This window comes from Gadus chalcogrammus, chromosome 7 (assembly GCF_026213295.1).
Source record: "Gadus chalcogrammus isolate NIFS_2021 chromosome 7, NIFS_Gcha_1.0, whole genome shotgun sequence".
NCBI classification, from domain to species: domain Eukaryota; kingdom Metazoa; phylum Chordata; class Actinopteri; order Gadiformes; family Gadidae; genus Gadus; species Gadus chalcogrammus.
This window is the reverse complement of record NC_079418.1, coordinates 7,467,581-7,539,669: the sequence shown is the minus strand read 5'-3', so window position 1 is coordinate 7,539,669 and position 72,089 is coordinate 7,467,581. Positions and strand designations below refer to the sequence as shown.

General features: G+C 44.3%; 4 protein-coding genes across 4 annotated transcripts in view; 1 reads left to right on the top strand and 3 right to left on the bottom strand.

Moving 5' to 3' along the window:
* Positions 1-3,638: 3,638 nt before the first annotated feature.
* On the bottom strand, positions 3,639-6,245 carry LOC130386239 (uncharacterized). The gene is made up of 2 exons (XM_056595034.1): positions 5,828-6,245; positions 3,639-5,398 (listed from the first exon to the last, which is right to left on the bottom strand). Exons 1-2 carry the CDS (start codon positions 6,130-6,132, stop codon positions 4,492-4,494), a joined length of 1,212 nt encoding a protein of 403 aa, XP_056451009.1. The 5' UTR covers positions 6,133-6,245; the 3' UTR covers positions 3,639-4,491.
* A 16,738-nt stretch (positions 6,246-22,983) lies between these two features.
* LOC130385114 (carboxypeptidase O-like) lies at positions 22,984-37,540 on the bottom strand. Its single transcript, XM_056593432.1, has 9 exons — positions 37,364-37,540; positions 36,046-36,085; positions 35,491-35,592; positions 35,060-35,164; positions 32,677-32,793; positions 30,985-31,078; positions 30,301-30,503; positions 26,177-26,261; positions 22,984-23,369 (listed from the first exon to the last, which is right to left on the bottom strand). Exons 1-9 carry the CDS (start codon positions 37,423-37,425, stop codon positions 23,101-23,103), a joined length of 1,077 nt encoding a protein of 358 aa, XP_056449407.1. The 5' UTR covers positions 37,426-37,540; the 3' UTR covers positions 22,984-23,100.
* A 782-nt stretch (positions 37,541-38,322) lies between these two features.
* Positions 38,323-41,389, bottom strand: LOC130385938 (carboxypeptidase O-like). Its single transcript, XM_056594725.1, has 5 exons — positions 41,213-41,389; positions 39,770-39,809; positions 39,215-39,316; positions 38,784-38,888; positions 38,323-38,331 (listed from the first exon to the last, which is right to left on the bottom strand). Exons 1-5 carry the CDS (start codon positions 41,272-41,274, stop codon positions 38,323-38,325), a joined length of 318 nt encoding a protein of 105 aa, XP_056450700.1. The 5' UTR covers positions 41,275-41,389.
* A 13,126-nt stretch (positions 41,390-54,515) lies between these two features.
* LOC130385937 (cholecystokinin receptor-like) overlaps positions 54,516-72,089 on the top strand; it is a 95,638-nt gene continuing 78,064 nt past the window's right edge. The window contains exon 1 of the mRNA XM_056594724.1: positions 54,516-54,889. Coding sequence (XP_056450699.1) covers positions 54,739-54,889 — 151 coding nt within the window. The 5' untranslated portion in view covers positions 54,516-54,738. The remainder of the gene's footprint in view (positions 54,890-72,089) is intronic.

The window sequence follows — 72,089 nt, the reverse complement described above, 5'->3', positions numbered from 1 at the left end:
CATCTTTTAACAGTTGCAGTGCAGAGAGGAGTAATGCGTTTACCAAAGCAGAAAATGCTGTTGCATGCCACGTACATTCATCTATATTTGTTTTTCAGGGTTTTAAACATGGTTTTGTTTATTTGCAACTGTGTGCTAGAGTCAGAAAACAGCCTAGATGTCACGTTTAGCATTGCACTCCCTGTAAAGCTCGTCTTTGCACCTTTTGCACATGAAGATCGTATTTCTTTCCTTAATAATAACTATAGTTGTAGTAGTAGTAATAATAATATTGTGAAAGACTATTGGTAAAACTGAAGTACATTTTTCCATGTTTCAATGAAACATGGACAATTTTCAGTAAAAAGTACCACAAAAGAATAATCTTCCACATAGTATTCAAATCAACAAAGCTGGGCGTTCTAATGTCAAAAAAGAGTATGGGCCCTATCTTGCATCCGGCACAAGTGACTTAGTCACTGGCGCATGTGTCGTTGCTAGTTTACAACTGGCGCAGAGCGTTCTTTTCCCACCACCGCCACTCGCCGGTAAATTAGGGATTAATCATGCGCCCCAAGGGGCGGTTCGGCGGAAGGAGGAGGCGTGTTCTGGCGCAAACGGTATTTTGCCGTTTCTGAATACCATTGCGCTACTGACCAGGAAATACCTGGTTTAAAGTCAGTGGCGCGTTGTTCAGATGCTATTTTAAGAACGCATGCATACATGCGCATGCGATGCATACGGATTGCTTTTGCACCTCGCGCATACACTTTGCTTCTCCCATCTACCTAGCCGCACATTCTTGGTAAATTATTTGGGAAAGAACAGCTGATGCAGCGGTAATAAGTTGTACTTGTAAATCAATGCATCTGCAAACACCGTACAGCAAACACATATTTTCTTGACAGAGACAACGTGTAGGCCTACATGCCCATAACTTTTAGGATTGATGAGTATTTGATCGTGAAAAACATTGTTTTACCGCGAGTGAGTGTTAAAAAGAATGAATGAATGCGGGCGCGCGTGTGTGCTCTGTTTAAACACACGCAAACTAAACACGTAACGCATAATACAATCAATGGCAATGTCTATTACCGCGGGGACACATGCATATTAGGATAGCATACAATACTGATAAGAAACAATGTTTATAATGTATTGCGTATATCATTAAATAGAACCACAGTTACCGCATATCATATGTTATATCATATACGTTTTCTTTGCCGAAATTTATTTGAAGACTCAGTATTTCTGAAGTTGTGGAAGAAAACCCCTTATTCCATGTGTGAATTAGGCCATATTATTTGGCAATAAACTGAGCCATTTGCAGTTTGAAATTCATGTGCATCTGTCTCATCGGAGACTGCAGACGCGCTGTCAAAATATCAACTCGTCCGATTCAAATGCGCTCATGGCTCTTAAAGGGGATGGGAGCTGGCACTCTCATTGGTTTGTTGGATGTTATGCCCAAACCACACCTACGGGTAACTAGGCTGCTTCAGACCAACCCTTTTGACACTTGCGCCGCGACGCAAGTGTCATTTATCCGCCTGTAAAATAGCGATAGCGCCGTAAAACCGCCCACAAAGCTACTTGCGATTTGCGCTTCCCACTTGCGTTTCAGACCGTTAAAATAGGGCCCTATGTGTTTGAACTGTGTGTGTGTGGAAGGATGTGTTTCATAGATAAATACATAGATATTATATATAGTTATATGCTACACGTGAACCTCCTAAGATGGCGTAATTTGATTGGTTCGCTATCTCGGGATATTGGGCAATATCCCATGATTGACATCTCAAACTCTATATTGTTTTCATCGCAAAATGTCAGCTGATAACAACAAATAAACCTTCGGTCTCGTCGGCTATTCCCCACAATGCACCTCGCATTTGGCGAATAACTGTTGACTAATAGCCTAGATAGATAAATAGCCTAGTCAAGTCTTTATTAATACCAAACTACACGTCGTGAATTCATTTAGGACGGTGATTCAGCTCCCACAGTATAGCCTACAAGAGCACACAGAACAAGGGAGACAACAAGTCTGACTGGGCATACACAAAATACATCACATTAAAACTAGATAGATAGATAGATAGATAGATAGATAGATAGATAGAGAGATAGAGAGATAGATAGATAGTATTAAATATGTTATATTATTTGTCTTGCAGAGCCAGCGAATCCTGTGCGCGTATGCAAATTCTTGTGTTAGGCGCCATGTACGCCTAACACAAGAAAGAGTCTTGCACACACGTGTCAGTTGTTTACTTCTAGACGTCGCCGCTATAGGCTACGTCATTGTCACGAGACAGCCTCACAAAGCAAATACTGCAAAATCCCAAATTATTTTACTGTCTATGGCAAAAATAAATCACGGTTTAGTAACGCCCCGTGCCCACTACCTCCGTCAGTTGTCCGTTGCCCATTGACTTTCAATGGGGACGGTCGCGCAATGCATTGTGGATCCGTCCGTTGACTTGGAGCGTTCGCCACCGTCAAAAAGTTGAAAAATGTTCAACTTTTTGACGGTGGCGACGGCAGCGACGGATCCGTCATCCAATCAGATCGCGTATGCAAATGTAAGCACTGTGACGCGACTCGGGCTCGATACTGGAAAGCGGGAGAGCGGCGGAGAAGTTAACTTAAAAAATGGAGGACAAACTAATAATTGCCGTTGGTTCTCGCCCGATCTTGTATGATCAGTCCATGTATACCTACAGGGACACCACATTGAAAGATCGGGCATGGCAAAATGTCTCGTTGGAGGTGGGGGAAACAGGTAATATGTATTTATTTTCTAATTATTTTCGATGTATGTACTACTTTTCAAATGAATCAGTGTTGAATGTGACTGCTAGCAATACAGCATGCATGGTCCAGCATGAGCATCCTCCAAAATATATAATTAACTGCTACCTAGAATGTATAGTGGCAATTGCTGACACATGTTTAAACATGCACTTTCTGTATACATATGCGTTTTGGAAACAATATCCCTGTATTTATTAATTCGAGTTGGACCGTGTATGCACTAGTGCAGAATCCAAAAAAACGTAACATAGCAGCTACAGCATAGCTACTGCTACTGCTACATAGATTATAAAGAGTACATAGACATAAATGTTCAAGTCTTTACAGAAAATAATAATGAAAAGAATGAAGTAGATTGTAATGTGATCAATAATTTTATTTCATATATTTATTTACAGCGGCTGAATGTGTAAAGAGATGGAGGTCCCTCAGGGACCGATATCGGAGGGAGAGGGTGAAGGAGAAGGAAGCCCAGAGGAGTGGGGCAGGGGCCAACAAGCAGCCTGTGTGGAGGTACATGGGGGTGATGGGCTTCCTAGCGCCATTCCTACAGAATAGAGGGACCACCTCCAACCTCCCACATCGCAACCCATCCCCGGCGTCGGTGATGAGAGAGGAGCATGGAGAGGAAGCAGATGAAGCAGCCCCGGCCCCGGCCCCGGCCCCGGCCCCGGCCCCGGCCCCGGCCCCGGCCCCGGCCCCGGCCCCGGCCCCGGCCCCGGCCCCGGCCCCGGCCCCGGCCCCAGCCCCGGCCACAGCCCCGACCCCAGCCCCGGCCCCACCCCCGGCCACGGCCCCGGCCCCGGCCCCGGCCCCGGCCCCAGCCACGCCCCCAGCAGCGGACGGTGGACCTGTGGGTGGACCTGTGGGTAGGAGCCAGTGGCACGTGCAGCCCCCAGAAGAGGGCAGGGGTAGAAAGCGGCGGAGGCCAGAGATGTCCTCCTTTGAGCAGGGCATGCTGGCATTCCTGGAGCCGCTGGCTACACTGGCCTCACAGCCGCAACCACAGCCACAGCCACAGCCACAGCCACAGCCACAGCCACAGCCGCAGCCCCCCTCTGAGGACGAGGCATTCTTTATGTCCCTCCTCCCAGCCATGAGAAGGCTCTCCAGTGCGACTAGAGCCCAAGTGCGGTACGAGGTGTACCAGATCGTCTCGAGGGCAGATATGGCGGCGCTACAGGGGGAGGTTAGGGAGAATGACAGTGAGTGAGTGAGTGAGTGAGTGAGTGAGTGAGTGAGTGAGTGAGTGAGTGAGTGAGTGAGTGACTGAGTGCGTGAGGTTATGTTTGTTATGGTGTTAAATTATGGTGTTTCTGTCGTTCTGTTGTTCTGTTGTTCTGTGTGTTCTTAATTAAAAAAAAATTTACTTTGATTGTGATGTGTTCCTTTTATAATACATTTATAATACATTATAATTTGGAAGTGGAATTATGTTATATTAATATTAGCACATTAATAATTATTCAGTACACTTGCATAAAGACAATAGGGATTCTTGAAAGCTGGCTCGGGTCATCTGTGAAAAACAAAACCAAATCATTATTACATTTACTTTTAAAACTTAACCTTGAGCAAATGTACAATGTATACGCAGGTATAGGAAGGTGCAGGTGTAGTTGGAATATGCTTCTTTTCTTAAGATATGGGTAGCTCTTAAAAGAGCTGTTTGGTTGAAGAGCCTTTGTGTTGCTAGGCTCTTGGCTGCCATGGCACTGCACCCTCCTCGTTGAAGAACGCACAGTAGGCCTCCCGCATCTGGACGGTCAGTCTGCTGGCGTTGTTGGAGCCCATCCTGGGTGCATCACGCAGGGCTTCAGGATCAGTCGATGGCTCGATGTTCGGTTCCACCCCGCGTCTTCTCCCCTGCAGCTTCTTCCTCTCGAGAAAGTTGTGCAGCACACAGGTGGCCCTCACACACACCTCAGCTACCTCAGGACTGGTGCCAATCACGCGCCGGTACATGCGCCACCTAGATGCCAAGATCCCGAAGGCACATTCCACTACCAGCCGAGCCCGGCTGAGGCGGTAGTTGAACACTCGCTTCTCCTGAGTGTGATGTTGTCCAGGGAATGGCCGCAGCAGGTTGGTCATGAGTGGGAACGCCTCATCCCCCACAAACACGTGAGGAAGTGGCCCCCGCTGCTCTGCGCCGGAGATGACGCGGGCCGGAGGGAGGTCAAGGGTGCCATCGCGAAGAGCTTCCCCAAACGCGGAGTTACGGAGGGAGCCGCTGTCACTCGTCCTGCCGTAGCCTCCAACATCCACAACCCGGAAGAGGTAGTCGGCGTCCACTACGGCGAGGAGGACCAGGGAGAAGGTGCCCTTGTAATTGTAATACAAGGAGCCAGAGTTACCTGGAGCTTGTATCACAACATGCTTCCCATCAATCGCTCCGATGCAGTTGGGGAAGTTCCAGCGCCACTCAAACTGCTCGGCCATGGTGCTCCAGTCCGCCCTCTTGGGAACAGACATCTCCTCCTCCACCAAAGCAGTCCAGATGGCACTGGCTACCTCCCGCACTATCCTACACACTGACGAAGTGCCCACACGATAGCTGAAGCCAATCGTGTGAAAGGAATCGCCAGTGGCAAGATACCTAAAAAAGAAAGCATGAAAGAATATACTTTAAAATATACAGGGCATGAGTCATGACAGCTTAGTTATATTTATTATTCATACATGGTTGCTTGCATACCATGTTCATAGAAAGGCTTTATGATGGAACACATTTATCTGAAACACTCTTCATTGATACATAAATAATCCCATGTGACATCCACAACTGATATGACTAGATTGTTTACAGATAGCTCTACCACATAACCTGAGATTTAACAGGAACACTCTGCACACTACTATGGCTATAGATGGGTAGATGTCTTCCCTAATTAGGAAATCTTATGCAAACAACACCGTGGATGGAAATGGGCACCTTTTCTATAGCCTAGCAGTATGTGCACACCAATGAGCTGTATGGAAACGCTAGTTGTGTGATCATTATAAAAAAGGAAAACAAAAGTATTACCGTAGGCAAATGGCGAGTCGCTCGGCAGGGCCAATTGCAGAACGAAACCGTGTGTCTGCCATGGTAATGAGAGGACCGACCTTGCCAAGCAACTCGTCGAAGTAGTCCGGAGGCATCCGAAAATATTGATGGAAAAGGAGTGCATCCAGACGCAACTCCTGCACAAGTGCGTGATACTCCCCTCTCTGGTTGCGTGTCCGGAGAATGGGGTGAACCCACCAACGCCGATGCACTTGCTTTCCACGTCGGTGGACCAAAGCACCAGCAACCTGAACCAACACCATCCTTGCTACAACGGGATCCATCGTGCAATGACAACACAACAAGCAGGAAGAAGCGGAAAGAACCCGCCGGCTTTGCTGTTGTAGCGGGAAGCGATTTGATTGGCTGACGGATGCCTCTGCAAAGACTACGCCCCCATCCGTCAGCCACGCCTTCTGACGTCCGTTGACTGACGGTGCAGTGGGCACGAGGCGTAACGCCTCGTGCCCACTGCACCGTCAGTCAACGGACGTGGGAAGGCGTGGCTGACAGATGGGGGAGTAGTCTTTGCAGAGGCATCCGTCAGCCAATCAAATCGCTTCGCCGGGTTCTTCCCGCTTCTTCCTGCTTGTTGCGAGGCAAGATGACCCGCTTTCCCGCTTTCCAGTATCGTCAGAGCCCGAGTCGCGTCACAGTGCTTAAATTTGCATACGCGATCTGATTGGATGACGGAACCGTCGCTGCCGAAAAAGTTAAACATTTTTCAACTTTTTGACGGTGGCGAACGCTCCAAGTCAACGGACGGATCCACAATGCATTGCGCGACCGTCCCCATTCAAAGTCAATGGGCAACGGACAACTGACGGAGGTAGTGGGCACGGGGCGTAACGCAGTAACGCAGGCTGCTTGCAGGAAAGTAAAAGTAATCGAATTACTATTTTTGCAATTGTAATCCCTTACTTTACTCGTTATTTGAAAAAAGTTATTGGATTACAGTAACGCCTTACTTCTAATGCGTTACTGCCCATCACTGTCAGACACACACTAATCCTAGTCTCTTAATTAGTAAACCTAAATACTTTGAAGGGATTGCTCTGTAAATTAAATTGAGAATATAACTGATGCATATGCATGCTATTTTAAATACGGCTGCCTTTGCCAGAGATGTGACGTGTTAGTCTTCCGCGATCTATCGCATTTCCCGAAGCGGATTACACAGTGCCATGTCGCCAAACTATGACTGTACGGCTGGAGAAAATGTGAGGCGAAGTAGTAGCCTCCTTCTGTGAGATCCTGTCCTTAGCGGAGAAAGTTGCCATCACCACCGATGCTTGGAAAGCGTTGATCGTGACTTTTTTACGACTGGGTTGTGCAGAGTCCGATCCCGCAGACGGACCCGCTCAATACCCGAGAGGCACACTGCGGGAAACATGAATTATCGTTTCCAAATATTTATTTTAAAACGGAAATATCTGTTTTAGTGTGTGTATGTTCAATTAAATGTTTTAAATGCTGAATAGGTGAGTCAATCTATGAAAAAAATGGGCTTAACCCCAAAATAATTTACACAAAAGGTTTTTCAATGGATTCTAGTAGTATTTGGTGTGCTGAATAACATACTAAAAGTATACCAAAATATACCTCCCAGAAAGCCCTCATTTCCAAGATGGCGGCCGAAATGGCGGCGGGGAGCTTGAAATGGCTATATCTCAAATTGAAAAAATGTTGCAAAGGAATTTTCAACTGATTCTGGTACTTCTGGACGTCCAAAATGGTGGTCGGCCAAGCTTAAAATGGCTATATATCTCAATAGAAAAAGATTATTTGAATGATTTTTCACTTGATTCTGGTACCTGCAAATATGCTTATGAACATACTAACAATCTAGGAAAATATACCTCCCAGAAAGGCTTCATTTTCATACTGGCGTCCAAAATGGCGGCCTGGAGCTTAGAATGGCTATATCTCAAATGGAAAATGTTACAAAAGAATGTTTCAACTGATTCTGGTACCTCTATACATTAAGAACGTGCGACAAATCTAGGTAAATATAACTGCTAGAAAGGCATCATTTTCAAAATGACTGCCTGTAAGCTTACATTGGTTAAATGGTTAAAATTGGTTACTATTCAAACTAGAAAGGTGGTGTTGGTGTTGAACAACATAAATGCCACACTTATTGTGGTCTTTATTCATCATCATCTTCGGGCTCCTGTGGAAGAAACTTGTTATGTGGATTGTCACATTCCACAGACAGTAGTACAAGGTAGTCCATATTTTCTGCAAGAGCAGCGGAGTGTCTTGCAGGCAGTGGTACATTTACAATGAATGACCTTCAAGAGAGAGACCTTCTGTTCCCATCCAGACCATGACCTGGTAGTATGCTCTACGACAGTGAAATTTGGTCGCAGATTCAGTTGGTGGCAGACGTTCAGGCGTTACAGTTGATGAAGCTGAGACAACCTTCTTGCTGAAAATTTTATATCGCATTGCTGCAAGGGAATCTGTGCACTTTCCACCAAAGAGGACAGCCATTACTTGGCACCCAAGGTCATCGATCGCCTCTGTGGTCTGGTTTGGGACAATGAATGCATTGGCACAAGATCGAAGGACAGGATCCCCTTTTACAAGCTTCTGGAAAGCAGTCTTTTTGCCAACCCCGAAGATCCGAGAAGTTGTGTCACAGCCAGTGAGAGCATGGATGAACATCAACTGAGAACACACATCATGTCCAAGTACTTATTTTAAATGGTTTACGGCATACACTTTAAAACTGCCATCAGCTTTTGACTTGTCTGATCTGAAATAAATGCCCTTACTATCTCTCTGTGCATAGTGAAGTAGTAAGACAAGGAGATCTGTATCTTCTCCAATCAGCGTAGTGGTGTGAAGAAGAGATGATTCCACTGCGGCCCTTACGATGTCTACATCAGCATCTCCAATTGAATTGACCACAGTGCAACCCCTTTCTTTCAGTTCATCGCTTATCATTTGGATCAGCCTCTGTTTATTCAGATCTCTTGACAGGAACTCCTCCTTCTTACCTGAGAACTCTGTCTCAGCAGTGAAGTTGACAATGGGATGAATATTGTTTCCTCTGTGATGTGTGTTGTCTTTAATGGATGGCCCATCCCCATAGCCATCGAACACAATGGTGGTAGCTGAGCCATAATGTTGGATGGTGAAGTCTGCATATGACTGCGCAATTTTACCGTAGCTTTGTCCGTGCTTCCATGGTATTCGGTGAAGGAGTGAACCTCCATCAAGAACATAATGATCTGTTTCTGGTACAGTATCTAGGATTGCATCACTTGCATGATCACAGATTGCGTGTGCAAGTTGTGGGAAGATGTCGGAAGATGTTTCCAGCTTCAAGGAGGGCAGGAGGGAAAGGACTGAGTTCGTAACACATAACCTCCTCCAATGATAGCTCTCCAGTTTGGGAGACAATCAGGAAACATTGAAAAAGAAGTGCAGAATCAATTGTTCGATCAGGAGCAACCTTGATAGACGAGGGTTATGGCTTTATCCTTTCTACTAAATGAGAATGTGAATGCAGGCTGTCCAATCATTTTGTGCATGATATTGCGTCCAACAGAGTCATAATCATGCACGTTCACTCCGTCCTCAGCAACAACACTGTAACAACATTCCTTAAAGAAGAGTCTGGAGAGAAAGGTGACCATATAGCATGTTTTGAAGTGATCTTCTCCAGGTAAGCAGCATCTCTTTTCATCCTTGCCTCTGTTGAGTCCTTGTGCTGTTCTGATGTTGTGTATGTCTGGTTTGTGAACTCCTGCATTGCGGTGTTGTACTCTGATGTTATGCACTTTGGTGGACATGGTCCAAAGGGCTCTCTGATTGTCAGTCATTCCACTTCCATGCGTCATACCACCGGTAGTCTTCAATGACCTCATCAATGTCGTCTCGCTGACAAGATCTGAGCTGAGGCCTGTCCATAACTGGCTGCTGCGACGGATAACATGAAAACCCATTTTGATTTTCTGAACACATCTGGGTGGTTGATGTGAAGCTGACTCATCTCTTGGACATAAAAGTGTACCGATTTCAAGTACTTGTAATGCCCAGCCGCAGCGAGAATCGGCATGCAGTCAGAAACAGCGAGTAGGTGCAAAAGCCAAGAACCTGCGATCTGCAGTTATCAGTGACCTAGCAACTTCTAACATGTTTTGGTAATTTAGCCACAACTGACTTGTCTTGGATCGAGCACACAGTTCCATCTTCCTTTTCCCCAGCTCTTCATTTATTCTAATGAGGGTCTCTGATACAAACACTGTTTCTGTTGGCATTTCACAGTTAACTAGTGAGGTATACATAGCTTCAGACTGTTCAACCATTGTTGCGAATCCATGACTTTCATCAATCATCTCTGACACCAGCATGCGGTTAAGACATTTGTCTACAAGAAGATGGCCACGGAATGCTCTCTGAACTGATTTGCCAGTCATCATATGGGCTACTGAATTCTCCCCATAGACTTATCCTAGAATGTCCGTAAGTCCTGTGCCATCCATCAGTGTACCAATCGCTCCTAGCAAATTCATAAATGTGTGAAATCCTCCTAGGAGCAGGACAATGGACTTGAGGTGACTACACTGTGGTGAATCTATGATTACCTCTGTTGGCAAAATTAATTTTCTGCTCTGTCTCATTACCGACAAACAAAGCTTTTAACACAATATGGAGTGATTTTGGAATATAATCAAGGGCATTGGAGTTTGAGTGTGTCTGTAGTCGGGTACTCATTAATAGGTGGGACATTTGTCATTATGTCAGTTTTGCGGCTGTTTCAAGTAAGCGTCCCTTCTCAGACTCTTCTGTTTCAGGTAAGCGTTCATCCCTGTTTTGTTTTGTGTTGTTGAAGTAGGATCTGAGGATGTCTGATGTTTTCTCTCTTATTGTAACAATACAATCTAAGCCATCTCCTTCTGCAATAAATATGCTATTCGCATACCGTTGCATCAGCAGTGTTTTTAGGTATTGATTACCATATGGGATGGAATCAGCATTTGACAAATACCCTTGCATTTTACACCTAAGTGCAGAAACAGTCAGCTGTCCATCATCATTAAATTCAAAGTAAGCACACATTTTTGAGAAGGCTTGTTCTTGGTCCTCATTCTTTGGCCTTCCAGCCTTCCTCCGCTTTGGATGACAATCAGGCTGAAATTGCGTGGGAACATCACGGTCACACCGGAAATGTGTGCTACAAGCGTTATGATATACACGCAGTCTGCAGCATGTAGATCACTACGATAGTATTCAATTCTACATTTGACTTTTAATGACCACTCATCATTTCGTTTATCACAGCTTTGCAATATAGACTTTGCAAAGTTGTCTGTTTTCACATAACTGTAGTCGGCACTTCCTTCATGGACATTTGTGCCGCAGAAAAGGCAATCAGTTTGGTTATTAAATGGATCTTCAGACTGCCTAGTAGTCCTTTTATTGGTACTGGAATCACTGCTCTGTTTCTTCTGTAAATGTAAATAAATCTGTCGACTATTTGTGTACAATCTGCGGCACTCCGGATGTACTTTCATGCCAGCAGTAACAACAATACTGTCACCTCTTTTAACACTAGCTTCATTGATTCCATCAGCACCCTTCTGACGAATCTCAACTAAATCACTTCCATCTTCCAATTTGCAAATGGGACAGATCTGGTCGTTGAATGCACTCATCTTGAACCTAGCGATAAAGCAAGGCAAGGTGGAAGCCTTTAAAAAGGCTGTTGTTTGAATGAATCGAATATGCTGCTGCTGCTCAAGTTAGGTCTTTACTTGAAGTAAGTCCAATGGCAAATGAACAGAAAATGAGAAGCAGAGCAAGTCTTATAAAGAAGACACTCCCCCTTCCACTGTGTGTGTGTGTGTGTGTGTGTGTGTGTGTGTGTGTCTGTCTGTCTGTCTGTCTGTCTGTCTGTCTGTCTGTCTGTCTGTCTGTCTGTCTGTCTGTCTGTCTGTCTGTCTGTCTGTCTGTCTGTCTGTCTGTCTGTCTGTCTGTCTGTCTGTCTGTCTGTCTGTCTGTCTGTGTGTGTGTGTGTGTGTGTGTGTGTGTGTGTGTGTGTGTGTGTGTGTGTGTCTGTGTGTGTGTGTGTGTGTGTGTGTGTGTGTGTGCCCGCAGTCCAAGCATGAGAACCATGCTCCCCTATTCCATCAGGCAGTCATTTTGAAAATGATGCCTTTCTAGCAGTTATATTTACCTAGATTTGTCGCACGTTCTTAATGTATAGAGGAACCAGAATCAGTTGAAACATTCTTTTGTAACATTTTCCATTTGAGATATAGCCATTCTAAGCTCCCGGCCGCCATTTTTTACGCTATTATGAAAATGAAGCCTTTCTGGGAGGTATATTTTCCTAGATTGTTAGTATGTTCATAAGCATATTTGCAGGTACCAGAATCAAGTGAAAAATCATTTGAATAATCTTTTTCTATTGAGATATATAGTCATTTTATGCTTGGCCGACCACCATTTTGGACGCCATCTTGAAAATGAAGCCTTTCCGGAAGGTGTATTTTCCTCGATTTTTAGTATGTTCGTAAGCATATCCAGAGGTACCACAATCAGTTGAAAATTCCTTTGCAACATTTTTTCAATTTGAGATATAGCCATTTCAAGCTCCCCGCCGCCATTTCGGCAGGGATCATACTACTAGAATCCATTGAAAAACCTTTTGTATCAATTTTTTTGGGGTTAAGCCCTTTTTTTTCATTGATTGACTCACCTATAAACAAATTCCGTTGCTAAGAGGAGGCGCGCAGGCTGACACGTTTTGCCGATTGTAAATTGACATGAGATATTGTAAACGTTCACAATCCTGCGCTGTGATTTTTAATTTATCATCATTTCTATTACCTTGTGTGTGGCGCACACGCATGTGGTCTTGCATGGTAACCGTTTTTTACTCTCTGCTCGCTCCTCAGATGCGGCAAAAAAAAAAAAGTGTCGGGCGTGGTTTGTTGGCCCGCAGCTTTTCAGTGCGTAAACAGATCTCCAACACTTTCAAATGACGTTAAATCTTAATAAACAACATGAAATTCTTGGGATTTGTTCTTGAAATTAATATATGCATGATATTATTTTATTTTAAACATGTTTTTATTTTTTATGGTTTTTATGAGAGGTACCGGATCTGCCCAAATAGGTACGGGAACACAGGGAGGCCAAGATTAAGAGGTGCCGGATCTTGTTCCGGCAGGACCTGGCTCAAATTAACCACTGGTTATGTCTTAATAACTGGTCTACCCAAATTAAACAAAAACAATCACCAGCCATCTTTCTAAAGTATACTGTGTCAAAATCCACTGTCAAACGGATGTTTGCAAAATTACGTGTGTACCGCTTTAAGGCTTTTTTTTTTTTTAACTATTACAATAGGCTTCCTACGGATTTGGTAAGACCCCTTATAATACTGACGATTGCAATTGGGTGCCTATGGATTTCGTAGGACCCCTAATACTAATATACTAACTATAATAGTTGTGGTGGCGCCCCCTGCTGTTCATTTGTAGAATATAACTAATGATTGGGTGTGTCTGTAAGGATTTTAAGGATCGTTCAACCATACGCAAATAGTTTATATTATATAGTTAATGCAATTGTAACCCATATGGAATATAGGGCTACTAAACCCATGATTATTTAAATATGCAATTGCATGAGTTCTCCAGTAGGGCGTGCTCAACATGATTCCAGTAACAGGAAATTGCACGTGAGCACCCCGTTTCGAGGGGGTCACCTTGAACCGTAACCAGTGTTGCCAGATTGGGCGGGTTCCCGCCCAATTGGGCTACTTTTGATTTCATCTCGCGGGGAAAAAATGCATTGGGCGGGTATATACATTTTGGGCTGCTTTTGACAATATCTGGCGGTTTTTTAATAATGTGAAAACAGCACACCAAACTGTTATTTTATGGTTTAAAAACAGTACAAATACAAAACTCAGTAGGCCTATACTTCAATGTACTTCACGTCGTGATGTCACATCAACAAACCGTTGTGCGCCGACGCAGAAGTCTGAGGCAAAAGCCCGCTCTCTCTCAACTCTGTTAGCGAAATAAGCATCATGCCGAAGTGGGGGAAATATAAAAAACTTTATAGAAAGGAATGGGAGACCGACCCTGAATTAAAATCGTGGATCGCGCCTGCCCCAGCAGATGACGGCAAAGCTCGTTGCAGGTATTGTAACGTTGAATTAAGAGCCCACCTCAACGACTTGAGAGAACATGGTGCCACGAAAAAACACAAGGCCCGCTGTCAGCCCAGTGTCAAATCCTTTGCTGTCCCAACGGGATCTGGTGCAGGAGCAACAATCAAAGATGACCAAAAACGACGTGAACTTAGGGTTGCAACCTACGTCGCCTGTCACACCTCCATAAACGCCGTGGATGATTTGTCTGATATACTGCAAGATGAGATGGGCGCATTCAAGATGCACAGGACAAAGTGTACCGCCGTTATAACATCTGTTCTGGCACCGCACTTCAGAGAGGAGTTAAGAGAGGATATTGGTGAGTCTCCATATTCTCTTTACCTGGATGAGAGCACTGATGTATCAGTGAACAAGCTCCTCTGCATTTGTGTGAAGTATCGCTCACAGAAACACGGCAAGTTTGTGAGTACCTACCTGGGGCTTGTCAACCTTCTCAGCGCAGATGCTTGTGGAATATCAGATGCGATAGTGACTTTTCTCGGTGAATTCGGACTGGACATCAAGAATATGGTGGGGATAGCTACAGATGGCGCAAGTGTTATGGTCGGAAAAAATCATTCTGTTTTTTCACTACTTAAAGAGAAGCAGCCTGCTTTGTATCTATTCGCTGTGTTTGCCACTCACTCGACATCGTTGCTAACAAAGCAATGCAACTGCTCCCAAGCAGCCTGGAATACATGATCAGAGAAACCCACAATTGGTTTGCACATTCTGCAAAACGCCAGAGTGAATACAACAGCGTGTACCAGGCTATTAATGATGGTGGCTGTCCGCTTAAATTAATATCACCCAGCTCAACCCGATGGTTGGTGATTGCAGACTGCATTGAGAGGATTTTAGATCAGGAAGATGCCCTCAAGCTACACTTCAGTTTGGCTTCCGGCAAAGAGCACTGCTATGCGGCCAGGATTCTGAACGAAATGTACAGCGACAAATCAAACAGCATGTACATGCACTTTCTGCGGCCTGTCTTGATGGAGATCAAGAATGTTAACAAATGTTTTCAGCTGGAAACGGGAGATTCACTGCGTGTGTTCAGAGATCTTGACAGACTCTATATGTCTACATTGAGGAGAATTGTGAAGCCCAGCGTACTACGCATGAACACTGACAGTCGTCTCAGGGAGCTTGACCTGAAATCCTCCAGCCTCTACCTTTCACACCAGGACACAGATCTGGGTTACTCGTTCCAGCAGCACTTGGAGGCCAGTACATTAGCGCCAGAAGTGAAGGAGACGATTTCATCGCGGTGCCTTGACTTTTTAAAGGAAGTGCTGGCGCAATATCAGATGCGCCTTCCTGCATCACTGGAAATGCTGCGCAAGCTGGAGCTGTTTTGCCCAACCACTGTGGTGTCCGCGACAAATAGGCCAGCAGTTAAAGATCTACCCACTGAGTTTTTCTCGTGCGCAAATGACACCTTGGACTGCCAGTGGAGAAACATCGCTTCAGCCGGCTTCGCAGGTGATCAGCCCATTGACGCATTTTGGCTGCAAGTTGAAGGATTCGAAGATGCTGGAGGAAACCAGTGTTTCAAAGAATTAGCCCTCGGTGTGATCAGACTGCTCACTCTGCCAATATCAAATGCTCACGTTGAGAGAGCCTTCTCCCAAGTGACACTACTGAAGGATGACACAAGAAACCGTATGGGATTACGGCTCCTCTCCAGCCTCATGGATGTGCGCTCTGGCCTGAGCAGAAATGGATGGACATCCGCAACCTTCAAACCTCCCCGGCAGTTGTTGGGGAGATTTGATTCATCCATGTATTAGCCAGCTGACCTGGCTTCAAGTGACTGTACATAGTTCTAAAAGTTCTTCAAGTCAAGTTCTTCAAGTCAAGTTCTTCAAGTCAAGTTCTTCAAGTCAAGTTAATGACGCTGATTCTGCGTAAAGGTAAGATGATTTTTATGTGTTTATTATTTACGCCATGACAACTTTGTTAATTCCATCCACTGTTGTAATGCATTTACTGACTGGCTTAAAAATGTCTTTTCACGCGTTGTATGTTCTTGATCTGTGATCATACTGTCATACTGTACAGCTGTCATACTGTACAGCTGTAGTGCTGTGCGTCTTTCAGCACCACTGGTGTGGAGAGTAAATGTTTGTGTTAATCTATGGTCTCCATGTCCTTAGTAATCATTGTACATGTAAATAGCAGGTGGTTGATGTTACTGCTGTTAATTCTTGGGCCTGGCACTGGGATACAGGAAGTGCATTTTTCCACATTTTCTGTGACATGCACGGTCTGTGATAATAAAATAGAACTTGCCATTTGGGCTTAATTGTTTAATACCGTAGCGATACCGCGTAATCAGAAGGACGAGTCGATATGGTAAAATCCCCAGGGATGTTTATTATTACTCCTCAACCGGACAGAGCCTAAAATATTGCAGCCATTAGAAGTAACTCTTGGCGCATATAACACTAGAACCACAACATGCGTTTAATGTTTATTCAAAAATTATTTTTTTTCCTGTGAAAAACGTCATTGGGCGGTTTTTTGCTGAAGTGGGCGGCTTTTGGAACGTGATTGGGTGGATTTAGCTCAACCAAAATCTGGCAACACTGACCGTAACACTGGAAAGACGTTAGAGAGGTATTAAGCACAACAGAGAATCTCCCGGTATAAAACGCCTTAAATTAATATTTCTACCTTGATTAATTCAGTCATAAATATTTCCATGGTATTAATAAGGTGTTGTTTTATTAGGATCTGATCATTGAAAATACAGGAAACTACCGTGAATTATATTGTTCACTTGAATCTCCGGTGAGTGTTGCACATGCCAATGCTAATGTATTGTTGCTTAGTACTAAAGAGAACAAAATACTATAAATGCTGTTTGAGTTCAGATACCTTTTTATTTATACTTTTCTGTTCATGGTGTCATTTTAAAATGTGTTTAATGAATCGCTAATGCGATCGCTAATCGTTATGTTACATGTTAAGCGCTAGCTGCTAATCGTTCATACCAGGCTAATTGTATGCTAATGCTAGCGAAGGTCAATCACTATGCTAAGGACGCATCTTAGTAGAGCAGCACAGACATGATGATGAAACCTTAAAGGAGCAATGCGTATATTTTGATGTTACCGAAGGACATTGTTTTGCATACTTAACCCACTTTAAAGGGACTCTCACCTTTGTTGCATTTTTACACTTTTTTTGGATAAGGTTAAATTGGTATTAATAAGGTAATGACACTCTAAAATGCAAGACAGACCCACCAGGAGTAAAAACAAACAATTATTTCACTCTCATAATATTTAGTGAAAACTTCAACCAATAAAATTCTTCGGACCGAATGACCTTATTGGCCGACAGACATGTCTGTTTGCTGCATGGACATATAAGGTTTTCCGTCTGCTTCTTGTGGCGCATTCGGGGCCGCGTCATCAAGGCGCGTCCTCAACTAGAGGGTTTGTTTTGATTCCACGGCAGACAGTAGCGAGTACCGACCGTAGCGACCGTAGCGACTGACGATGGCAGACCAAAGTGGTCCACGGCGTACTCAAACTGCACCATTCAGTCCGATTAGGGGACTCATCTCGGACTCACAGAGTTACCCTCCTCTGGAGCCTCAGGAAGACCTCCAGACTGTTGGCCACACACTGCACCATTCAGTCCGATTAGGGGACTCATCTCGGACTCAGACTCACAGAGTTACCCTCCTCTGGAGCCTCAGGAAGACCTCCAGACTGTTGGCCACCAACTGCACCATTCAGTCCGACAAGGGGACCCGATTCGGCCTCAGAAGCCAAGTGGTCCCGCTCCCCTGGATGATTCTCAGGACCTCCAGACCGTTGGCAACCAACCGCACCACTCAGTCCGATTAGGGGACCCGTTTCGGACTCAGACGCGAAGTTGTCCCGCTACTCTGGAGCTCCAGGAAGACCTCCAGACCGTTGGCACCCAACCGCACCACTCAGTCCGATCACGGGACCCATTTCGGACACAGACGTGACGTTGTCCCGCTACTCTGGAGCTCCAGGAAGACATCCAGACCGTTGGCAACCAACCGCACCACTCAGTCCGATCATGGGACCCATTTCGGACTCAGACGCGACGTTGTCCCGCTACTCTGGAGCTCCAGGAAGACCTCCAGACCGTTGGCAACCAACCGCCACACTCAGTCCGATTACGGGACCCATTTCGGACTCAGACGCGACGTTGTCCCGCTAATCTGGAGCTCCAGGAAGACCTCCAGACCGTTGGCAAACAACCGCACCATTCAGTCCGATTAGGGGACCCATTTCGGCCTCAGACTCTACGTTGTCCCGCTACTCTGTTTGTAATGCTCATACACCTTTCTTATACTCAGTGGGACCACTGTCCTTCAACATGGGGCCTCAAAAGGGTATCACACGAAGCCCATAAAATGACAGTGAGCCACCTGCTAAATTTCTTGTTTACTAGACCCCTGGTAGATATTATGACTCTGGGAGTCTAAACACAACCCATGGGAGTCTAAACACAACCCATGGGGGTCTAGAACTTTTGTACTAAAAAAAAAACTAAAAAATAACGCTTAGTTTTGTACTAAAATAACGCTTAGGGGGTGGGGCATTGGAGGAAGGCGGGATGATTTGAATGTGCTGTAATTCTCAAATGCAACAAAGGTGAGAGTCCCTTTAAGTGTGATTGAATTCATTTCATTGACTGTAGTGCACTTGTTGGATAAGTTTAAGAATAATTTCATTCAATTTAATGGTTAAAACATAAATATGTATACAAATAATTTAAATTACAAATGTTAAGCTAGAAACATGGTTTAAAAAGATAAATAATTAATTGTTTGATTAAATACTGTGACATATTGTAATTCAAGATTAGTATTTCATTCTTTCAATTCAAATACTAATTGTTCTAATAGGTGACAATTCATTTCATTCTATTTATAAATATAACCTTGGTTTTTGGTTATGCATTGTAATATAGATGTGTCAAATCCCATGTTTGATATAGAATAGTACCAGATAACTTACAATTCTGCACTATTTGTGCAGGTTGGTTTTTTTGTTTGATCGAAGGAAGATTGCATCTACGATGGCGAGCTTTGCCCAATAGAACTGTGGATGGTGTGGATACGGCGTGGCCAGCCGTGAACACCACCATAGAAGACCCTTGTGAAGATCCATTCAGAACAGATAAGACATAGAAATAGATACACACTAACCTACCCGGGTAGTAGTAAGAGAGAAACACACACATCCGGATATCCCCCCCTTGAACTCGACATTCCTCGACGAACAACTCCTTTCCCAAGGAGTACTGTAGCTGGGGAATCCAGCTACAGAGGACTTATTCTTTTGATTTTGTTTTGTTTGTTTGTTATTTTCAAAAGCTTTATTTTGTACCAAATGTAAATGTTTATGATGAAAGGCATTAAAATAGCTTATCTATTCAACCAACACCAACTCCCTTCGTGAGTCATTAGTAGGGCTGGGAATCGATCCGAATTTCCTGGATCGATCCGATTCATAAGGTCACGATCCGATTCGGTCCACGATTCGATCAGATTCGATTCGATATCGATCTATTTACAGACATGCAAATAAATACTGTCCCATAGACAAAACAGCTCCATGTGTTTGTGATTGTATCTGTGTACGTGTAAGAGGGACACAGAGAGAGAAGAGTCAAGAATCAAGTATTTATTTTAGACAAAAATCCAAGTATTATTTGAAATTTAAGTAACGTATCCATGGCAGAATTAAAACAATGACCAGAACTAAACAACAATGACCAAATAAAATATAAATAAATTAAAATTAAGTGGCCCTCTATATTAGAAAACTACAAGAACCCCTGTACCCAGTCTTTGACAACCAGAGACTTGTGAAATGCCATACAGGTTGAGAGAGAGAGAGAGAGAGAGAGAGAGAGAGAGAGAGAGAGAGAGAGAGAGAGAGAGAGAGAGAGAGAGAGAGAGAGAGAGAGAGAGAGAGAGAGAGAGAGAGAGAGAGAGGCCTGCCTTGGGCTGAATGTATGTAAAAGTGTGCTAGATGGTAATAACATAGGCCTACCCATGGCAGGAGTAAAACAATAGACAGGAACTAACCAACCAGCTCAGCCACAAGAACAAAGTGAAAAAATTATGCCTGACTGAGAAGAGTCCTAGTCTTCAGGAATTGTGTAATTTTTCTGGAGAAAAAGGAGCTGGTCAACATGCTGTGGAGTGAGGCAGCTCCTTTGAGCACTAACAATGTCTCCAGCTGTTGAGAAAACTCGTTCAGATGGGACACTGGTCCCAGGTATGCAAAGATATTGCTTTGCAAGGCCTGCCAAAAGAGGGAAATCCTCTGCATGCACCTGCCACCATGTCAGTGGATTTTGTGAAAGAGGAATAGCTGGCACTTTCCTGTAGGTGGCGATCTCTTCCTCTGCCCTTTCAGTTGTTGTTTTCTTCTGTAGTGGAGTTGGTGGTGTGTACGCCGACCCCAGTAAAGCCATCAGAGCAGAGTCTTTGGGCCTCTTTGGTTGAGTTGGTGCAGGTGCAGGTGCAGGTGCAGCCACATCCATTGAACCATGGGTGTTCTCTTGCTCTGGTGTAGTGTTCTGATGCAGAATAATATTACAAAAGAAAATAATACACAAATTAACCTGAATTCAGTCTTTTGCAGCTCAATTAAGAAAAAATAGTCTAAATATTCAAATGGGCAAACTATATAATCTGCAAATTTACATCGGTTGATGGGTTTGGATGAGCAGCTTCAGAGGTCAATTTCAAGAAGACAGCATCACGTGCCTCATCAGACAGGAATGGTAGGGTCTTGAAACGTGGATCCAAGGATGATGCTACACACAAGGTCTCCTTCAGGCCTTCATATCTATATAGAGGAACATATATCACTTTAGATAGATAGCAGGGTAGGTCTACAGTAAATCCAGGAACAGTCATGCAAAAACTATTATGAATAGTACAATTTTAAAAAATCAGGCAGGACATAGCGTGGTTCAAGCCTCTTGATCAGTAGTTTAAATCCAGCATTTTCCACTACGCTGTAGGGTCGGAGGACTTTACAAATAAATATTCCGACACCCTCGGTTATGCTCAAGGCACGCGTAGAATTCGAGGGAAACTTAACCCCAAATGCCTTTTCCAGTGCTGTTTGGTTCGCGGCAGATTTAGCTAGGTCGCCGTGGTGCCTGGATAAGTGGTTGCGGAGATTCGTGGTATTGCCACTATATTTTACCTCTGTCTGACACAGTTTGCACACTGCTTTTGTTCTGTCTAGTTCGTCTTTGTCCTCGTAACGTCTGAATCCGAAGTTTTGCCAAACATCAGCCTTCATTCCAGAAGGTGATTTTAGTGGTGCCGCTTCAGCCATCTCGCTAGCTTAAGTTTCGGTTTCGTTTAGCCGGCACTCGCTTTTTATAGTGCGCCTTGCGTGTCAAAAAAAATAGTGCCTTTAGTCACCTGGAAAAGATCGATCCAGACATTTTTGGATCGATATCGTGCTTTTTGAGCGTGAATCGATATGGGATCGCGGATCGATTTTTTGAACACAGCCCTATTGAACATGTATTGCTTGGTTTCTTCAATTACACCTCTAGTCAAGCAAACCAATATTTTATTATAAACCTTATTATTTTATTAGCTAAATGGCATATTCATAAATGCAAATACTCGAATCAGAAACCGCTTTTTGTTGTGTTTGAGAATGAAACCAGGCAATACATGGGGAATATTCTATGTTCTAGAAATGGGAAAGCTATTAAAACACTTAGTGCGTGTGCTCTTTATAATATTTTTATTTAATTTAATGCTGCATTTTGTATTTTTTGTGTCTGTATTTCGTACGTCTGCCATTTCTGTACCCCCTGGCTGTTGTTGTATTGCTAATTGTCAATAAAATGTATTAAATAAAATAAAAAAACATTTGTATGTGTCATGTCCATGGTCACCAATGGAGGAGATTATTGATACGCTCCGAAGTTGGGCCGATGATGTGGAGAACAATCGTGTTGAAGACACAGATGCAGTAGATAGAGTGCGTGTTCTGGGAGATAGGATAGACGACTTATCCTCACTGGTACGTCTTGACGCCAGTGTGTTTCAGGTGCTACAAGCACTGGGTGCGAAACATAGGGTCGGGACTTGGGAGACCCACCATGGAGATACCCTTGGAGGCAATAGGAAGTGACGTAGTTCCCGCCCAGACGCTGATTGGTTTATACGTTTGCCACTTTGCATATTGACTTTTTGGATAACGTTTTGGATTACGTTTTGGAAAACGTTTTGCAAAACGTTTTGCCAAATCTTTTGCAAAGTGTTTTGCGGATTGAAATGTAATTTGAATATCGCAACACACGGAGCGTGGCGAAGTGGATTGCAATCACGGGGATGCTATAGCTTTTCAATTTGAATAAAGGAACTCAAAGAATTTGACAAAATGTTATTCTATTTTTATTGTCAGAACTTTAGCAAATTTAATTGAGGATTGCATTGCCACTTTGCATATTAAAATACACTTTGAATAACGTATTTACAAATTACATTATAAAATTGCATAATGAATTTCAATTGCATAATGTAATGACTTATTGAATTGCAAATTGCATCGCCATTTGAATTTTGCTACATATATGCTTCCATACATTTCATCAAGCCGCCAAAGACTCATTTTAATTTTAAATCCACTCACAAAACCCCAAACCCGTTCCCCTCCTTCGCAGAGTTCATTGTTTGCGACATTGACGCAGGTGGCCAACAGCTCCCCCCAGAGGGAGGTGGTGGCCACTGACTGCCGCCACGTTGAACTCGTGTTGGTGGACGTAGTGGATGGTTGCGTCAATTGTGTTCATTGTGAAATTCTGTGAAATCTATTTAAATGTGAAAACTGATGTACATTAAAAATATTACAAATCGTGGAAATTAAAAAAATATTTCAAAATATATCCTCATTATTTCATCAAGCCTCCAAATGTAATTTTTTTTAACTGTGAAATATCTTACAAAAAAATACTTTGATTCCTAAATAATTTCACCAAGCCACCAAAAGCAAATTGTGAAAAAAAATATATACTAATCGTGATAATTTCAAAAAGCATTGTTTGCTACAGTGACGCATGTGGCCAACAGCACCCCCAACAGGGAGGCTGTAGCCACTGACACTGCCGCGTTGAACTGCTCGCGGTGGACGTGGTTGATGATGTGCATTGCACCGGAGTAGGCCTCCTCGCAGGCTGGCTGGATCTGGTCCTCGGGGAGTTCGAAGCCGAAAGTCCCGTTGTCACGGAGTTCGAAGGTGAAGGAGTAGGGAATGCCGGCAAGACGGGCCCAATCCCGGGAAGATCCGGAGTTAGGGTCTGTAGAGAGGGAGGGGGGAGAGAGGGAGAGGGGTGAGGGGTAGAGATGGAGGGAGGGAGGAAGGGAGGGAGAGAGAAGGGGGGAGGTATAGAGAGGGGAGGGTGATAGGGAGAGAGATGAGGGGGGGAGGGGGGTGTAGAGTGTGGGAGGGAGTGGGGAGACCGAGGAGGGTAGGGAGAGAGGGGGGAGAGGGAGGAAGGGGGGAGGTAGAGAGAGGGAGGGAGGGGGGGAAGAGGGAGGCAGGGGGATAGAGAGAGGGAGGGAGAGGAAGGGGGGGGAGGGAGAGTGAGGGAGGGGGGGTAGAGAGGGAGAAAGAGAGAGGAAGGGAGGAGGGGTAGAGAGAGAGGGGGGGAGGGGTAGAGATAGGGAGGGAGGATAAAGGGGAGGTATGTTTATACCTAGATTAATGGTGCCATGTTTATTGTTTACTTCTTTAGCGGTAAGTAGCACCAGCTGGGAGCACAGGTGAGTCTCAGGAAGTGAGACCTCTGCAGGTGAGACCCTAAAGGCCTTTTATGGTCCCAAGTTCCTGCAACGCAATGACCACGCAGACGCTTTGATTTTTGGGAGGCGCACGTCAGGCCCTTGCGGTGGACGCAAGGAGGGTCCGTGACGCCTCGTGTACACTACATGCGTCCGTCCGAGGGAGTGTCTGACGTATAAGGGACTAGTCTTTATAGACGCAGCCTGCAGTCAATCAAATCGCTCCCCGCTACATAGCCAATGTGTGGATATAAATACAAAAAAAGACACAAACAACAGGTGTCAAACAATCCTATTATTCCTATAGGGTTAGGGTTAGGGTTAGATATAGGGTTAGGGTTAGGGTATATATAACGGCCGGATTCTTACGGATTCTTACATAACGGCCGGATTCTTCCTGCTTCTCCCTGCTTGTTATTTGCAAAATGCATCCAGTAGACACGTGGAGTGTATTTGCATAACCACGGACTGATGGCCGACGGATCCGGCGCTGCCTGAAAAGTTGAACATTTCTCAACTTTTTGACGCAGGCCACGGAACCAAATGGACGGACGGACCCACAATGCACTTCGCGGACGCCCCATGCAAAGTCAATGAGATCAGGCGACGGACGGAGGTAGTGTGAACAAGCCCTAATGCCCCGTGCCCACTACATGCGTCCGTCGACTGATCCCCATTGACTTTCAATGGGGACGGACGCGCAATGCATTGTGGATCCGTCCGTTCCGTTGGAGCCGTCGGCTCAGTCATGGCTCAGTCAAAAAGTTGAAAAATGTTCAACTTTTTCGGCAGCGACGGATCCGTCATCCAATCAGATCACGTATGCAAATTTAAGCACTGTGACGCGACTCGGGCTCTGACGATACTGGAAAGCGGGTCATCTTGCATCGCAACAAGCAGGAAGTAGCGGGAAGAACCCGGCGAAGCGATTTGATTGGCTGACGGATGCATCTGCAAAGACTACTCCCCCATCAGTCAGCCACGCCTTCCCACATCAGTCGACGGACGCATGTAGTGGGCACGGGGCTTTATGGTTCCACGTCGACGCAATGCAAGGGGGTTAACGGAACCCTTATGTCCTTGCAGACCCGCCTTGCGTCCACACAAAGGGCCTGACGTGCGTCTCCCAAAATTGTTACCCTACATGCCCACTACATGCGTCCGTTGACTGATGTGGGAAGGCGTTGCTGACTGATGGGGGAGTAGTCTTTGCAGAGGCATCCGTCAGCCAATCAAATCGCTTCGCCAGGTTCTTCCCGCTACTTCCTGCTTGTTGCGATGCAAGATGAGCCGCTTTCCCGCTTTCCAGTATCGTCAGAGCCCGAGTCGCGTCACAGTGCTTACATTTGCATACGTGATCTGATTGGATGACGGATCCGTCGCTGCCGAAAAAGTTGAACATTTTTCAACTTTTTGACTGAGCCATGACTGAAACGACGGCTCCAACGGAACGGACGGATCCACAATGCATTGCGCGTCCGTCCCCATTGAAAGTCAATGGGGATCAGTCGACGGACGCATGTAGTGGGCACGGGGCTTTAACCTTGCATCGAGGCGACGCAGCAGCAAGGGCTGTGATTGGTCCGCTCACGAAAACCCGACGCAGAACGGCAACAGGTTCACGTCTCATCGAAGCGTCTGAACGTTTTGGGGAAATAATGAAATTGCAATTATTTCAAGCAATATTGCGATTGAGCGTGCGATTTTCTTTTAAAGTTACTTATGTTTTGTATTATTCACTAAACAAGCAATAAATCATTCTTTAGTATGACCAACACAACCCTGGAGGCAGTCAACATATAATCTGCTCTTCCCTTTAGGCCAGGACATTGTGTTGAGATGAATTGATTTTATAACATCTTTATTTAACTATTGAATTGTAAAAGAAAAATAAATACGAATCTTACTGACCTCCAGTCAGTAACAGTAGCAAATTACAAAATAATATAAAGAAACCCCCCCCCCCCCCCCCCCCAATTTTAGTTTTTTTTAATTAGCCTTTGCGATTACCAAATCACGTTCTATTACATCGCGATATCGGTTTGAATTCGATGAATCGTTGAGCCCTAGCAGTGTGTCACAGAGAGAGCTCATCGCCTGTGGCTGTGGACCTGTTGTGAGTTCATCGCACTTCACTCCCCTAGTGTGTGTGTGTGTGTGTGTGTGTGTGTGTTTGTGTGTGTGTGTCGGATACTCGGTGCGTCTGTGTGTGTACGTTTGTGTGTGCGTGTAAATGTGTGTGTGTGTGTGTCGGAAACTGTGTGTGTATGTGTGTGCGTACAGACGTGTGTGTGTATGTACGTGTGCGCCCCCCCACACTTACACAGTATGTCGGGCGAGGTCCCGACCCTGTAGCTCATCCCATGGACCTTCTTCATCTCCGCCGCCGCCGCCAGACCCACCTTCATCTAGAGAGAGAGAGAGAGGGAGAGGGAGAGGGAGAGAGGGAGGGGGAGAGGGAGGGAGGGGGGGAGAGAGAGAGACAGAGAGAGGAGCAAAGAGGGAGATAGAGAGAGAGGGAGGGGACGGAGAGAGAGGGTAGAGAGAGTTGGGAAGGGACGGTAGAGAGGGAGGGAGGGGGTTACTTTATTTTTAACCGTTTTGTGTAACGTAGGTTGAATAATAAGGACATGGTATTTATCCGGCTGGTGGTGCTGATGAAATCTATGGTCCTTTAGCGCTCTCTCCTGGTCGGTAATGGCAACTGAAGATCTCCGCAAATGTTAATTTGCGGAGATGAAAAGAAAGAATACCACTCCTTTGGCGCCTTCTCGTTGTTGGTAGAGGCAACTCTTCTAAATCCTGGCGGACACGATTCAGCACTTCCTGTATTGTGCATTTGAGCCTTGATTGCAGTGACGGTTCCTTAGAGGAGGCAACGGAGGCAACACCTCCTCGTGATTTTCCAAAAAAAATAAATAATAATTATTAAAAGGTATTTATTTTTCAAAATTATCTATGTGCTATGCTATTATTACTGAATAATTACATGAAAATGTTGAAAATGTAAAAAATAAACTGCGAATTGCCTTTGCAAGGCCGGAGGCTGACCGACGTTACTCTCAGTAGGTTGTGTCCAGGGCTAGCCACTAGCCCTGGACACAACCTGGAGGCAAAGAGGTCAAAACTCACTTTTGCCGCCTTTGAGAATAGAAAATAACCAATCACAATGCAGTTTCACTGTTGCGAGGTAAATCATCTATACCATGTTAAACATAGGAAGGGAGGCCAGCCTCATCTACTCCTTGCAACCAATCACAAATCAGCATTTTTTTAAATTATGTTCTGAGCAAAAGAGCGTTCTTTCTAGTCAGTTGCCGCGGCTAACAAAGATAACGACTGACAAAGATATCCACATGGAGGAGAATATAATTCAATATCTACAAGAACACAAATTTTCTAGGCTTTGTTTGGGAAAAACAGAAAAGGCTGATTTGGAATAATTATTCAAAACACACAAAAAAATCTGTCCGACTGCCTGCTGCCTAAGATTTCGTTAATTATATCGTAGTGAATACATGTATCATAATTCACCTTCACCTATGTTGTTAAGTGTTGTTCTAGAATCTATATGTTGCATGCATATTAGTGGTGGATTTAATGATTCGTATCCGTGACCCAGTTCGCGTGATTCAGTTCGCCAAGAGGAGTCGTTCGCGAATCGTTTGTCGTTCGTTCGTTCAGTCGAGTTTCCGGTAGCACTAACTCCACTGAGTCTGACTGACTCAGCTGAGAACCGTGCAATGGTGTACATTCCATGATGCGATTTACCGCTACCGGAAACCAGGCTGAACAAACAAACGATTCGCGAACGACTCCTCTCAGCTCAGTCGAGTTTCCGGTGAATCGATTCACCGGGAACTCGACTGAACTTGGAGGAGTCGTTCTCGAATCAGCCTAGTTTCCGGTAGCGGTGAATCGCATCATGGAATGCACGCCATTGCACGGTTCTCAGCTGAGTCAGTCAGACTCAGTGGTACCGGAAACTCGACTGAACTGGGAGGAGTCGTTTTGCGAATCATTTGTTCGTTCAGCCTGATTTCCGGAAGCGGTAAATCGCATCATGGAATGCACACCATTGCACAGTTCTCAGCTGAGTCAGTAAGACTCAGTGGAGTTAGTGCTACCGGAAACTCGTTCGTTCGTTCAGTCGAGTTTCCGGTGAATCGAATGGTGAACGAGACGAACGAGAGAAACGAACCGGTTTGGTTCGTTCGTCCTAAAGACTTGTTCATTCGAACCGGTTGGCGAACGAACGAGCCAACACTAATGCATATCGTTTACTCTGTCATGGTTGTTCAGGGATTGTTGTCCCATTAAATGTTAGTTTAATCGTTTTCTAACAAAATAAACAAGTCACACATTCGTGTACTCAACGTGGGAAATTGTCTCTTTCCAATTAACACAATTTCGACAATATTATATTTATATGATTGGAAGATAGTGTCGTTGACCCTGCATGCTGCCATGCATTACATTTAAGCAGCACTTGAATGAACTTTACTTTATGAAGTTGAACTTTGTCTGCAAGTTTGATTAAAAGTTTAGAAGCCTTGCACTCTGCTGATACACTTTTAAGTGTCTAGTTTATTTTAGTTATTATCCTCTCTAACGGCGCCTCCAAACGATGCGTCACGCCAGTATGTTTTTTTTTAAAGTTGTGTAGGCCTACTGTGGAGGTGGGGCGGCGTCTGGCCTGCAGGGGGAGTATGGAGCACCGGGTCTGCTGGGGTGATGGGGTCTGATTGCGGACAGGTGTCTGCAATCTGACCCAATCAGGAAGTGTGTATTTATGTGCCTGCTTGTCTTTCAGTCAGGGCTTGAGAGAGAGAGGAGGAAGACGCTCTCTGCGAGCCAGAGAGGGTCGTAAGACCAGGAGACGGACGGATTGAACAGTGAATCGAAGAACAAAGAACTGTGTCCTGACTCCGTGAACCCGTTACACCTACGCTTTAGAAAAGACATGCATGTGCGGGTGCACTGCGCGCGTTCATGAATGAGCGTTCATGTTTGCCTCCCTGGTGAGCTCGGCCAGGAACCACTACTGGACGAAACTCAAAGCAAACAAAGTACTGTATATATTGACCCTAATGTGTATATACTTCCTCATACTGATTAACAGTTCAGTAAATGATTGATCCCTATGCTGTAAATAACCTGAGAGAGCCCTTAAATTATTCAGCTCTTTCTATAACTAGTAAGAGTTCTTCAGACTTTCATAGCCTTACAGTCACTAATATATGACAGATTACTTTTCTACGAAAAACCTTCAAATTATATTTCGTAAATGGTAAACGGACTGCATTTATGTAGCTCTTTTCTAACCAGAGTCACTCTAAGCGCTTTACATTGCTGCCTAAAATTCACCCATTCAAACACACATTCACACACCGACGGCGGAGCAGACCCCTCAGGACGACAGCCAGCTCATCAGGGAGCAGTCAGGGTGAGGCGACTCGCTCTGGGACACCTCGGCACTCACCTCGGATCGAACTAGCACCTCGGATCGAACTACTATATCAATATTAATTTAAACAAATATAAATAAATATAAAGAGAAAAGTCGACTCTCTCTAGATTTCAATTAAATCCTTTTACATTTTGTTAGTTTTAATCCGATTGTACATTACTTTGAAAGGCTGAACCTCAGTTTCGTGATTTAGACCTCACTTGACCTCACACCCGGAGGTCCACGGTCCAATGTTTTTTTTCCTTTTGGCGGCCCTCAGTCAAATTTTGGGTTCCTAAATTGGCCCTCAGTTGTCAAAACTTTGAGAACCCCTGATTTGGGCGAAATAATCAAATTGCGACTATTTCGACCAATATTTGTGATTGCGATTTAAAATGTGATTTTTCTTTTTTAAAGTTCCATTATGTTCTGTTTTATTCCCTAAACAAGAAATAAATCATTATATTGTATGACCAACACAACACTGGAGGCATTCAACATATAGGGTGAGGGTTAGCAGCCTTTGCGATTTGCAAAATCGCGTTCTATTACATTGCGATGTCGGATTGATTTTGATCAATCTTTCAGTAGTTACCAGTTCGTCGTAGTTACCAGTTCGTCATAGTAAACAGTCCATCATAGTCATAGTTACCAGTTGGTCCTAGTTGGGCGTGTTGAGGTTGGGGTTGCCGTAGTTACCAGTTGGTCGTTGTCATAGTTACCAGCTCTTCCTAGTTGGACACTGAGGTTGGGGTTGCCGTAGTTACCAGTCGGTCGTAGCCATAGTTACCAGCTGGTCCTAGTTGGGCGCGGTGAGGTTGGGGTTGCCGTAGTTACCAGCTCGTTGAAGTCATAGTTACCTGTCGGTCGTAGTCATAGTTACCAGTCAGTCGTAGTCATAGTTACAAGTTCATCGTAGTTTGGCGCGGTGAGGTTGGGGTTGCCATAGTTACCAGTCGGTCGTAGTCATAGTTACAGTCGGTTGTAGTCATAGTTACCAGTTGGCCGTAGTTTGGCGCAGTGAGGTTGGGGTTGCCGTAAGGCACCAGGATGAGCTGGCCGTACGAGTGGATGGTGAGGAAGAGGAGCACGTCGGCCTTCCTCTGCTCCAGGTAGCGCGTCACGCTTGCCGCCTCGGGCGACGACAGGGCCGCCGTGCCGCCGTACGTCTCTGAGCAACAGTCGGTCGACACGCCGATCGCTGGACACAGGACGAACGACACGTCTGATCTTGGTGCTTTCCCCAGATGGTGTTCAGCCGTTACAAGCCTGTTTGAAAACCTGCCTTTTCCTGTATTTTAGTGACCTCACAGGTGGATGTGTCCACCTAGATGTACGCTGGATAGATCAGTCTACCAGCCTACCAAGTGGACTGTAGCAAACAATGCACACCTAGGTGGACACGCCCACTTGTGATGACACTAAAACACAGGAAAGGCATCTCTCTCTCTCTCTCTCTCTCTCTCTCTCTCTCTCTCTCTCTCTCTCTCTCTCTCTCTCTCTCTCTCTCTCTCTCTCTCTCTCTCTCTCTCTCTCTCTCTCTCTCTCTCATGGATACACCTTGGTCGAGGTGAAGTGTTCGTCATCAAATACGGTTGCTGGCTACTCAAATTGCGTAACCTAGTAGTTAGTTTTCAGGAAATAAACTGAATTCGGAAACCACCTCAAGGTTTTTCACTTACTGCCCCAGGTGACGTTGAAGTTGCGGTTGAGGTCAGTGCCGTAGCAGCTGCAGCTGCCGGTTCCAGGAGAACGGTTCTTCCTCCACAGACGGGTCTGCAGTGGGAAAACCACAAAGTACGTTAGAAAGGCATGGATCTTTTTCCAAGCAACTATACTAACTCCTTTCCCACACTCCAGTCCAGTAGTGGTGGTATTGCACCAGAAAGCTAGTCATCAATAGCTATATGGGGATTATTTGTTCATCAACATGGCGGATGCGGGCGCAGAATGGTGGCAAAAATAAAATCAGTTTGACCTGTTGCCAATATTATCTCTGTGTGGTTAATTTGCAGTTGCGGTGTTAATTGGTGATGTTGTCAGCTTACTGTTACATTAAACTGTAATCAGACAACGCAGTTATATGCTATGGAACCTAGTGTCTGTGGTATAAAGGCTGGAACGAATTTCGAATTATAAATATGTACCCTTTATGTTGAAAGTATAGGCCGTCGTGATTCCCATTGAAATGAATCTGCAGTGATTATTCTTCAAAACGAGAGCTGATAAATTGTGAAAATTAATTAAAACTGTAATCAGACAACGCGGTTATATGCTATGGACCCAAGAGTATCTGTGGTATAAAGGCTGGGACGAATTTCAAATTATAACAATCCATAACGTTAGCTCTCTCGCTCATAGCTCAGCGGACTAGAATACCTCCCGTTGCCAAGTCAAAGCTCATGTCCGTCTTATGTGAAAAACGTTATATTTGGATTGTACGCTTGAAAATATAAATGAATGATCTCTATTTATTTTCTTTGGCAAATGACCATGGTATAAGCGGGATAATGCCCTTTGAGGTGTCAAAAACATGTTTGATCGATCATAATTAAAGGGGACTACTTTTTGAGGGAGATGAACTCAAACAGAGTATAGCCTGCATTTAATAAGCATGTAATACGAATAAGAAAAAGCATAATTATTAAAGTATTTTAATTGTTTTATTATGTTGGCAAGCAAGAAGTAGAAGAAATGGGATAATCAGTCTTATTCAAACGTTATTTCAACCAACCACACAACAAGCCATGATTGCGTCTCTTTCTGCAAAAGACATGCGTGTAGAGCGGGGAGTGACGTAGAGTGACGTAGACTGTTAATCCCTCTATAGACGCCATCGTTTAAAAATATAGAAGAAGAAGTCAAACGATGGCGGCGAAACAAAATAAACACAAGAATCACGGCCACGGCATTCAAAAGTCTGGCATTTTTCACACTAAACCTCTCTAGTGATGTGGTTATTTGCAGATTGTGCAAAATTCCTACAAGAACGACAGCAATGAATGAGCATTTGTAAATAAAACAGCCTGGATGGCATAGCGCTCGCTCTCTCTCGGGCGTGAACGGGACGAGCCCCTAAGGCAAAGTCTAGAAGAGTTATAATAACGTAACTATCGTTCTTTTAACTTTCTCCCCTTTCCCACCGTGGAATATTCCATTATCAAGCATTGAAACGAAATGTGTTTTAGTGATTTATACCCAGGTGTCACTTAATAGAATATGACACAAATTAGAGAACTTTTCTTTCATCAAGACTATCTAAATTAAACATTAGATTAGTCGATTAAAACCCGCTAGATTATTCATTTCAAAAAGAATAGTTTGGGACAGCCCTACTGTTAACCTTGAGACTCTGGTGTCTTGGCCGTACTGACCCCGTTGAGCCAGGAGTAGATGTATCCGTCCACGTTCAGGACAGGGGTGACGTAAAAGTCCATCTCCTTCATCATCGCTGCCATCTTGCTACCGTGGACTCTGTACTCCTGCAGGATCTGTTCGAGGGTGGGAGGGAGAGGTCAGAGCAACGGGAGCTTACGCAAGCCTCACGCTTTCTCTTTATTGCACTACACAGATTTTGACAGAGACTGAGGACTTTATTGTTAGATGTTATATATATATATATATATATAATGGGCTAGGTCAGTATATATATGTATATATATCAGTGGTGGCTGGTGGTTTTTAAAGTGAGGGAGGAAGGACTGCAGCAGGCCAATAGCCTGGTGTTAATAGTATGGAGGGATAGTTATGTGAATAAAATTGATACAAAGCCACCAGTTGCATCACTGTTATTTGAAAGCTGGTGGGCAGGATGTCTTTGAAATGGACTGTAAGGGCAGAAGGAAAGGATGCAAAGCCCATTAGTCAAATCAGGCCTACTCTTGATTTGTAAAAGTAAATCTGGGCCTATCATTGGGCCTATTTTTGACCTCAATGACGGAAGTTATTGGTTATGATTTAGCTATGTTTATTTTCAGTTAAAATTGTTTTAAGAAAAGACTCAAGATCAAAAGTGATGCCATTTAAAATGCATCATGCTCTTAATCATTCATCCTTTCCTCAACTTTCAAAGTACCAAACAGAACGGTCAGAGTAACAAACTAGTAAAAAAACAAGAACATTATTTCAAACAACCTGATCTATAGGCATGGTGCCTAGCAAGGGAAGTCGGATAGCAGCACCAACGTGATCTTGATTTTTTCACATCAGTGAAACCATGAACAGCCCACGTTGAAGATTTGCCATTATTCAAGAGCAAACAGGGCCAGCGATACAGTCGATTGCTAGTAATGAAACAGGTAAGCCATGAGTACCTAGCAAACCATGTAGCACTCACAACCAGGGACGTCCTTAGGGGGGGGGGGGGGTAATTAGGATGATTACAGGGGCGCAGCACTGAAGGGGGCGCCCCAGAGGACACTGGTGGTATTATTAAAACGATATGCAAAAAAAAAAAAAAAAATCCATTTTCACAAAATCTTTAGAAAGTCTTCACCCTATTATCACCCCTCTCATTTGTCATTATTTGCTACAGCCCAAGTCTTACGATACTGCAGAGCAAAGTAGCAGCCATGCAGATCGTTGTGAAGCAAGGGCAGATTGCTAGTGTCTTAAACTAGCAGTCTAAAGTCAGTTTGTGTGTATCCCGGTCGGTGAAATGAAGAAGTCAGGTTGTCAGGGGAGGAAAGAGGAAAGAGAGAGAGGAAACAGCTCAAAGCAGTCGACAGATCGTCCCCCAGTTTTTTACCAAGAAAGGTATATTTCTTCCTCTACACTTTCCCAACAACCTGATAACAAGCGTAGCCTAGCAGCTAGCGCTACTGTAGCTAAAATAATTACAGCCTGCACTGGATGATAAAACTGAAAAAATCGTTTGCATTACCATTCACATGATATCCAATAGCCTACCTATCTACAAAAAGCCTACATTAGGCCGTCGAGCGGACTATTTAATATCTCCCGTATGCAGGCGTTGCCAAGCAAGTGGCCATAGCGTCTTCATAGGGTCAACGTCTTTCCTAGGTGTAAATTAACCCTTTTTAACATGATTAACATTCCATACTGCTTGCCAGCATGATAATAACATTGTGGGAAACAGATTTTGAATATTTTGATTGGCTGCATTACAATATTAGCAGACATGAAACTAAGGATACTTACATTTTTGCTGACTTTTAAGTTTTAAGTCAGCTAAAATTACAAGTAGTCTACCCTTAGATTAGTAGCTGCTATTTATTGTAGGCTAATGCAGCAAATCAAAACATACAAATACATATTTAGTCATGCCCAGCTCAAACCAATCAAATAGACTGTTGACAACATTGTTTAATATGTTCAGATAATTATGAGACATATTCTGAATTATATGATGTATCTTAGAGTCAGGGCCCTCTTCAAGCCATGATGAACCCACATAATAAACCAGTGAGGTTGAAATAGAAGAAGGGGAGAAGGAGGACAGTCTAAGTAGAATCTGTCTGTCTGTCTGTATATCTGTCTCTCTCTGTCTGTTGTTGCTGACCTGTTTGACGAAGTACTGACAAAAGTCTGGGTCGTCATCATTCCCTGGATTCTGGGTTCCCTCCCTGTCTGTCTCTATGTCTCTCTGTCTGCCTTTATTTCTGTCTGTCTGTCTGTCTGTCTGTCTGTCTGTGTCTGTGTCTCTCTCTCTCTTTCTCTGTCTCTGTCTCTCTCTCTCTCTCTCTCTCTCTCTCTCTCTCTCTCTCTCTCTCTCTCTCTCTCTCTCTCTCTCTCTACCTGTTTGATGAAGTACTGGCAGAAGGCCGGTGAGATCCACTCCCGGGCATGGATCCCGCAGTCCATCCAGACGACCTTCTTCATCGCCCCTGTCCTCTCCCCGATCTGAAGAACAAGAAGGAATATTCAAGGCAAGGCAACTTTATTGACACAGCGCTTTTCTTACACAGGTAGACTCAAAGTGCTTCCATACAATAAAATGAAATACAAAATGAGTAAAAGATAACAAAGCAAAGTTAACCCGCTAAACACAAGATGTACCTGGACACATCACAAATTGGCGGAGACCTTCAAAGAAATTATCAAATATTTCCCAAGTTATTCCCTCTGCCCCGTATTATATTCACTCTGCGCTTTTATGAAAATGTTTCGTTTTCAAGGCGTTTCTCTTCGTAACAAGTTAACATAAAATAAAAGGAGAAGCATTTCACCCTGAGCAAGTTGATGTCTCTCTTCTCGTAGGTCTGGCCGTAGCGCTCAATAGACACCATGTCCGGGTTGTCAATCAGAATCCCGGTCATCCAGCTGTCAATCTGTGGGTTCCAAAGGCATCGCAAGAAAGTGCGATGGAAATATTAAACTTTCGGACCATTTATTTAACCTTTTATTTCCTTATATTCTTATTATGAATATTTTTATTATTATTATAAACATTCATATAATACAAACCTTTTATATTTGCTATAATTTTAGACTTAGATTCCGGAAACTTTTTTAAAATCAATAATAAATTATGAAACTTTCATAAAATTTTTTGAACCTATTATCTAAATATCTTCTTATAATGATGAATATAAGAATATAAAAATCGATTCCTGTGCCTCTGTACGTTACATCGAAATTTAATTGAATGTTCTTTTTGATAAAGTGCGCTTTCTTTTCGGGAAGGTGAATGTTGTGTAGTATGGATGTGAGATTGTTGTGAATATCTGTTTGGGTTTGATTTTGGGTCTCGTGTTAGTGGAAGAGTGTGGATGGATTCTCACCTCAGTATAGGGGTGGTAGACGTTGTAGTCATGAATTGCTCTGTTGAACACACACACAAACACACACACACACACACACAGACACACATATTGTCGAACACACGCACGCACACACACACACACACACACACACACATATCCGTACACACACACACACACACACACACACACACACACACACACACACACACACACACACACACACACACACACATTCACACACAAACACACACACAAACACAAACACACACACATATCCGAACACACATACACACACACACACACACACAAACACACACACATATCCAAACACACACACACACACATATCCGAACACACACACAGACACACACACAAACACACAAACACACACACATATCCGAACAAGCACACACACACACACAAACACACACACACACGCACATTAACATTTATTTAACCAGGTAAAAATGTAATTATTTTATTGATTAAAATCAATTTCAAGACCTGGCCAAGGTGGCAGCATATAGACAACACAGGTATGTTTCATGCAAAGAAACCCCACAATTTACAGAAATTAAAAGACATTTTGGGGATTTCAAGTAAGGCATTACACACAGGTACAATGTCCAATACTTCCACACAATAAGTCGTTAAGTAACGAGCCAAAGGCATCATATCTCTTTCAAACGTTCAGGGTCAGTGTACAATGTTCTCATGACCTTAACGCTATCTTGACAGATCAGAAAAGCGCTAGCTTCGTCTGTTTGGACTTAAAAGTCAGCCCTTACAACCCTTTTTAAGTTCTCTCTCTCTCTCTCTCTCTCTCTCTCTCTCTCTCTCTCTCTCTCTCTCTCTCTCTCTCTCTCTCTCTCTCTCTCTCTCTCTCTCTCTCTCTTTCACACTGAATCGCTATCTCTGAGTTTCTTGAATTTCTCCCTCTGTCTCTTTCGCTCTGTCTCTCTCTCTGTCTCTCTTCCTGTCTCTATCTCTGAGTCTTTCTCTCTGTCTCTATCTCTCTCTTTGTGTCTCTATCTCTGAGTTTCTCTCTCTCTGTCTCTCTGTTTCTGTCTCTCTCTGTCTCTGTCTCTGTCTCTCTCTCTCTCTCTCTCTCTCTCTCTCTCTCTCTCTCTCTCTCTCTCTCTCTTTCTCTGTCTCTGAGTTTCTCACTCTCTGTCCCTATCTCTGTCCCTATCTCTGTCTCTCTCTCTGTCTCTCTCTGTCTCTCTCTGTCTCTCTCTGTCTCTCTCTCTCTCTCTTTCTCTCTCTCTATCTCTGAGTTTCTCACTCTCTGTCTCTCTCTTTCTCTCTCTGTCTCTCTCTATGTCTCTCTACTCACCTCTCCATCGTTGCCGCTCCCATCTGCAGGAGCAACATCCCCACAAGCGACGCCAACATCATCTTAAAAATCTTTCAGGCCTCGTCCCTTAAACTAGTCTCTCGGAGGTCCTGGACACGATGTGTGTGTGTGTGTTTGTGTGTGTTTGTGTGCGCTCAGAACCTAGCACTTGACTTGTCGGAGTTGGGGCGATTGGTTAGAGCTTCGATGTTATCTCCAGGGCGGAGTCTAGTGAGGTTAATGTGTCGCTGGAAATAGTGGGATGAATTTGTTAACCGATGACGTGTATGTTTGTGTTTGTTTCTCCTTGTGTGTGTGTGTCTTTATGTGAGTTTGTGTCTCTTTGTGTGTGTGTGTGTGTGTGTGTGTGTGTGTGTGTGTGTGTGTGTGTGTGTGTGTGTGTGTGTGTGTGTGTGTGTGTGTGTGTGTCTCTTTGTCTGTGTGTGTGTGCATGTGTCGCTTTATGACGTTAAAGTTAATGTCTTAAAATGAACGTGTTAAAATGACGCTAACCCAGTCCTAGACGTCACCGGTTCTTACTGGGTCCAATCCAATAGCCTACCTATCTACAAAAAGCCTACATTATTTTTACAAGTCGAGCGGACTATTTAATATCTCCCGTATGCAGGCGTTGCCAAGCAAGTGGCCATAGCGTCTTCATAGGGTCAACGTCTTTCCTAGGTGTAAATTAACCCTTTTTAACATGATTAACATTCCATACTGTTTGCCAGCATGATAATAACATTGTGGGAAACAGATTTTGAATATTTTGATTGGCTGCATTACAATATTAGCAGACATGAAACTAAGGATACTTACATTTTTGCTGACTTTTAAGTTTTAAGTCAGCTAAAATTACAAGTAGTCTACCCTTAGATTAGTAGCTGCTATTTATTGTAGGCTAATGCAGCAAATCAAAACATACAAATACATATTTAGTCATGCCCAGCTCAAACCAATCAAATAGACTGTTGACAACATTGTTTAATATGTTCAGATAATTATGAGACATATTCTGAATTATATGATGTATCTTAGAGTCAGGGCCCTCTTCAAGCCATGATGAACCCACATAATAAACCAGTGAGGTTGAAATAGAAGAAGGGGAGAAGGAGGACAGTCTAAGTAGAATCTGTCTGTCTGTCTGTATATCTGTCTCTCTCTGTCTGTTGTTGCTGACCTGTTTGACGAAGTACTGACAAAAGTCTGGGTCGTCATCATTCCCTGGATTCTGGGTTCCCTCCCTGTCTGTCTCTATGTCTCTCTGTCTGCCTTTATTTCTGTCTGTCTGTCTGTCTGTCTGTCTGTCTGTGTCTGTGTCTCTCTCTCTCTGTCTCTGTCTCTGTCTCTCTCTCTCTCTCTCTCTCTCTCTCTCTCTCTCTCTCTCTCTCTCTCTCTCTCTCTCTCTCTCTCTCTCTACCTGTTTGATGAAGTACTGGCAGAAGGCCGGTGAGATCCACTCCCGGGCATGGATCCCGCAGTCCATCCAGACGACCTTCTTCATCGCCCCTGTCCTCTCCCCGATCTGAAGAACAAGAAGGAATATTCAAGGCAAGGCAACTTTATTGACACAGCGCTTTTCTTACACAGGTAGACTCAAAGTGCTTCCATACAATAAAATGAAATACAAAATGAGTAAAAGATAACAAAGCAAAGTTAACCCGCTAAACACAAGATGTACCTGGACACATCACAAATTGGCGGAGACCTTCAAAGAAATTATCAAATATTTCCCAAGTTATTCCCTCTGCCCCGTATTATATTCACTCTGCGCTTTTATGAAAATGTTTCGTTTTCAAGGCGTTTCTCTTCGTAACAAGTTAACATAAAATAAAAGGAGAAGCATTTCACCCTGAGCAAGTTGATGTCTCTCTTCTCGTAGGTCTGGCCGTAGCGCTCAATAGACACCATGTCCGGGTTGTCAATCAGAATCCCGGTCATCCAGCTGTCAATCTGTGGGTTCCAAAGGCATCGCAAGAAAGTGCGATGGAAATATTAAACTTTCGGACCATTTATTTAACCTTTTATTTCCTTATATTCTTATTATGAATATTTTAATTATTATTATAAACATTCATATAATACAAACCTTTTATATTTGCTATAATTTTAGACTTAGATTCCGGAAACTTTTTTAAAATCAATAATAAATTATGAAACTTTCATAAAAATTTTTGAACCTATTATCTAAATATCTTCTTATAATGATGAATATAAGAATATAAAAATCGATTCCTGTGCCTCTGTACGTTACATCGAAATTTAATTGAATGTTCTTTTTGATAAAGTGCGCTTTCTTTTCGGGAAGGTGAATGTTGTGTAGTATGGATGTGAGATTGTTGTGAATATCTGTTTGGGTTTGATTTTGGGTCTCGTGTTAGTGGAAGAGTGTGGATGGATTCTCACCTCAGTATAGGGGTGGTAGACGTTGTAGTCATGAATTGCTCTGTTGAACACACACACAAACACACACACACACACACACAGACACACATATTGTCGAACACACGCACGCACACACACACACACACACACACACACACACATATCCGTACACACACACACACACACACACACACACACACACACACACACACACACACACACACACATTCACACACAAACACACACACAAACACAAACACACACACATATCCGAACACACATACACACACACACACACACACACACAAACACACACACATATCCAAACACACACACACACACACATATCCGAACACACACACAGACACACACACAAACACACAAACACACACACATATCCGAACAAGCACAAACACACACACAAACACACACACACACGCACATTAACATTTATTTAACCAGGTAAAAATGTAATTATTTTATTGATTAAAATCAATTTCAAGACCTGGCCAAGGTGGCAGCATATAGACAACACAGGTATGTTTCATGCAAAGAAACCCCACAATTTACAGAAATTAAAAGACATTTTGGGGATTTCAAGTAAGGCATTACACACAGGTACAATGTCCAATACTTCCACACAATAAGTCGTTAAGTAACGAGCCAAAGGCATCATATCTCTTTCAAACGTTCAGGGTCAGTGTACAATGTTCTCATGACCTTAACGCTATCTTGACAGATCAGAAAAGCGCTAGCTTCGTCTGTTTGGACTTAAAAGTCAGCCCTTACAACCCTTTTTAAGTTCTCTCTCTCTCTCTCTCTCTCTCTCTCTCTCTCTCTCTCTCTCTCTCTCTCTCTCTCTCTCTCTCTCTCTCTCTCTCTCTCTCTCTTTCACACTGAATCGCTATCTCTGAGTTTCTTGAATTTCTCCCTCTGTCTCTTTCGCTCTGTCTCTCTCTCTGTCTCTCTTCCTGTCTCTATCTCTGAGTCTTTCTCTCTGTCTCTATCTCTCTCTTTGTGTCTCTATCTCTTTGTGTCTCTATCTCTGAGTTTCTCTGTTTCTGTCTCTCTCTGTCTCTGTCTCTCTCTCTCTCTCTCTCTCTCTCTCTCTCTCTCTCTCTCTGTCTCTCTCTCTCTCTCTCTCTCTCTCTCCCTCTCTCTCTCTCTCTCTCTCTCTCTTTCACACTGAATCGCTATCTCTGAGTTTCTTGAATTTCTCCCTCTGTCTCTTTCGCTCTGTCTCTCTTCCTGTCTCTATCTCTGAGTCTTTCTCTCTGTCTCTATCTCTCTCTTTGTGTCTCTATCTCTGAGTTTCTCTCTCTCTGTCTCTCTGTTTCTGTTTCTGTTTCTCTCTGTCTCTGTCTCTCTGAGTTTCTCACTCTCTGTCCCTATCTCTGTCCCTATCTCTGTCTCTCTCTGTCTCTCTCTTTCTCTCTCTGTCTCTCTCTATGTCTCTCTACTCACCTCTCCATCGTTGCCGCTCCCATCTGCAGGAGCAACATCCCCACAAGCGACGCCAACATCATCTTAAAAATCTTTCAGGCCTCGTCCCTTAAACTAGTCTCTCGGAGGTCCTGGACACGATGTGTGTGTGTGTGTTTGTGTGTGTTTGTGTGCGCTCAGAACCTAGCACTTGACTTGTCGGAGTTGGGGCGATTGGTTAGAGCTTCGATGTTATCTCCAGGGCGGAGTCTAGTGAGGTCAATGTGTCGCTGGAAATAGTGGGATGAATTTGTTAACCGATGACGTGTATGTTTGTGTTTGTTTCTCCTTGTGTGTGTGTGTCTTTATGTGAGTTTGTGTCTCTGTGTGTGTGTGTGTGTGTGTGTGTATGTGTGTCTCTTTGTCTGTGTGTGTGTGCATGTGTCGCTTTATGACGTTAAAGTTAATGTCTTAAAATGAACGTGTTAAAATGACTGTTACGCCCCCCTGGTGGCTCGGAGTAGGACGCAACATAAGGGCAACAGGTTTGGGCAAGGGAGGGTGCAGTCACACAAAATCCAAGACAAAAGGTGAATTCAATATAAAGTGTTTATGTACAAAAAAGGCAACACAGGGATCAACAAGGACTGTCAGTGGCACCAAAGAAAAGAACATAACAAAACCCAACCCCCCATTGACAGGTGCTTTGCACCGAAAAAGTACAGTGGGTGGTGCTCACTCTAACCTAGGGTATTAACAACGGGTAAACCTACGTGTATGAAATATGTAAACCCCAGGGTATCTTACCTGTCCTTATTGACCCTGTGCGCACAACAAAAGAATTAACAAAGACAAAGACAAAACTAAAGTAGGCTGCTAACAACTAAAGTAGTAAGGTTTAAACAAACGTGTAACAACTAAAGACAATACAATAAACCAACAAAGAAACCAAGCACTAGCAAACACTAGCAAACACTAGCAAACACTAGCAAACACTAGCAAACAGAGCTCAACCAAAGCTCTGCTACAGCTCAAACCAAAGCACTCCCCCCTGACAAACAAACACAGGACTATTTAAAGGGGAATGGTTGATGGGAGATCTGGAACAGGTGTGGTGATTTGGTGATCGGGATCAGGTGCGCACATCTGAGAACTTGGAGAATGAAAACAGGAGGAGGAGACAGAACAACAACACAAACATACTACACAAAACAGAACACAATACATGTAGGCCTATACCATGTATAACATGTAAGACATACAGAACACTGTACGTAACACTCCCCCCCATAAAGAGTCAGCCCATGGCTGACGATACCTCAAACCATCCCGTAAACCCAACTTTAATAGTATAAAAAAACAAAAATCAAAATTGCCCCCAGTAACTACTGACCCACAATAGTTACACACGAGACAGAGCATCTGCAAATACATTCTCGGTGCCCTTTTTGTGGTGGATCACCAGGTTGTAATTCGTGATAACCAAAGACCAACGCATAAGTCGCTGGTTTTGGTTGTGCATGCGATGCAGAAACACCAGTGGATTGTGGTCTGTGTAAATCACCACAGGCTCCGCACTGGACCCAACGTAAACCTCGAAAAATTGGAGCGCAAGCAGCAAAGCCAACGTCTCCTGCTCTATTGTAGAGTAGCGCATTTGGCTACTAGTACATTTCTTTGAAAAGAAACCTACAGGGTGGACCAAACCCTCAGAATCCATCTGAGTTAAAACTGCACCAGCACCAATACAGCTCGCATCTAATTCAATGGCAAACGGTTTATCAAAATCAGGAGCACTCAGTACTGGGGCATTACACAATAACGCTTTGCAGCATTCAAAGGCGATTTGACACCGATCTGACCATACAAACTTAACCAATGGACTGATCAAGTCAGTCATTGGGGCTGCAACAGAAGAGAAGTTCCTACAGAACCCTCTGTAGTAACCTGTCATTCCTAAGAATCGGCGTAACTCCCGCCGAGTGGTGGGTACTGGGAAAGACGTAATAGCTGCGATCTTGGCCTCCAAGGGACGCACTTGGCCTCCGCCCACCTGTTTACCCAAGTAGGTCACTGTCGCCTTCCCAAACTCACATTTCGCGAGGTTCAGTGTCAGAGATGCATCAGCCAGTCGTTGAAACACGGTTCTGAGCGAATCCACATGAGCAGGCCACTCTGACGAGTGTATTACCACATCATCCAAATATGCAGTACAGTTAGGCACACCACTAAACACAATATTCACCAACCTCTGGAAAGTGGCCGGTGCGTTTCGCATCCCGAAAGCCATCACGGAATACTGTAGAAAATTATCTGGAGTCACAAATGCACTGATGGCAGAAGCCCGTGGTGAAAGGGGAACTTGCCAATAACCTTTCAATAAGTCTAACTTTGTTACAAAGCGAGCTGATCCTATGGTATCCACGCAATCATCTACGCGGGGCATAGGAAAAGAGTCCGGCACAGTGACATTGTTTACCTTCCGATAATCTGTACAGAAACGGACAGTCGCGTCAGGCTTTGGAACTAATAAGCACGGAGAACTCCATGGGCTAGAGCTGGGCTGTGCTAAATTATGTTCCAATAAATAATCAACCTCTTTCTTCATCAGAGATCTCTTGTAGGCATTTACTCTGTATGGGTGCTGTTTAGTCGGTCTGGACTCACCCACATCTATGTCGTGCTCTAACACCGTAGTGCGGGTAGGCACATCTCCAAACAGACAGGGGAACTCAGAGATAAGGCAGAGTAGGTCAGCTTCCTGTTCCCTGCTTAAATGATGCATTAAAGACGGTAGTTTTAACAACATTTCTGAGTTTGTCAACCGAGGTGTCTGTTGCTGGGCATTGCGCAAACTCAGGCCATCCTCATCACTCTCTGCCGTAGGGCTCACAGCTACTGACACCGCAGCCGCAACAGTGGCTACAAGAGGCGCACTGTGAGTCTCAAGCTGAGCGTTGCCTCTAGTGTAGTACCTCTTCAACATGTTAATGTGACACACTCTGGTTTTCCGCCTTCTATCAGGGGTTCTGACTACATAATCAGTCTCACTCAAACTCCTGTCAATAGTGTACGGTCCTGAAAATCGTGCACTCATTGAACTACCTGGAATGGGCAGCAACACTAAAACCAAGTCACCTGCTTGAAAAGACCGCGGAAGTGCTTTCTTATCGAAATGCCGCTTCATACCCTGTTGTGCAACAGAGAGACTTTCCCTAGCGATACTGCAAGCCTCGTGCAGTCGTTCTCTGAAGCGACTGACGTAGGTCAGAACGTTTCGCTGGGTGGGCGAACTCTCGCCAGTTAGCTGGTCTCTCAACATTCTTAAAGGGCCTCTCACTGTGTGACCAAATACCAGCTCTGCTGGACTAAATCCTAGTGACTCTTGCACTATTTCCCTAACTGCAAATAAAGCCAAAGGGACTCCTTCATCCCATTCCCTACCACTCTCCATGGTATATTTCCGCAACACTGACTTAAACGTCTGATGCCATCTTTCGAGCGCGCCCTGTGACTCCGGGTGATAAGCACTCGAGATTCTGTGTGATATAGACAGTGATGTTAAAACCTGTTCAAAAATACCCGAAAGGAAGTTGGTACCTTGATCGGTTTGCACGATCTTAGGGAGCCCGAAAGTAGAAAAGAACTTGATCAGGGCCTTTACTACTGACTGAGCTGTTATGCTCCTAAGAGGGATCGCCTCAGGGTACCGGGTAGCTACTAGGCCTGCAGCGGATTCGAATTGTATCCGAATCCGTTCGGTTCGTTTACCACAGTTCGGAGCATTCTGGAGATCCGCGGATTTCGGTTTCATGAAGGCATTGCCTTATGTAGCGTATTTTGCCTACTGTAGCCTACGTCCGAAACAAAAGGGTGTTTAGGACCCAGCGGAATGCATTCTCTCCAGTGCTGCCCGAGCCAATGATACTTTTCCCGCCCCTCCCTTCAGCCTGTCAGCGTTCAAAACAAACTGGGCTTTTCAAGCGCACGATTCCTAAATTTAAAGAAAGTAATTGATACAATTATATTCTAAATATACGGGAGATAAATACAAACGGGTGATAAGCGGGATAACGGCCTTCGAGGTCGACCGGTTCGATGGAAATAATGGACAGGTAGAGGCAACTCTGGCTTCATGCTGCGCTCGTCGTCAGAGTTCTAAGCCTCGTCGGCCGTTATCCCTTACATGTTACACTCAGTGCACCATGTTTTCAAATGCATTTAGGGGAACATTTATTGCACAAAAAAGCCTTGCAAGTTGTCTGATTGCAGTCAATTAACACATTGCAAATAGCCTGTGGGTCTCATTCATTTTTGTGTTTCTCCCCCAAACCCTCCGTCAAAAAAAAGTCCGCCTATTTACTATCACGGACATGATCCTAATCCGAACCGTATCCGAAACCGAGGCCCAAAACGGTTATCTGAACCGAACCGTGGACACACTGATCCGTTTCACCCCTAGTAGCTACACACATTATGGTCAACAGGAACTGGTTACCGGATTTCGTTTTTGACAGAGGGCCAACACAATCCACAAGTACATGCTCAAACGGTTCCCCTATAGCTGGGACAGGGTGAAGAGGCGCAGGCTTTATAACCTGATTAGGCTTCCCCGTGACCTGACATACATGGCATGTACGGCAAAACAACGACACATCTCGCTTCAAACCTGGCCAGAAGAACTGTCGCAACACTCGGTCATAGGTTTTTGTAATACCTAGATGACCAGACCAGAGATGTTCATGAGCCAGAGATAGAACGGACTGTCGGTACGGTGTAGGCACAACAATTTGAAAGACATTAGTCCAGTCATTATTAAACTCAGCGCGAGATTTCCATCTCCGCATCAAGAGATCATTTTCAACAAAATAATGACTTTCTTTATTTTTAGCGCTCTCTGGAGCAAGAGCCGCATCAAAACACTTCACCAAAGTCACGTCCTCTTTCTGAGCAGCAATCAGATTACTTCTAATCACAGGCAACCTAGTTGTCTCTTTGGTGGAAGTATCACATTGAACCTTAGGCTGGACACTCGGCTCAGCAGTAGACTGAGGAAACACAGGTGGAGAAACAGTCTGGCCGGTCAACTCAGTCGCGAACAGAGTATCCGACAAAACAACTGCTTCACCCAAACTACGTGCTTGAGCACGAGTGACCACACACACAGGGAACACTTCAGGGAAGTCCTGAGCCAACACATCAGGCTGCAAAATCTCAGGTCGTTCTAGAACTTCTAAAGCTGGCATCACTTTGCCACCAGCGATGTCATTCCCTAGTAGAAATGTGACGCCTCTAACAGGCAAAGACGGGCGCACACCCACTTTAAACACTCCATTTGCCAAGTCACAGGATAAATGTATCTCATGGAGAGGCACAGACACAAACCCCATTTCAATGCCTTGCACAAGCACACTAGAGCCACTTACAGAGTCATTACTAAAAGGTAACACATCCGATAAGATAAAAGACTGTGCTGCGCCAGTATCTCTAAGGATACGCACTGGACACTGGTTCAACGCATTTGCGCTGAGAGAAACCAACCCGTCCAACATGAACGGTTTATAACAGGGTTCCAGATTGTCACCCTCCATCTCCGGGGCTAGGGACACTGGACCCACCAACGTTCGCACTAACAAAACCTCTTTTGGTCGTTTGCTTGGCTGTAACAGCTTGCGTTTCAACATAAAACAGTCATTCTTTACGTGACCTGTTTGGTGACAATAGAAACACTCTCGTTCCTCAGTGGAGCGGAGTGGCAATGGACGTGGAGGACTAGACGGCATTCTAGCCGAGGCAGAAGGAGTAAAAGACTTACTCTCATATCGGGGACTCACAAAAGTTTGTTTGTGCGATAAAACAAACTCATCGGCAAGCACAGCAGCCTCCGCTAATGTCCCTACCTTTTGCTCATTGAGATACGTCACAATACGATCAGGCAGACTATTCTTAAACTCTTCAATGAGAACCAATTGTGACAGAGTGTTAAATTTATCGCGTTGCTTGCCTTGCACCATCGATTAAACAAAGTCTCCTTCTCACGGGCGAACTCAACAAAGGTTTTATCAGACGTTTTTTTAAATGTTCTAAATTTCTGTCTATAGGCCTCAGGCACTAGTTCGTAGGCACGAAGCACAGCTGTCTTAATACTTTCATAACATAAACTCTCTTCTAGAGAAAGTGCAGCATAAATTTCCTGGGCCTTACCTGTCAGTTTACACTGAAGCAGTATCGACCAGACCTCTTTTGGCCATTTCAGTGAGGTGGCAACTCGCTCAAACGCAGTAAAATAGGCATCTACTTCCGCCTCACGAAATTGAGGTACCAAAACAACATTTCTGCTCACCTCAAAACCTCTCGTAGGCGCAGAGGGATCAGAATGTATGGACCTATGACCAGGTGATTGAGCTAAACTCAGAGAAGCAGCTTCCAGTTCTAGGCGCTTAAGCTTCACCTCTTTTTCTGCAGCTATCTCCAATTCAATTTTGCGGTTGGCGGTGTCCGCCTCCATCTCTAGCTCCATTTTCCGAATAGCCAGTTTGTGACTGTATTCGGCGTCTCTATCTTTTTCTTGAGCCTCCAGTTGCAAACGCGCTATGCGTAGCCTATGGCGGGCATCATCACTTACCCTAGGTAAGGAAAACGGAGAGAATCGGGGCACAGTATGAGGAGGCTTAAACTCCACATTAGCGTCTGTATCTACAGGAACTGGCTTACTCTCAACCAGCCCTCTCTCAACTACTTCTTCCTCCCTGCTCTCCTTCTCTGAGCTAGAAGACAAGGATGGGGAAATAGTAGGCTCACTAGCAGTCGCACCGCTGCCAGTACCAAACACTTTTTCGTGTACTAACATCTGTACAACAGCTTCTTTCAATTCTGCTTTAAGCAGACCTGCTGATGCTTCAAATGAAAAATGTGCCGCAATGGCATACAAATCTTTTTTTCTGCAGCGATCAATCTGATCCACAGAAGGATCACTAAGAAATCCCTCAAGGTTAAACACACTCATTTTTTCTCAAATAGCCTTACCCAAAACTTTACCAACCTAACCAACACTACCAGCCTACTTGACGTGTGCACTGCACACCAACACTCATCAAACCCGTTGCTTAAAAGGATCAAGGATCCCGGACGAGCCCCCAATTTATGTTACGCCCCCCCTGGTGGCTCGGAGTAGGACGCAACATAAGGGCAACAGGTTTGGGCAAGTGAGGGTGCAGTCACACAAAATCCAAGACAAAAGGTGAATTCAATATAAAGTGTTTATGTACAAAAAAGGCAACACAGGGATCAACAAGGACTGTCAGTGGCACCAAAGAAAAGAACATAACAAAACCCAACCCCCCATTGACAGGTGCTTTGCACCGAAAAAGTACAGTGGGTGGTGCTCACTCTAACCTAGGGTATTAACAACGGGTAAACCTACGTGTATGAAATATGTAAACCCCAGGGTATCTTACCTGTCCTTATTGACCCTGTGCGCACAACAAAAGAATTAACAAAGACAAAACTAAAGTAGGCTGCTAACAACTAAAGTAGTAAGGTTTAAACAAACGTGTAACAACTAAAGACAATACAATAAACCAACAAAGAAACCAAGCACTAGCAAACACTAGCAAACACTAGCAAACAGAGCTCAACCAAAGCTCTGCTACAGCTCAAACCAAAGCACTCCCCCCTGACAAACAAACACAGGACTATTTAAAGGGGAATGGTTGATGGGAGATCTGGAACAGGTGTGGTGATTTGGTGATCGGGATCAGGTGCGCACATCTGAGAACTTGGAGAATGAAAACAGGAGGAGGAGACAGAACAACAACACAAACATACTACACAAAACAGAACACAATACATGTAGGCCTATACCATGTATAACATGTAAGACATACAGAACACTGTACGTAACAATGACGCTAACGCAGTCCTAGACGTCACCGGTTCTTACTGGGTTTTGGACCAGCGTGGAGTTGGTTCTGAGTTGAAACCTGGTTGCTTGTGTGGAAAAGCCAAGAACCGGTTTGAGATCGGCACTGGCTCCGAACCAAGACTGGAACTGCCTTGGTGGAAAAGGGGCAAGAGAGTTTCTCTTGTTGTTATACCTTATTTCACCAGGAATAATCCCATAGGAGTCCTGGCCAAGACAGCAGTATATGGTTCCACATAAAATATACATTAAAAAACAGACAACATAAAACATAAAAAGACAATTGGCAATTTAAAATCATCTCAACATGATCACCAGCAACGTTCAACATTAGCACCTGTGCGTTTAGTGCTCAAACAGTCCTTTATCCTAGTTTTAAAATACTACATTTTTGGAATGCAGTCTAATTTAAGATTACTCTGTCGTTTATACCAGGATGTTGTTGCAAAAATTTTAAAGGCACTCTCACTGAAGATGGGGGAATGTGGGAGAATGGGGGAATTCGGGGAATGTCATACATGATTTGCCCATATGATTACTAAAATTCCTGGTTGTGACTTTAGGAGTCAGGAGAGCTCAAATGTAACGCGGCAGTTCCCATAATGTGGCCTTTATTAAGAAAAATACCAACCTACTCTTGGTTTTATAAGCGACCAAATCCCAACACCTAGCCACTGGAAGGTTTTCCCAGAACATTTGTGCATAAGTACCATATAGTTGGTTATTTCACAGGGTGCAAATAGGGTAGGCAATTATTTACATAAGAACTTTCCTACCATTTATTGAACCTTTTATTTCCATGTATTATTATCTTTATGATTATTGTTTTTATTACTGTAACATTTTATAATCTTAGACACACCTTTCGTTTCTCTGCTATCAATTTAGATTTAGAACCTGGACGCGTTTTAAAGTCAAAAATCGAATATGAAACTTTCAGAACATTTGTTGAAACATTTATTGTCTTATATGATTATGGTTATTATTATTATTATTATTAAACGCATTCATTGTAGACATTTTATATTATTAGTAATAGCATGCATTGCAACTTCACCACTGCAACAAACACAATTTGTGTGTGTGTGTGTGTGTGTGTGTGTGTGTGTGTGTGTGTGTGTGTGTGTGTGTGTGTGTGTGTGTGTGTGTGTGTGTGTGTGTGTGTGTGTGTGTGTGTGTGTGGGTCTATTTGTGTGTGTGTGTCTCTCTGCCCCAATCCCAAAGTGAGCCCTGAGGACTAAGTACTCACAGACTTAATTGATCTCAGGTGCTAAGTGAGTGTTTGAGGCCACATGGGCTCAAATAGGTATACATGGGATAGGGACAGCACTTCACGAGAGCACATGTTACCTTGACAACGATTAATGACAAAGACGTTGCTGACACTTGCCGGTTTGGGAATTATTATTTATTTTAATTTTTTGTAAATGCAATGAAAACAATGGGCTATAGAAATTTATTGACATTAGAAAATATAATTTTTACTTGTGAAAACTTCAGTATTTAAAGGATGTATTGAATAATTTAGGTGACTATTGGCCTACTAATCACGAGTCAGAACGGGCTACATTTGGCTGCATTATAAAAGGTATAAGTAGTAATATGAAGAGCCGTTTGGGAGCCAAAAGAGCAGGCTCTTGTTGGTGAGCTGATCCAAATGATCCGGCTCACTAAAAAAAGGCTGAAATTCCCATCTGGTCGCGCATTGACAGTAGTGTCGCCTTGTTGTTTACCTTCCTAATTTCCGGATTTCCCTATGGTCTCTGCGGTAAACGTGAAAACGGTTTAAACTGTGGGCAATTCCCTAAGGTGAAGTCTGCCCTTATGCGGACTCACAGAAAGGGCTCGGTAAGTGGGGACTCAAACCCTGACGCCCTTTGGAATTCGACATTGGGACAGCCCTGAAGCCTTATTAATTTTGAGAGAACGCGAATCAAAGTCTGTGAGTCCGGACATTGGGATTGGGCCTCTGTATCTGTGTGTTTCTGTGTCTGTGTGCATGCGTGAGTGTGTATCATTATCTTTGCATTTTTGCATTTGACATTGGCTTTGAATAATAGTTATGGCAGAGACAACGCTGGTGAGTAGGCTAATTAAAGATATTAACACACATTCTCCATGAAATCTATTTCAGAAGGCGATACCAGCCTGTCTCCATTGTCTAAACTTTATTTATTTAGTAGGACCAGGGAAACAACCAGTTGTTATAATAACCAGAACTATTATAAGCCCAAAGGTCACACACCTCATCTAAGGGCATCATAAACGTGCGGCTATGGGCGTCATAAACGTCGTAAAAGCAGCTCCCGATAAGAACACCGTGCTACGCAGCGATCGTAGATTTACGACGCATTTGAAGTCTGAAAGTCAAGTGCAAAAATACACGATGTGATGCTTTCTTAAAAGGTTAAATGTGAATATATATAATCATATAATCACAAAAGGGTCCCTTGCTTTTGTGTGTGTTCCTGTGTGTGTATTTGTGTGTCTGTATATGTGTCTGGTGTGTGTTGTTACTGTCTTTGTGAGTGTGTGTCTGTGTGTGTGTGTGTCTTAGTCTGTCTGTCTGCCTGTGTCTTTGTGTGTGTGTGTGTGTGTTTGTGTGTATGTGTGTCTGTCTTTGTGTGTTTGTGTGTGTCTGTGTATTTGTGGTTGTGTGTGTGTGTGTGTGTGTTTGGGTGTGTGCGTTTGTCTGTGTGTCTGTGTCTATGTCTTTGTGTCTGTTTGTGTCTATGTCTGTGTGTGTGTGTATGTGTGTGTGTGAGTGTGTACGTGAGTGTGTGTCACTCTCTTTGTGAGTGTGTCTGTGTCTATGTGTGTGTTTGTGTGACTGTCCATCAGTGTGTCTGTCTTTGTGTGTGTGTGTGTGTGTGTGTGCGTGTGTGTGTGCGTGTGTCTGTGTCTCTGTGTGTGAGTGTGTGTGTGCGCGCGCGTGTGTGTTTGTGTGTGTGTTTGTGTGTTTGTGTGTGTCCGTGTAATAAATAATCACATATAATCTATAATCGCACACTCAATAAACTCTCAATCTATATCTAAGCATTAATTTTCAAAGACCAACTCCATCGAATCGACGAGGCATCGATTCAAGGAGATAATTAATTGTGCGGATCAATGGTGATTAACTAACCTGCTGGTGTCGAGGCGGTACTACACTAACATGTTTGACCTTTACTTTACTTTACTTTATTATGGATCCCATTAGCACTTGCTTCAACAGCATGGCTATTCTTCCTGGGGTCCTTCACACACAAAAACACACACCATCATACACAACAACACTACAGATACACACATACATAGACAATAGTTCACTTGCAAAAATTCAGAAGAATTTCAAAAATTATTCTATCATAGTTAAACAGATCAGTCAAGTTCATGAAATATTTGCAGATACTGTTTTACCCTCATTTTAAATCCGTCTTTTGTAGTGGAGCATCTGATATAACATGGCAGCGAGTTCCATCCTATCACAGCTCTGTACAAAACAGTTTTCATTATAACCAATGACTTCAATATGGGAAAGTTAAACCTTCCTTCTATAGCATGTCTCGTTTGATGTTCATGTTGAGGACAGAGATTTAATAACCTTTTATATAATACATTTGGAGTCGGTGTTTCATTTATGTTTCTGATGAAATTGACCAGACAATAAGTTGACCTTTGACTAACAGTCAGCCATCTCAGACTATCATGCATGACTTTTACATTAGTTCTGTAGGAACAATTTAATGCACAACGTGCTACTTTATTTTGAACAACTTGTAATTTCTTCAAGTCCTTCATTGAGGCACCAGACCAAATAACAAAACAATAATCAAGTTGTGACAGAGCTAGAGCATTTACGACTTGTCTAATGACATCTGGTGGCAGACCCTTAGAAACTCTTCTTGTAACAGAGACTGCCCTTCCCATTTTGCTTACGATATTATCAACATGGCTGGATGGTTGAGAGTAATCCCTAAAAGTTTTGTCTCTTTTACTTGTTCAACGGAAATGTTGTTCATACTTAAATTCAATTTAGGTTCAGATGACATTTGATACCTTGTTCCAATCAATATAGACTTTGTCTTAACATTAAGTACACGTTTGTTGGCCTGGCCCCACCCACACACACTCACACACACCAGTGATGAGAATGACGCGTTTATTTATACGCGAGTACATGCGTGTGTCTTCGCGTCTGACCACCAGATGGCAGCAGAGTAGCGCCTCCCGGTCGACCTGCCGGCGGACGCAGAGCTGATGAATGATGGGCCACAGGTAGGTTCGAATCGCCCTGCAGAGGATTGCATCGAGCCGCGGGGATGAGTGATCAACTACTTCCTCTCGCAATCCGTCTCTGCTATCCGCAAAGAAATGGGTAGAAAGATCTCTCTCTCTCTCTCTCTCTCTCTCTCTCTCTCTCTCTCTCTCTCTCTCTCTCTCTCTCTCTCTCTCTCTCTCTCTCTCTCTCTCTCTCTCTCTCTCAATCTCTCCATGGAGAGTGCTTCTGATAATCATTATTGTGTGTGGGAGGTGGGAGAGAGAACGAGAGATGGGGAGATAGTGAGAGAGTGGGGAGGCGTGGACCTGCGAATGCTTTCACTGCAGCGGATAATAATAAGGGACGCGCGCAAGGACGCAATGAGCGACGCAACATGTGGCAAATGTCTCCATGGTCCTTCATTAAATGTCACCAAGGTTCGTTTTTGACGCCAAAACATGTCAGCGTGTTCCCACTCCTAGGCGTTCAAACTAAACGGGCACAACATTACGCAGCACAGTTCTCGGTGATCACGGTGCAGGCGCAACACTTGTCCGCATAGTTCTCGCGAGATCAGGGCGTTGCGCACCAAACGCTGCGTTAACTTGCGATCCCCGAGAAAGTCTGGAAGTGCTGCTGGTGAACTATAATATAACACGCGCGCGCTCACACGCACACATTCTTAGCAAGCACGCGCAAATATACACCCACACGCTTAAGTTAGGACGCACGCACAGACACGCACTCTTAGTAGCCTACCTTAACAAGCGCATACAGACACACACACGGAGTAAGCACACGAAAACAGACGGACACACACTTGTTTAGTAAGCAAGTGTGTGAGCACGCGCACACACACATTCACACGCTTCATAAGCACGCGCACACTGACGGACACACACGCTTGCGAACTTATGGTGTGCGCAAAAAAGAAAGCGCACGAGCTCAAAGAAAGAGCCGATTGCGCGCACACACATATATGAGGAGGGGGGGGGATTAGGGGGAGGTCTGCTGTCTCGCTGGGACTTATGCTTCTCCCCTCCTCGTTGGAGCCGCTTCCTCGCGCTCAGCTTTCAGCAGTCTCTCTCTCTCTCTCTCTCTCTCTCTCTCTCTCTCTCTCTCTCTCTCTCTCTCTCTCTCTCACTCATATCTCAGTGCATTCCTTCCGAAGCAGACTAACGGCTCGAGCCTATAATTTTTCTCCCGCGCGTCTGGTTCCTTGCGCATAGAACACACCGGCAGCACGAGACGCGGCTCTCCCGGTCAAAGTTAATGCAAAGCCTCCGTTTTTTACGATAAAACGGTCGCCGATCCAAAGTTATTTCGAGATATGTAAGGATTGTCCGGGTTTTTTCTGCGTCTACGGCGCGAAACAGGCATCCCCACGCACGGTGTGGCAGCAGCATGGCGGGAAACAACGACAGCCTCGCGGAGTTCCTCCAGTGTCTCGCGCGGAGGAACGTCTCCCTGAGCCCGGAAACGCCGAACGGCACCGCGAACGCCACTTGTGGCAACGTTACCGCCCTCACAAGACCCCCGTCCGGTCGCCAAAAAGGTAGGATAGAGCTCTTCTAGACGCAACAATGATATATGACATACGGATTATTAAATAATGTTGCATATCAAAAATATGATTATAATTATTTATTAATAGTTAGATTTAATAATACACTATATGTCATGCTTTATCAATATATGTTCCCTTTAATAAATTATAAAGATGGAAGATGATAGGTTAATGACATTCCCCTGCAACAAGTCCACCGTAAGAATGTTGTGACACTATTAGAGTTTAGAGAGATTTTATATTCATATTTATTATTTTCATATTTCATTTCAATATTTCATTCGTCACAATCATGTTTATTCTTATTTTTTATTTATTATTCTCCTTGAGCTGACAGTAGAATATTGGAGTGCAAAGTGTGTGATTGTATGCCGGATTATTGTTTTTAGTTGTGGTTCATTATTACAAATACTTTTGGTTATTACGTTGGAAAACGTAGGGATGCTATGCTGTAGCCATTAAATGTTAAATGTGTGAGCGGTTCATAATCAATCAAGAAATGAATCAGCCTCTCTAATTGGGTTTGTGTGTCCGACTGACTGAAGTATCCGCGTGTGTTGGTCCGTCAGTCAATTAACCGAATCTTCTCATTGATCTTCAAACATGTTATTTCTGGCAAACAATGTAATTCTTGTCATCAGGTAATAGCCCTTATATGGAATGATGGTGATTGATGGAAGAGAGAGAGAGTTTGTTAAGCTCACGACTAGGAGAGAGAGAGAGAGAGAGAGAGAGAGAGAGAGAGAGAGAGAGAGAGAGAGAGAGAGAGAGAGAGAGAGAGAGAGAGACACAGACAGACAGACAGACAGACAGACAGACAGACAGACAGACAGACAGACAGACAGACAGACAGACAGAAATAAAGGCGAGAGAGAGAGAGAGTGAGAGAGAGAGAGACTACTGCAGACAGGACAGCCTCCCACTCTGTCTCCTCGGAGTGTGTGTCTCTCTCTCTCTCTAAACGTGAGCTTGACGGCACTGAGCCGATTATGGTATCACCAGGACTTACAGACTAATCAGAAATACGAAATGCGAACGACCAGTGGTTAAATTGGGATTTTCTATGTGGAGGGGCTCTGATCCGGAGGGGCCGCCGCTCCCCATACGCAGAGTACGCAGAGCCAAAATTAAGGTTGCAAAAAAAAAAATCCATGATAGTCGTTATATTAGTACATTAAAGAAATTATATAAATTTGTTATGAACAAGCCCACCGTTGTTTTTTTCTTAATTGTGTACCCTATTACTCAATTTGGGCAAATTCTATGTGTTGACCTATACCCCCCCCCCCCTCCTTCCCTGAAATGGTACACAGTCTTCAGTTCAACTCACCGTTTCCCAATTATGCCCATATCATGTGACATATGACCTGCCATTAATCAGAAGAAGAAGATACCAGTATCAAGCTGAATTTAAACGGTACCAAAACGAAAAGAAGAAGTATTTGAACGGTGCCAAGTAAGAGCAACATGAATCTGGCACTGAAAAAGAGAAAGAAAAGGATGACGCCCGCCTCACCTCCTCTGCCCTCAGTGTCCTCATCTCTGCCCTGTCCATCCTCAGCTCCTCTGCCCGGTCCATCCTCAGCTCCTCTGCCCTGTCCCGCCTCAGCTCCTCTGCCCTGTCCCGCCTCACCTCCTCTGCCCTCAGTGTCCTCATCTCTGCCCTGTCCATCCTCAGCTCCTCTGCCCTGTCCATCCTCAGCTCCTCTGCCCTGTCCATCCTCAGCTCCTCTGCCCTGTCCATCCTCAGCTCCTCTGCCCTGTCCATCCTCAGCTCCTCTGCCCTGTCCATCCTCAGCTCCTCTGCCCTGTCCATCCTCAGCTCCTCTGCCCGGTCCATCCTCAGCTCCTCTGCCCTGTCCAGCCTCATCTCCTCTGCCCTCAGCTCCATCCTCATCCCTGTTCTGTTCAACTCTGCATTTTTAGTTTAGTGGAGGAAGAGACAGCACTTAAGACATGACAGACACACTATCAGGATGAAAAGATCTAGAAACAAATCACAGCTTGGTTACAGTGACTTCTGCACACGGGCCTAGCTTAATTATTTCAAAATTATGTCTTGGATAGCAGCTGCCCACCTTTTGAAGAAATCTGTAAGCTTCCTCCTCTTTGTTCCACTCATGTTTACCTTTTATCTCTGAAATGTTCACTTGTTGACTTTCACCCTAAGTTAAGAAGTAGATAGAATGTATTTTAAAATGGTTCATATTATATAACGTTCTTTAAATAAAACACTTTTGAATGAATGAATGAAGCTATCTTTTTCTTAAAGGCTAGCCGATAGGCTACGTCACCATCATGTTAACGCGGGCTTTTAAATCTAACCTGCTGTGTAGCCTATATGCAAACATTAAATCACAGGACCTACTGTACTCACAAATAGCCTAGGCAATGCACTGCAATTCATAGATACAAATAAGTTTGCAATTCATCCAGCTAGGAATGAGAAATGTGATTCGGAGATCGCATAGACTACTTGCTAAATCATTTAGAATTAGCAGCATTGTTCTTTTTAACTAGCGCTTGCCATTTGACATACCAGTAGCAGGCTATCCCTGCATGTCTAATGTCCTGCTTAATGAAAATGCAAGCCCATATCTAATGATATTAGCCTATTGGTGATGATCGACCTCTTTCAAAATACCGTGCACCTTTAATTTAGTTTCTCTTACCTCGCCATTCACCTGTCTACTACGATAATTATGTCTGATGATGACCGTTGATTTGACGTTGTGTTGTCTGATCTGGGGGGAGGAGGAGCTGCTGCGCAAGTTTCGTGCGTGATATGCCTACGTCTCAAACTTGCTCCAGATGTCTAGGCCAGCCTATCCCTACTCCATTATTTAGAATTGTGTTTTAAAACAACATAGATTTGCAATGGAAAAGTTGTAAATGAGTAGGACAACATTGCTCGTGATGGACTAGGCAGACTGCCAAAATCGGCTGGAGCTGATCTGCTGCGCAGAACTCCAGACCCGGCCGCTTATGTGCCGGGGCTCCGCCCCGGACAGCCCCGGCCCAATTTAACCTCTGCGAACGACGCCTCCCAGTTCAGTCGAGTTTCCGGTGAATCAATTCACCGGAAACTCGACTGAACTGGGAAGAGTCGTTCGCGAATCGTTTGTTCGTTCAGCCTGGATTCCGGTAGCGGTAAATCGCATCATGGAATGCACGCCATTGCATGGTTCCCAGTTGAGTCAGTCAGACTCAGTGGAGTTAGTGCTACCGGAAACTCGTTCGTTCGTTCAGTCGAGTTTCCGGTGAATCGAATGGTGAATGAGACGAGCGAGAGAAACGAACCGGTTTGGTTCGTTCGTCCTAAAGACTCTCTCATTCGAACCGGTTCGCGAACAAACGAGCCGACACGTTCGCCTCGTGCCCACTACCTCCGTCCGTTGACTGATCCCCATTGACTTTGAATGGGGACAGACGCGCAATTAGGGCTGGGCGATATTGGAAAAAAAATTATCACGATTATTTTTTCGATATCGATCGATATCGATAATAATCACGATCAGTGGCGATTTTGGTTTGGAAACTCTGGTGGGGCCCATGCAGGAAAATATTATAACGCAATCCAGAAATACCACATATTACTACCATCACAAAAAAAACAGTAGCAAGTGACAGAGGGGACCAAAATTGCAGCTGAATAATGCCATCACTCAAACGCGAATCTGACGACATATATTAGGCTATTATAGCAATAGCACCACCAAATGGCAGCGTTCAAGATCTCACAATATCAAAACTCAAGAAAACAACAACGTGGCAACAATAAAAACACAACGGCGCACTCCCTTTACACAGCAATCAATATACAAAGCCACCACTCACAATATACCAAAAAAAGAAGAAGTATGGTTTAAGTTGCATTAAGTTTGCAGGCCACCATACTGTACAATTAACAATGAATCTAGCCTGATAGAGTGGTTGCCTATTCAGACCTGGATAATCCTGGGTGAAAATTTAAGTAAGTTTGGGCTAAGATGGTAATTACCTGTGCTTTAAGGACAGTGCTGTCTGGTCTCCTTTGTGTGGCTGAGGTGAAACACAAGCATTTTTTTCCGCTTGAACCACTCCTGGTTGAACGATCTATTCTTGTCCTTTCCCTCTTGAATAATGATTAAATCCGTCGGGCGATGTGGTCCCAAACGTTTTATCTCCAACTTCTGTTCAAGTGCTAAATCTCACATGAGACAGATACTCAACACGATTCATCATTTAATGAATGAAACGTCCATTTGTTGTTATTTACTGTAACAGTAACTGTAACAGTAACTACGTTAGCCAGCTAGCAAGAATTGATCGGCTCCCGCCGTAAACCCCGCCCTTTCTACAAATCAGCAGTGTTGGGGGTAACGCGTTAGAACTAACGCGTTAGAGTACTCTTATTTGTTTTTTTCAGTAACGAGTAACCTAACGCGTTAGTTTTGCGAATTCAGTAATCAGTAACTCGTTAATTTCCAAAATAACCACTCGTTACTCCGTTACTTTAAGATTTTCCCTCGATAAGGAAAGTAAAGTCCCGGGTTTTCTGCATTTAGTCAGATGCTGCTGCCCTGCTCCTTGCATCTCTCTCTCTCGCTCTCTGTGTGTGTGTGCGCGCGCACCTGTGTGTGTAAGCTACGTGTGTTACCGCGGCAAGATGGACGAGAAGATAGCCTTAGATTCCTGGAGGTACGCTCATTATTTTGAGTTACAGAGCGAAAAGGACAAGAAGAACATAGTGGTCGTTTTGAGCACCTTCTTCTCCTACGTTTCAACCATTACTTTGGTGATAAATAGGCTAAAGGTAGCCTACGTGATTGTTATGAATGTAGGGCTATAGGGTCACACGAACATTTTCAGTTCTTCAATGTTTTTTTAGTGCCATGCACTGTTCTTTTGTGCAACGCATACGGTTAAATTGAGTTAAATTTCCAATTCTAAAAGGTTGCGTGCCTACCTGTTAAGCACTTTGTTAGGCGCCTGCACTTGTAAAGTGGATAAGCTATGTGTGACGCACTGTTCCTTTGTGCGCAGCCAATACGGTAAGCTACATTCTGTTAAAATAACTGCCTGTTACCGGAGTATGTTATTCATGGAAGCTGTTCAAATGATCAAAGGATGAATGCCTGTTAAATAAAACGTGCAATATGATGATGTCTTTCCTGTCATTATGCTATAGGTTCATGATTGATTCATAAACAGTCAGCACTGTTGGTGCATCTAAAGGAGGATGTGTGTTGTTGTTGCGCTAGGCGGACACGCACGTACCCCAAACGCATTTTAATTGTTGGTAACGCACGAGTACTCTAACGCGTTTCTTTTATTTATAGGTAACGTAGTAACGTAACGGATTACTTTTAATTGATAGTAACAAAGTAACCTAACGGATTACTTTCAAAAGTAACGATACCCAACACTGCAAATCAGCCAATGAGAAGAGCTTTGGGGCACTAAACTTCTGGCCCCACCGCCGAAACAGAAGCGGGCGCTGCGCACGCGCTTGCTCGCGCAACAGCACCAGTTTTCTACACTGCAGCAGACGGGGCCATCTCGGCTGTGCCCCACCGAGCGGAAATGACGAGACGGAGCAACGAACTATTTCACACACAACTACTACACTACAACAATTGCGTTCATCAAATTAAAACTGCGGACATGTAATTAATTATTAACAATTAATGTATTATTAACTTATGCTCAATGACATTTTTGAAAAAAAAAAGAAAAGTATAATCGTGCCCTGCACGGCAGCGTTCTCTGGTGGGGCCGTGCCCCACTGGCCCCTAATGCAAAGACGCCACTGATCACGATATATAATATTGTAATATATATATTATTTTTTCTCTTATTTTCATTGTTGTTGATAGGCTGTGTGTGTGTGTGTGTGTGTGTGTGTGTGTGTGTGTGTGTGTGTGTGTGTGTGTGTGTGTGTGTGTGTGTGTGTGTGTGTGTGTGTGTGTGTGTGTGTGTAACGGAAGCTCAAACATGCACCAGGGAATGGGCGTGTACTTAGGCATTAACCACAAAACTGCGATCTGACTATTTTGTTTATTTATTATTTTTTTTATTAAAATAATAATAATAATAATATATATTTTTTCATATCGAGCATTTATGTCTAATGCTTATCGTCGTAATCGACGTGAGATTTATCGCAAATAATAATCGTAATCGAGTTTTCGCCCAGCCCTACACGCAATGCATTGTGGATCCGTGCGCTGAAGGCTCCGTCAAAAAGTTGAAACATTTTCAACTTTTTCTGCAGCGACGGATCCGTCATCCAATCAGAACACGTATGCAAATTTAAGCACTGTGACACTACTCGGGCTCTGACGACCCTGGAAACCTCCCCCATCCGTCAGCCACGCCTTCTGAGTCCTTTGACTGATGTTGCAGTGGGCACGAGGCGTAATGCAAAGCGAACAGAACTGAGTAGGGGAGGGCGTAGCCTAACTAGTGTGTGAACGACCCAGAGAAACGCAACGCAAGGCTTTAATAAAATCCCGGACGATTTTGAAATTCCGCCACACATTTTTTAAAAGTGTCTCAGAAAGAGGGCATGTCCGTGCAAAAGAGGACATCTGGTTACCCTACGTACGGGAAACCCATTTGATTCCTACCTGTAACACTGTTAAATAGCGGCCCAAATTGGTGGGCGCTATCCTGGTCATTTCTCTGCGTGAGAAATACGAAGTGTGGCGTGTGAGCGTGTGCATGGGTTGAATTGCACGTGTCTCACGCCGAATGCGCGAGACTTGAGAGCCCTGTAACCGGTATATTATCCCGGATGTTGACAGTCGCAGTTCAGCAAAAGAGGCGTAGAAGAAGAAGAGGGCCGGATGTTGGCAGTAATGGTTGTGGAACTGCAGCGCCGTATGACGAATGTATTAAATATGCAAATTTGATCGGACCTGACTGGAAAGTATTACCCGACACAGTGGCAGGTGGAGTGACACAATTCACCCGCCACCATACAAATCCACCCGCAAATGGCGTGTGGCGGGTGTTAATTTCCATCCCTGACGTACACACGTGGCACTTGCACGGTCGTAGCTCATTGGCGGGCCAAATTCTCTGGGCTGGCAAGGCAGAGAAAGGGGAGGTGGCATCTCCCCTTATGACGACATACGTGGAGAATTCCAAAACGGCGGGTCTGAGCTTCGTTTCTTAAAAGGCAGAGCAGAATTCCTAGTGCTCGTTTTACACCCAACTAAATTTTTAGCTACTGGGGGAGCATAGTTAGGCTAGGGGAATATGTTAGAAAACCTCAGAAAGTGACATTTTCATGCCATGGGATCTTTAAACAGAACGCCCCACCACACACACATAATGATGGCTTTTGCATACCATGAGGGCTTCCTATCCTAGACACCGATTAGGAACAAGAAGATTTAACTGATTAACGAAACAAACAGACAAATATTTTGAATTACATTTCGAATTACGGCGTTTAAGATTTTAACGGCTCACACACACATTCACACCCCGACGGCAGAGTCGATCCCTCAGGACGACAGCCAATCAGGAGCAGTCAGGGTGAGGTTGTCTCGCTCAGGGACACCTCGACACTCAGCTAGGAGGAGCCGGGGATCGAACCAGCAATCGATACCAGTCAACCCGCTCTACCTCGTGATTGGTATGCAATTTGCATTGGGAGATGTGTGATCGACCGGGTATTGTATTGCAGTTAGGGAGAGGTGCTTTGCTTGAGGAAAACTCAATTTTCGGCTAAGAGGAGCCGGGGTTCGAACTAGCAACCTTATGGTAACGATCTAGCTGACCCGCAGAGAATATATTGATTGGGTCGTTCTGTAAAAGCCAGCTCAGTAAGCCTGTGTGTGTGTGTTGGTGTGTGTGTGTGTGTGTTGGCACATGCTTACTAAGCGTGTGTGTGTGTTGGCACATGCTTACTGCGCGCGTGTGTGTGCACGTTCTTAGTAAGCGTGTGTGCGTGCATGTCTGCGTGTGCGTACTAAGCGCGCATGTGTGTTTGTGTGTGTGTGTGCGCATGCTTACTTTGCATGTGCGTGTGTGTGTATGTGGGCGTGCCAGCCAATGACAGAGATGGCTACCTCATTTTAACACAATCTCTTTCTAAATTATGCTTCTATAAGCCTCCCCCTCCCACCCCTTCTACTTATTGTATGTTTGTACGTCCTTGCACTTAATGTACGCACTTATTGTGTGTCGTAATTACTTATAGTATTAAGTTGTGTAGCTTCTTATCCTAGCTATCTTTGTTGTATACGGGGAATGGGTTAACCTAGTTATGGTTAGTGCTCGGCACTTGGTTCGTTCGTACGTTTGCGCACACACACACACGCACAAACAAACACACACACATTGTCACATGCTATGTGCTCACATGCACGCATACACAACCACACCCACACACACACACACACACACACTTACACTCTAAAATGCCCTCACACTCACACACACACAAATACACACATACACATTGACCCTCTGAAATGCACACATACTCACTCACACACACACACACACACACACGCACACACAATCTCACAAACACACACACAGTTAAAAAATACTAAAAAAGGAGGCGCTACAGATGGCTGCCGTGTCTCAAGCTCCTCCTTAGGTGCCGTAGACAGCAGTCTCAAGAATCTCATTACCAGCGAATGCGGCTGTAATTGTTGTGCATTTTACAAAACCATCTTGAATCTTCAGTCACATGTGCATGTGCACGCACAATAGACACACAGACACATACACATACACACTCCCACACACTCTCACCCTCAAATACACACACACACACATACACACACACACACACATACACAGACACACACAGACAGACAGACACACAGACCCTCGCACACACACAGACATACACACACAAATACACACACAGACAAACAGACATCACACATACACACACCCATTCCAACACACTTGCACTCTCAAACACACGTACTACCTACAATACACACACACACACACAAACACACACACACACACACACACACACACACACACACACACACACACACTGATAGACAGACAGACAGACAGACTGACAGACGGACGGACGGACGGACGGGGAATCCAGAATCCAGAGAAAGTTGACAAATAGTTACATTTACATGTGTCGCAACATTAGTATACCCTACAATGCACACACACACAGATACACACGCATACACACCAGTGGCGGCTGGAGGTTTTTAAAGTGAGGGAGGAAGGACTGCACGCTTGGTTGCCATTGGCCTGCTTGCACTGTTGGTGTATGGTGGCATAAGAATGTGAGACTCAAGTTGTTTCAGGGTCTTTTGGTGAACTACAAAATAGTAGGGAGGGATGTGAATACAATTGATACAAAGCCACCAGTGGCATCACTGTCATTTGAAAGCTGGTGGGCAGCATGATTTTTGAAATGGACTGTAACGGTGCGGCCACACCAAACGCGTTACAAGCGTTAGGGGCGTCAAAATTCGGCATTTTTGCATAGGGAACCATTGGTATAGGCGCGTAGACGCGTTACATGCGATGAAGCGTCAAGTTAGGGGCGTTACGCGCGTCAGACGCACATAATTACGCACGTAATTACGCAGTAACGCGCCCAACGCGCCAACGCCCGGAGTTCAGAAATCTGAACTTTCAACGCTCCAACGCGTGACGCTTGGCCGCGATAGCCAATCAGCGTTGAGCTTGACCCGACGTCACTGGCAGAGAGTAGTGAGCTTGGACAGAAGCATACGGCCGACATTTTTCTTTATTCTGGGTGGAAATAGTAACATAGTTACGCTATTAAATGCGTTTATGGAAACATTTTTAGCGAGAAATGTGCATTTTACTTTCATAATGTTCGCTCGGTGAATGTGAAGGATGTTTGGTTTGATAGTTATGACGAAGAGGGAACGCTCCGTTCACTTGCATGGACAGAGTCTCTGGATGCTAAGCAACCTCAATGTCTTGGCGGACTATTTCTCTGCTGATCAACACTACGAATGCTGGAAACACACCAGACACACCATGTGAAGTTATTTAAACCGATTATTGTTATTTATATCAGAGATTATTTAATCTAACCCGATCTAAGCTCCATCACCCAAACACGGCAGCGTTTGGGGTTCCTACCTCGGACTCCAGCGCAGCCACGGCCGACAACTATCTTTATTCTGGGTGGAAATAGTAACATAGTTACGCCATTAAATGCGTTTATGGAAACATTTTTAGCGAGAAATGTGCATTTTACTTTCATAATGTTCGCTCGGTGAATGTGAAGGCTGTTTGGTTTGATAGTTATGACGAAGAGGGAACGTTCCGTTCACTTGCATGAACATGGACTCATCTAGCTGCGTTGGCGCGTTGACGCGTTGGAAGCGTTGAACCGAGTAACCACCCCACAATGATCAAGCGTCAGGTTAGGTGCGTTACTCGCGTTATCCAACACGAGTAACGCGTTTGGTGTGGCCGCACCGTAAAGGCAGAAGGAAAGGATGCAAAGCCCATTGGTCAAATCAGGCATACTCTTGATTTGTAAAAGTAAGTAAAAAAATCTGGGCCTATCATTGGGCCTATTTCTGCCCTCAATGACTGAAGTTATTGGTTTTTATTTAGCTATGTTTATTTTCAGTTACAATTGTTTTAAGAAAAGACTCAAGATCAAAAGTGATTTTTTAAAATCCATCATGCTCTGAAACATTCACCCTTTCCACACCCTTTCCACAATACCACACAGAACGGTCAGGGTAACAAACTAGTAAACGAACAAGAACATGATTTCAAACAATCTGATCTATAAGCATGGTGCCGAGCAAGGAAAGTCGTGTAGCAGCACCAACGTGATCTTGACACTTGTCGTGGCGTTTCGTTGCCCTATCAAGATTTTTCACATCAGTGAAACCATGAACAGCCCACGTTGGATATTTGCCATTATTCAAGAGCAAACAGGGCCGGCAATACAGTCGATTGCTAGTAATGATCCTAGTAAGCCATGAGTACCTAGCAAACCATGTAGCACCCACAACACTGACGTTGCCATTACTTTTGGTGATTTCGATTTTGGTAAGTGGTCTACCATTTTCTTTGGTCGCTAACTTAGCACTGTAACTCAATGTATGAAATGCTTTGTGTCATAAAACATGAACAATGTCCTCTTTTTCCAATGTTTCCATTGTACACTTTATTTGCAAATGTTAGAATCTCGCTATCGTTCAGATGATTTGACTTGCTTTGCGTCTCTTAGACTGAGCGGCAATGCAGAGCGGGTTTGTTATCGACAGCGTTGCCCGATTGGGCAGATTCAAAGTAGCCCAATTGGGTGGGAAATTTGCCCAATCTGCAACACTGCTCACCAGCCACGGATCCTGCTTATTGGTTAATAGCGCAGCTCAATAGATTTTTGCGCGAATCAGACAGACCCCTTAAGGTCACACCCACTCAGAGGAGGACTTTCCTCCTCTCTCCCATTGAAACCCATGTTATTCACCGGCCGCCAGTACTTTCGGGGAAATTAATGGGAGTCAATGGAGGCTGAGGGAGGAACGACCTCCCTGAAGTCATTGTCAATAGGCCATAGGGGGTGCTAATGTCCCTATTTCCCAGGGAAATTAACATTATATATTCAAAGGCATTAAAGTAGTCATATTTAAGGGCATTAATCCATGACAGTAGTCCGGGCAATCTACATTTTTTATTCTCACCAATGTTAAGGAGGATCATCCTCCCTCTCCTCAATGGAAAAGCCTCCACTGAATTACACAGACAGACAGACAGACAGACAGACAGACAGACAGACAGACAGACAGACAGACAGACAGACGCACTTACACACGCACACACACGTACACACACTTACTCTCTCAAACACACACATAAAAGTTGTGTAAGAACAAATATTGGAGGTTAAAATGAATGCTGTATTCTCCAAGTCTAAAACATGGAACTCTCTGGGAGAGTGCCCGCCTCTGAATGAGACACTTCGATAAGACTTTTCTGACCAATTAGGGCGGACCCATCCCTGATTGGTAAGGTATTTATCTCGCCTGTCAATAACTTGTGTGGGATAAGGGAGGGTGGGAGCAGAGAGAGAGGCACTATTAGCACATGCACGACTGCCTATTGAAGATAAGAGTCTTTCTCTCTGTAATACTGCGTTCACACCAAAATACACATTTGTCGCTGCATTGTCACCCAAGTTTTGTCGCGGGACAAATCATAATCTGTCGCTGTGCACGTTTTTTCAGGCGAATTTGTCGCGCCACATCTTTTGCCCGCCAACTGTGCTTCATGCCAATTCATTCTCAACCATGGCCGAGCCAACCACCGAGCAACCACCATTGCATGTCTTTACTTGTTGTGGTAGAGGGAGAGACGTCGGAGAACCCGACGCAGTCTATTCATAATATTGTAATGACCACGGAAGAGGCGGTGAATGAAGAATTGATTAGACAGCGATTTATTAGATACCTGCTAAACCGTTGGAACACACAAGACCAGTAATCATAGCAACGCCGGTAAACAAACCCCGCAAAGCCCAATTTGGTGTGAACGCACCGTAAAGGGAAATCTGCACTCTGAATGGTTATCGAGCAACAGGTGTGCAGCTAACAGACAGACCTTGTAAACACACCCTTAAGGAATGTGGAGCATGTCAGAATGTTGGAGAGAGAGTGAGAGAAATTGAGGGAAAGAGTCAGTGTGTTTGTGTGTGTGTGTGTCACTATCTCATGTGTCATTTTTGAATAGTCTTTGTGTGTTTGTGTGTGACGTGCGTGTCTATCCAAATGTGTTTGTGTGTCTCTCTATGGACGTGTGTGTGTGCGTGTCTATCTACTTATGTGTGCGCGGCTCGATGGACGTGTGCGTGTGTGTTTGCGCTTATCTCTATCTACGTGTGTGTATGAGTGTCTCTATCTACTGTTGTGTGGGTTTGTGTGCGTGTCTCTATAGACGTGTGTGTAGAGAGATGCCGAGATCGTTTATTGGCCTGTGGCATGTGCCACTGCGACCACTGACATACCATGGCATATGCCGTTCAGGAACGGTAACTGCCGTTCAGGTGGAACGGCATATGCCGTTCAGGAACGGTATATACCGTTCAGGAACGGTAACTGCCGTTACGGACAATGGTATATGACACCAGCACGCCCCGCCTCCTCCGTATAATTTATTATTGCCGTAAATGTAAAGCTATATATATTTGTTCTTTATTGACACTATATCACAACATAACGCTGTAAATAAAGGGATTTATACGTTCCTCTTGTCCGTTCTGTTGTTAGGATATGTGCGATCTGTTTGTTGGTGCTTTTGAAAGTGCAGATGCTTTTGAAAACAGCCGGACTTGCTCCGGTGACGGTAGTTCGCCTAGCCACCTAAACAGGTCTGACTAATCGATAACAGAGATTTAACGTTGAACGTTTAAGTGTACTCATGGAAGTATGGATATCGGAACACAGCACATGACTACAGAGGCAGGTCCCTATATCTACCATGGGGTGGCACTGTAGCCTATGGCTAGCTAGACAGTCATCCATTTTTCCACTCATTTTATCAAGGTGTCCTAGTAGCGTAGACTATATAGCCTACTGTATGACTGCTTCAGCTCATAACTATTCAATAGGCCAAATATTAAGTTTTGCTTTTGTTCTTATTGGTGTTTAACCCAAAAATGTAAGTAGGCCTACAGGTTCCTATCATCACTGATCCAGTGTCATAATACCGACATGATCCAGTGGTATCATGGCATATAGGCCAACTTTTTTCCGCTGGCAAGCCAGTTATGTTAATCGGAAGTTCCATTTCCTACTGGAACCACCGTTTTTCCGCTGGCATGCCACTCATGTAAAATGGTATTACCAGTTTATACTGTTTTTCCACTGGCATGCCACTCATGTAAAATGGTAGGCCTAATTACCAGTTTATACTGGCACCTACCGTTTTTCCACTGGCATGCCACTAATGTAAAATGGTAAGTACTAGGGATGTGCATTTCTGGCAAAAAATACCATTCAATATTCGCTGATAAGTATTCGAATAATATTCGAAAATCTGTCAATTAAGAACCCCCCACACGCGCACACGCACCTCGGATACAGGCACACACAACGACACAGGGAGAGGCTTGTTGATGTGTATGAAATCAATCAAAATTATTAAAACATCGCTATTTATTTTACTGAACACAGCCAGCATGACGGTGAACTAGACACGTCTTTAGCATATGGCCAAATAAATGTACACGGTGTGTCTTTATACAATTTATTTGTTACCAGCATTCGTAGTGTTGATCAGCTGAGAAATCGTCCGCCAAAGACGTTGACGTCGCTTAGCAACCAAGGACTCTGAGGGATTATCAGTCTACGTCACTCCCCGCTCTACGCGCATGTCATGCAGGAAAGAGACGAGAGCGACAAGAGTAGTGGTGGATTTAATGATTCGTTTCCGTGACCCAGTTTGCGTGATTCAGTTCGCCAAGAGGAGTCGTTCGCGAATTGTTTGTTTGTTCGTTCGTTCAGTCGAGTTTCCGGTAGCACTAACTCCACTGAGTCTGACTGACTCCGCTGAGAACCGTGCAATGGCGTCCATTCCCTGGTTACCGCTACCGGAAACCAGGCTGAACGAACAAACGATTCGCGAACGACTCCTCCTAGTTCAGTCGAGATTCCGGTGAATCGATTCACCGGAAAGTCGACTGAACTGGGAGGAGTCGTTCCCGAATCAGCCTAGTTTCCGGTAGCGGTGAATCACATCATGGAATGCATGCCATTGCAAGGTCTCAGCTGAGTCAGTCAGACTCAGTGCTACCAGAAACTCGACTGAGCTGGGAGGAGTCGTTCGCGAATCAGCCTAGTGTCCGGTAGCGGTGAATCGCATCATGGAATGCACGCCATTGCACGGTTCTCAGCTGAGTCAGTAAGACTCAGTGGAGTTAGTGCTACCGGAAACTCGTTCGTTCGTTCAGTCGAGTTTCCGGTGAATCGAATGGTGAACGAGACGAAGGAGAGAAACAAACCGGTTCGGTTCGTTCGTCCTAAAGACTCGTTCATTCAAACCGGTTCGCGAACAAACGAGCCAACACTAGACAAGAGCCGCAATCATGCCTTGTTGTGCGGTTGGTTGCACAAACCGTTTTAATAAGACTAACAAAACTAAGAGGTTTTACAGGATACCATCAACTCGCACCCCATTTAAGGCAAACAAGAGACGTCTTTGGTTACTTACAAGCAATCAGAAGAAGCGATTGGAAGGCTAGGCTTACTACCGTCAACGGAGCAAGTCTGGCTGTTTTCAAAAGCATCAAGATCGCACATATCCTTACAACAGAACGGACAAGAGAAACGTATAAATCCTTTTATTTATGGCGTTATGTTGTGATATAGTGCCAATAAAGACCAAATATATGTAGCTTTACATTTACGGCAATACTTGTCTTGAAATTATACGGAGGAGGCGGGGCGTGCTGGTGTCATATACCATTGTTGGGAACGGCAGTTACCGTTCCTGAACGGCAGTTACTGTTCCTGAACACCATATGCCGTTTCTGAACGGCATATGCCATGGTATGTCAGTGGTCGCGGTGGCACATGCCACAGGCCAATAAACGATCTTGGCGCTACTGTGTGTGTATGTGCGTGTCTATCTATGCGTGTGTGTGTGTCTTTATTTACGTTTATGCGTGTCTATCTACGTGTGTATGTTTCCATCTACGTGTGTGTCTTTATTTACGTGTGTGTGTGCGTTTCCATCTACGTGCGTGTGTGTGTGTGCGCGGTGATGCCTCCCCATAATGACAGTTGGGACCACCAGGCTAATATCGAACCGACATCGCCACGGCGACAAGGGGACGACCAAATTAAGGTAGCATAACCACGAGGTAGGTAGGGTAGGGAGCAGTGGTGGGGGGGGGGCGCTGAAATTAAGACAGAGGCACCGCTGTCATTAACGACATTATCATTGTTCATCAAATCAGACTGCCAGCGATTCTTTACTGACTCATCTCCGTCGCAAACTGACACCGGCGACGAAATTGGTGGCGAAAAAATCTGCCACGATTTATCGTCTAGCGTGTAAGACATGTTTGAAACGTATGAAACGTCTTCAAAATGAAAGTAGGCGCTACACCATGCTTAGCACTAAAGATAGCTAAGATAAGGTGCTACACCAGTGGTTCTCAACCTTTTTTGAGCAAACGCCCCCCTGACCTTACCCTGATCCTCTGGCGTCCCCCCCCCCGCCCCCAAATAAAATAATAGTAATAAATAGTTTATTAAAATTAAACTAACAACCCCACTCACACTCGTGTTATTTTGCTTAAAGGTGTCATTGCATCATTTTTCATTGATTTTGAGGTGGTCTCTAATAGCAATGAATGCCCTCTGAGTCGATTTTGGTTGAAAAATATCGAAATAAATATTAATATTAAATATTATAATATAATTATTATAAATATTAGTGAATATTCAGGACATCCAAATGTCTCACCTCTGATTGGCTAACAGCACTGTCCATCGCTGTAATAAACCTAATTCAACTTCCAGAGTGACACACGGGGGGATGGGGGGCTAGAGAGAGAGAGAGAGAGAGAGAGAGAGAGAGAGAGAGAGAGAGAGAGAGAGAGAGAAGGAGAGAGAGAGGCCAAGAAAGAAGAGTTGAGGAAGAAATGGTTGGATTGAACATTCCAACCATTTCGCGTGGGCATTCCCACGACTCCTGGCCGCCACGTCTCCCGTCGTGCCCCGTGAATGAATGGCCCACAAACTGCGAGCACCGTGACAGTGGCCCGGGCAACGCGGGCACTGCGGCCTGGGCAACGCGGGCACAGCGGCCCGGGAACCGCGGGCACGGCACTCCCGCGTCTCCCGCTGTGCCCTGTCAATGAATGAATGGCCCGGGAACCGCGGGCACCGTGACTTCGGCCCAGGCAACAGATTGCGCGCAGAGGCCTAATAAGGCCTATATATTTTGTATTTCAAATCCAAAAGTTTTTTCGTGGAGACTACGCTCATAGCAGCTGTAACTGAACAACTGCAAGAGGAAGGAGGAAAACGGGCTATTAAATTAAAATGTGTAAATTTTTACTTGCTATCGGCCATGTTTGGTTATGTTTATCAGCGTTACTATAGAGATCATGACGATAGCTGATGTTACAGGAGTCCGGGCGTGTGCAGGACCGAACCACGCTGCCTGTCTGACCACCGTTACACTGCACATAGACAGT

Coding starts and splice junctions, on each gene's coding strand:
- LOC130386239 (XM_056595034.1), bottom strand. CDS start 6,132: ATGGATCCCGTTGTAGCAAGGATGGTGTTGGTTCAGGTTGCTGGTGCT. Junction 5,399..5,827: donor CGACTCGCCATTTGCCTACG/GTAATACTTTTG, acceptor TTTCTTTTTTAG/GTATCTTGCCACTGGCGATT.
- LOC130385114 (XM_056593432.1), bottom strand. CDS start 37,425: ATGATGTTGGCGTCGCTTGTGGGGATGTTGCTCCTGCAGATGGGAGCG. Junction 31,079..32,676: donor TCTACTCCTGGCTCAACGGG/GTCAGTACGGCC, acceptor TTCCCACTGCAG/ACCCGTCTGTGGAGGAAGAA. Junction 30,504..30,984: donor CTTCAACGTCACCTGGGGCA/GTAAGTGAAAAA, acceptor TCCTGTGTCCAG/CGATCGGCGTGTCGACCGAC.
- LOC130385938 (XM_056594725.1), bottom strand. CDS start 41,274: ATGATGTTGGCGTCGCTTGTGGGGATGTTGCTCCTGCAGATGGGAGCG. Junction 39,317..39,769: donor TCTACCACCCCTATACTGAG/GTGAGAATCCAT, acceptor TGGAACCCACAG/ATTGACAGCTGGATGACCGG. Junction 38,889..39,214: donor GAGACATCAACTTGCTCAGG/GTGAAATGCTTC, acceptor CTTGTTCTTCAG/ATCGGGGAGAGGACAGGGGC.